Here is a 72,089-nt window from a genome sequence, read left to right on the forward strand (position 1 = left end):
CTGCATCGGCAGGCAGATTCTCAACCACTGCGCCACCAGGGAAGCCCCTATTGAAATTTTTATAGGGATTGCATTGAATCTGTAGACCACTTTGCGTAGTAAGAACATTTTGGCAACATTAATTCTCTCAATCCATAAACACAGTATATCTTTCAATTCATCTGCATCTTCTTCAGTTTCTTTTATCAATGTCTTACAGTTTTTCGTATACAGATGTATCAGCTCCTTGGTTAAATTTGTTTCTAAGTATTTTATTCTTTTTGATGCTTTGTAAATAGGATTGTTTTCTTAATTTCTCTTTCTGATTTTCATTGTTAGCATATATAAATGCAACTAATTTTTGTATATTGATTTTGGATCCTGCAACTTCACTGAATTCTGAATTCATTGATTAGTTCTAATAGTTTTTTGGTGGGGCCCTGAGGGTTTTCTTTATATATAATGCCATATGCAAATAGAAACAGTTTTATTTCTTTCTTTCTGATTTGAATGTCTTTTCTTGCTTTTTCTTGCCTAATTGCTCTGGCTAGGACTTCCAGTACTGAGTTGAATGAAAGTGGTGAGAGTGGCCATCCTTGTCTTGTTATTGAGCTTAAAGGAAAAGCTTTTAGCTTTTCACCATTGAGTATGACGTTAGCTGTGGGCTTGTCATAGGCTTAGCTTTGTCTCTTCTTTTTCTAGTTTCTTGAGATGTAAACTTAGGTTGTTTACTTGTGATCTTTCTTTTTTCTTAATGTAGGCAGTTATCACTATAAACTTGCCTCTTAGAACTGCTTTTGCTGTATCTCATAGATTTTAGTATATTTCCATTTTCATTTGTCTCAAGATTTTTTTAAATTGCTCTTTTGATTTCTTCTTTGATCCATTGATTGTTCAGTAGCATGTGTTTTAATCTCCACATGTTTGTGAATTTTCCAGTTTTCTTCTTGTAATTGAGTTTTAGTTTCATGCCATTGCGGTCAGAAAAAAATGCTGACCACATTTTCAATTTTCTTAAATTTATTCATACTTGTTTTGTGGCATGATCTGTCTTGGAGAATTGGTCCATGTTCATATGAGAAGAATGTGTATTCTGGTGCTGTTGGGTAGAATTTCTATATGTCTGTTAGGTCCATATGGTCTAACATGTAGTTTAAGTCCAGTGCTTCCTTACTGTGGGTAAGTGGGTGGTGTTTATGCCAGGCCAGATGGGTACTCTCAGTAAGCCTCATGGTATCTCTGCTGCTTATTTGCCATGATCTGGAAGTCAGTGATGTGCCAAATGCCTCAATATAGAGCTGCAGACAGGAAGTCCAACAGTATCACCTGGCCTGCCCCTCTCAGACAGGTATGCTGAGAGCACAGAAATTCCTTCCTGAGGTCCCCAAAACATGTATTCATCTTTATAAAATATTTATCAGAATGATCTCTTTAAAAAGGATACCTTTACTAAATTTTGGTTCTGTTTCCAAAGTTTCTTTTATAATACATACAATGATATTCTTAAGGGGACATAAATCTTTGTGTTTCTGTAATTAGAGTTTACAGAGCAGAAAAACACAGAATATTTGGGTTGTCCTATAATTAACTTTTATAACATTCAGTCTCAATAAAACACTGAATTGCATTCTCAGTAGCATTGTTTCGGGTCACTTCATCATCATCACCATCATCATCATCTTCATCATCATAATCACTATTCCCTTAACACTAACTATATGCTAGGTCACCATATGGTGTTCCTGTGGAAATATATTTTTGCACAGTGTTTCTGCCTCTCCTTTTGAGAAGAAAAAAAAAGCATAGTGGACTGTAAATAAATCAAAGTAAAAGTAAAATAAGTATCACCTTCAGTACATCCCAATTTAGATAAAAAGTAAATTGTTCTCAAACTTCAGTACCATACTTCTTACAAGTTACTTGAAACCTAGTGCATCTCGCTGTATTGTAATTACTGTTTACCTATATGTCATTGGCCTCCATAATTCTGCAATGTAAGAACAGGGACAGTGTCTGTCTAATGTACCCATGTAGACTGAACCTTGCACGTAGCAGGGGCTCAGTTCATATTTGTCAAATGAGTTAATAAATAAGTGAATGAATAAATGAGGAAATATAACTCAAAAATGATCACATCATACCAAGACACAATGTCAAGTCATTCTACTAAAAACAGTCCATATTTTGTCTCATTCAATTCTCACTCCTACAAGAAGATATTATTTTACAGATAAGGAAATTGGAGCTCAGAGAGCCTAAGGGACAGACCCAAGATGACATGGTGAGGAAATGGTAGAGTTAGGAATTCAACCTCAACCTATCAGATTCCAGAACTCTGTCTTTCTACCACCCCAGCCTCCTGCTCTGAGCATTACACTGTCTGCCTAAGAGTGAAGAAAAATGTAAGTTTGTGGGAAGATCCTCCCTATATAAACTGGAGATGGTGACCTCAGAGTCACATACCAGAGCAAGGGCACTACCAACCCCGAGCAGAACAGCTGTCTCTCAGCCATCACTAGTCTAATTTTAAGGAAAAAGTTAAAATATGCTCACGTTCACACACATTTTCCATTGTGTGGCTTTGGGCTGTGTTCTTTATTTCATTCTAAACAGATCTTTTTCTCTTTTTAGTCACATTTCTGAAATAAAAGAATCTTGTGTTCTGTATTATATCTCATCACAGATGCACATAAAAAAGTGTACCTCAGAGTTTCTTATTTAAAAAGATATGGAAATATAATATTCCAGTGAGTCTAAATATTTCTTTATCATGTCCTCAGATTGGAAGAAACAACTTATTCATCTCTTTCTTTTCCTAGGGCTGTTAAACATGGTAACTCTGTTAATTCTTACCTTCATGGCTTTTCTGGAGTTTCAAATTGTACATGGAGTCAGCCTCAGGATTGCCAGTTCTTCATAGGATACATACAGTTAGGTTCAATTTGATTCTTTTTCAGGGGCAGAAAAAAAAGTATAGATATTTCCCGTGTACTTAGCAGAAGTGAGCTTTTATTTTCAAGGAGTTTAAAATAAAGGAAAGAAATGATGATAGTTCTTTATTAGTATTTTTAAACCACTTGCTTTTTACTAATTATTAATGTTTCCCAGATATTTTTAACCAAGAAATATTTTTTGGACTATGAAGGCAGATACGGTGTCATAATGATACCCAGAGTTTATCATTCTCATCAACCAGTAAATTAGTTGATATCTACACACACACAAGAAAAACCAAAGAAGTGCCCTGAAGGAAGCAAAAATAATCCTCTATTCAAAGATTAGAAATTAGTTAAAAATCAAATACCCATTTGCTCTCAAGTAAGTGAGTTTCACTAAAATTTTAAATTGGAAAATGTCTATTCATAGATAGAGGTCAATGCCACCAAGATGTTATTTTGTATCAGGTAGAGGTATATTTTCAAAAGTTTATTTACAGTCCAGGTGGAGGTTTGTTCCTGATTGGGGAATGAGGAAACGGTTTCTGTATATAACAAACATAGATACTATTCTTTTTCTAATTCTTTTAATCAAAGAGCTGCATAATGAACTATATATTGACTATCAAATACATTTTTGAGATCAATTCTAAAGCAATTAGACAGTTAAATGATCATACAGAAATACTAGTATGTTACCAAAAATGTTCCCCTCATCTTCTCCTCAACAAACTATCATCACCAACCTGTTAATCAGATTATTTACTCATTATTCAATTTGTACAGTTATCAAAGAACCCCTTTTGTCATTTGTACGCTCTATCATCATTCCTCTTTCTTTTATAATCTTCTTTAAAACTCTAGCCCTCCGTGAAGCATTTTATCAGAGAATATGAAAATCACTGCCCTGCACAAAATAACTATTTTTAATATAGCAAAAAATTAATGATCTTTATTTGCTCTGACAGTTTCTTTAGACTAGTACTATATTTTTGTCTCTGTTTTGCACAGTACTTTGCCAGGCACACAGGGGAGCTGAAGAGATAATAGTTGATGGTAATTATGATGCATCCTGTGCTTGTTCACAAGGGACATTTGCTAAAGATTAAAAATAAATTCACAACTAATTGACTGCCAGCCATAAGCTGTCCTGCTGGGACTTCCAAACTACCAACTGGAAAAAAATGACTGAGCAGATCTTGCCAACGACCAACCCAAAGATTAAAAACAATTTTCCTACTTAACTTGCCTACAACACAACTAATCAGATGAATGGCAACTTCAGTATTTCTGTAATTTTTCAAAGAGCCCAGTTCAAGAAATTAACCTTTAGTTTAAATGTTGTCATTTGCCCCCCTGAGTTGTCCCTTTCAAACCATCGATGAACAAATATTTATTGAGCACTATGTGCCTTGTGTTTGTAGACTGTGGGAATGCAACCATAAATAAGACACCCATAATTCTTTCCTTTGTGGTGTTTACCCCAGCAGGGAAGGAAAATAGTAAGAAACTTTAAATAGTGACAGAGAAAGATGAGGAAGAGAATAATAATTTATTTCAGTGTCAGAGACAGTTCTGTTTCTTATTTTCTATTTGTCACACCTCCCTTAAGTTGAAGGCAAACATCTTTATACTTCTATGCCTTGTGCATGAGAGATAATCCAGGAAACCTTAGTGATTATCTTTCCCAATGAAACATGATCCGTAATGGTATAAGAACAATCAACTTGGGCTTCCCTGGTGGCGCAGTGCTTAAGAATCCACCTGCCAATGCAGGGAACATGGGTTCGAGTCCTGGTCAGGGAAGATCCCACTCAACTAAGCCCGTGAGCCACAACTACTGAGCCCGCACGCCACAACTACTGAAGCCCACGTGCCACAACTACTGAGGCCTGCGCTCCTTAGAGCCCATGCTCCACAACAAAAGAAGCCACCACAATGAGAAGCTCACGCACTGCCGTGAAGAGCCGCCCCCATTGCCGCAACTAGAGAAAGCCCGCGCAACAAAGACCCAATGCAGCCAAAAATAAAAATAAATAAAATAAATTTAAAATGTGCATTAAAAAAAAAAACATTCAACTTGCTAATGAGTCATGTGGATGAGCAATAGAGAGGTATTGAGAAGATAAGCCTTTGGGGTTTTTTGAGGGCTTAAATTCTACTTCAGAACAGGAACTGACCTTGCCAGAATAGCCCTACAGCTGAGATTTTTCTCTCTCTTCTTTACCATCCATCCGTCTTTTTTTTTTTCTGGACATTCTGTTCTCTTTCCTTTGACCTCTTATCTGCCATCTTCTTCCCTTCTTTCACAAAGCCTGAGGTCATAGCATGTGGTTGTATGATGGGAGTTATTAATGTTCACCAATGTCAAATTCTTCTCTATTTTTTGTTAGTCATTTCCATGCCCCCCTGAAGATAAGTGTGGCCGTGTGATAGTTCCGGCCAAAGGAATGCGAATTACACTCTGAATTAGGCTTTGTATGGCTTGTGTTTGACTCACCAGCTCTTTCTCATCTCCTACTGTGGTAACCCCTGAAGCTTGGTGATTAAATGACGGTGTCATAGATGGTAGAGTTTCCTTTAGCTTTAGTCCCTATGTAACATGATAAGCAAAGCTCTCCCTGACACTGTGAATGAGAAATCACTTGAAATTTGAGGGTTGTTATTACAGCATAACTTGGATTATTCTGACAGATATAGATAGAAGAGAAAAACTATTATAACCAGCACACATAGTCATAAGAATGTTGGCAACATAATTAACTCATTTTACGAGTATTTATTGAGTTGCTACTATGTAAGCGCCAGAATCTATGCTGGGAATATAGAGAAAAGAAAAGAAAGTCGCTGCCCTCAAAATGCTTGTTGTCTAATGAAAAAAAAAAAATAGTTGACAGATATCCAATTATGATAGAAGTTGACTGGGAAACCTCTTTTTTTTTTTTTTTTTTTAATCAGTCAAATATGATGAGGAAAAGTTTGGAGAAATCTTTGTCTGAAGAGTATGCAACTGGAAGTTGGGAGTGAAGCCCTCTCGTGTGTTTGTAATTCATTACTGTTATTATTATTATCACCAACCTATTTATTACTATGGAACATGTGGCAAGATACTGTCTTAAAATGGAGAAAAGGTAGTATTCCCTCCTTTTAGATTACTGAAATGTGATTAATACTTAATAGGAGAGAACATCTGTGTACTCTTCTGGCAAGTTCTAAGTTCTTAGGTCAAGAAGAACATCCCAGGCAGAGTACTTAGTGGAAAGGCCTCTGGCTGTGGTTTCAGTAGTTGTGTACAACTGAGCCACTTCCCTTAAGCCTTGGTCTTCTCATGTCAGTCATTCCATGGGTGTCCACTGAGCATTCACTGTGTGCCAGGTATCACACTAGGCCCTAGGGAACCTAGAGCCAGGGAAAAAGGCATGGTCCCTGTCCCCCTCTACAAGCCAGTGGGGCATGAACTTTAAACTTTAAGTATCATGATCATTAATTGCATAATTACAAATGTATTAAGAGCTATAAAAAGGGGATTTTATTGGATCATGTGGTTGAGGGACCTAAGTGGAGAGAGAGTCATCTGGGATAGCTGATAATTACTGAGTTTGAAAGAATCTGTAAAACCAGCATGACAATATTTACCTTGAAGGTGGTCATAAGAATTTTTTAAATGTAAAATTCCTGAAAAATAGTTGGTTCTCAATAGATGCTAGTTATTGGACAGTGTCATAGAAACCAGTGTTTACATGTTCAAAAGCAAGGTACTAACGGAGAATAAAAGGTTGCAGCCTCTACCGCATACTAATACATATTTTATTACTATCATTGTCACTATCAATATTAAAACATTGCACTGAGCTGTTTCATAATCTTATTTTTGTGTTTCCCCTGACATCTTTCAATTCAACCACTGGGGAAGCCCCTGTCTTCCTGTCTGCCTTGTTTTGGTTTTGTTTCATGTACCTTTCCTGGCAACGGGGTCCATTTAGTTGACTGGTTACCATAGGAGCCTGCTTACTCTGAAGGGCAGTAAGTGTTCTAGGGAAATCAGCAAACTACAGGAAAGGAAAGACTGAAAGTCTCTTGCCCGGATTATGAGTCAACAGGTAAATTTGATTCACTTTATTCCAAATTACTTCTAGGTGGGGTCTGGGGTGCAGATGGCAGCTTAAAGGTTTTATTGCTTCAATATAGGTGTTCTATCAAATTACTTTAATCTTTATTTGCATGGCTGTAAACGGTTTAAATAAATGTCTCTTGATTTTACCATTTTATTTTATTTGAAGACTGACATTCTTTTATTGCTTCATAAATGAACTTCTTGAAGTTTTTAGCTTAGTTCCCATTGCATGGGGAGTGAAAAGGAATTTTGAAAGTGTGTTTGATGATGATAATTGTAAATGACATACAGAACAGGACTAAAAACATAGACCTGCTTGATAGTGGGCATGTACAGGGAGAAAGATATTGAACATTTGTATCCATGAGACTTTCATAAATGCACAATCAAGGGCTAAACTTAAGCAAACGTGGATTTCAACTGAAATCCATTGTTTTTCATTTATAGAGATGGGAAACTAATATATACTATGTCAAGCACATATTATTTTATTTAAAACTCTCAATAACCCTTTGAAGTCATATTATTGTCATTTCCATTTTTTGAATGAAGAAATTGTAGATCACAGAGACAGTAACTGCTTATTACAAGAATCCTAGGGCTTCCCTGGTGGCGCAGTGGTTGAGAGTCCGTCTGCCGATGCATGGGACACGGGTTCATGCCCCGGTCTGGGAGGATCCCACATGCCATGGAGCGGTTGAGCCTGTGAGCCATGGCCGCTGAGCCTGCACGTCCGGAGCCTGTGCTCCGCAACGGGAGAGGCCACAACAGTGAGAGGCCCGCATACCGCAAAAAAAAAAAAAAAAAAAAAAAGAATCCTAAATCCCTCAAGAACAGAAAAACAGTAATTTTATTATTTCAGTTGAGTTTATGAAGTAAATTAAAATTTAGATAGTTTTTAGCAAACTAGAAAAAGTGTCACTTTTAAAGACACAAAGAAGAGGACAACAGTTTCATCCATTGTTCCATAAAAGCAAATTACATAGGGACAAGAGTATAAAAAACTGGGGCTTTTTTTCTCTCATTTGTTGCAAAGGAAGCATGGTTACATTGTTAAAAACAGCCCTGCACTTTCATTCAATGGAAAGAAATCAGAAAGTTCTCTGGAACAGGTTTGCGCTTAGTGGAAAATCATGTCCTGGTACAAAAGTAATGGCCATTGTAGATAAATAACCATTTATAGCTTTTTATCTTAGTTAAACTGTTATCTCCCAGTCTGTAAAAGATAATTTGGGTTTGCTGTAGAGCTTTTTTTAAGAAAACACTCTGCCTCTTATGAAATCCATCTCCCCAAGCTTTGCTCGGGAGTTTGCAGGCATTCTGCCAAATTCTTGGGAAGAACATCTCTGAAAAGCAGACTGTTAGCCCTGAGTAACATCTCCCTCTGTTGAATTGTATTTTCCTCGCCTAAACAGCAGGTAGGGTTTGAAAGCAAGAGGATGTCCCTGCAGAGAATTTCTGGGCTTTCCATCACTGAAATCTAAAGATATGCTTTAGGAAAAGGCAGAACTGAGGCATCCAAATCAATTTAACACTTAATGGGAAAATTGCAGAACCACTGTAACAAAACAGCCGATAAAGCACTAGATTGCAAACTTTCTGCACGGTGAAATGGCCTCAGGACGGGTGAGCTGAAAGCCACATATTAAAATCCTTCCCTGAGATTCCTAAAATTAAAGTTTACTCCATTACTATTTTATCCTCAAGGGAAGAGTTTTAAGGGTTTACCAGCTCTTGGGTTTTGCTATTACAAAATTGAAATAAAAAATTAAATATAGTGGAACGGCATATGATAATATTTCTTTTTTATTGTGTTAAAATACACATAACATAAAACTATCAGTCATTTTTAAGTATACAGTTCAGTTGTATTATGTATATTCATATTGTTGTACAACCATTTCTACCATCCATCTCCAGAATACTTTTCATTTAGCAAAACTGAAACTCAGTACCCATTAAACAATAATTCCCTATGACCCCCTCTCCCCAGCCTCTAGCAACCGCCCTTCTACTTTCTTTCTTTCTTTTTTGTTTCTCTTTCCTTTTCCCTCATGTCCCAGCCCTTGGTACCCACAATTCTAGTCTCTGTTACCATGAGTTTGTTTTGTTTTTTTTAACATATACCACATTTAAGTGGGAACATGGAATATTTGTCTTTCTGTGTCTGGTTTATTTCACTTAGCATAATGCCCTCTAGGTTCATTCGTGTTGTCGCATTTGGCAAGATTTCCTTCTTTTTTAAGGTTGAATGACATTCTGTTGTTTAAATACATATATAATTCTACAATACGTATATATACCTAATTATTTTTATCCATTAATCATCAATAATATTTCATACTACAAAATGCTTTTCATTTTTAGAATTTGCATTATGGTATCAGCTATCACTATTCATATTAGCAATGAGTATAAATGACTGCAGATTCCCCTAGCAAAATATTTACCAGCCCTTCTCTATATACAGTAGGATTCCACCCACACTAATAAATGGAGATTTCACAAATCATAAGGTGCACAACCTAGCAGAATATGGCTGGGGAGATCTTAAGATCAAGTACAATTATTAAACAGGCAGAACCGAAAGGCTCCGTGCATATACATACGTGGTAAACAGCCACGATATAAACAGTCGGCCCCAGAATTCTGTTGTTTCCCTGTACCTTGAATACTCTTTGCAGTTTGCTCTGAATCACTGTTTCAAAGAAAAAAAAAACATACCAGTGATTCGTTCTCCTCTAATCTTAGTAGAAAACATTTCCATACCGAAGTGGACTTTATTTTTCCTTCCACTCTCAGGCAGCATGGAGTAAGAGACAAAGTGGGGAGCCTCCTTGCTAATCCCTCCTCTGCCTCAGATTACCTCCAAGACCTTGAGTAAGTCATTTCTCATCTAAGCCTTCCTTCCTTCATCTGTAGAGTGTGGGGGCTGAGCAGGAAGATTTCTAACATCCCTTCGAACTTGAAGATTCTGTGACAATATAGAGCTGTTCCCAGGTGCCTGGCAAAACTCCTAGCGTCTGTCTCTGTTGTTTCCCAATGTACATTTAAATTATGGGTCCCTCAAGTAAATTTCAATAAAAAGACTCCTTAACCAGGGTCAGTTGCAAGTTTTAAAAGGGGGAAGGGGAGAACCCACACAAAGAATTGTTGACAGCCCAGAAACTGCTACCAGGATTAGAATCACCACTTTTGTCTTGCCAAAATTCCTCTTGAAGTCACACAGGCCAATCCTTTTAATAAAAGAGGCAGGTTCAGCTGGAATTGTCATACCCAGACTAATAATCGTGGAAATTTGAAGGCACTGTTAAGTTGCTATCACATGAAATTGAAGTTTTCTATCTTTTATCTAGCATTACCAGCATCTCTTGCTAGGAGGCAAAACCAGAAACATAAACTTTTAAGCAGGAAAAAAAAAGTGTTTATTTAAACCCAAGAAGCATCTATTGCCTACCCTCAATATTCTCCAGGCTCAGGGTCACACTAAGAGATCCATAGGCCCCAAATCCCCTTACTCTGGAAATCATGTCCTACATCATATCAAACACATTACTATGCATTGACATCTCATCCTGAATACATCATCTTTCTTTAACGTGCAAGAGGATGTTTATCGTCTTTTTGAAATTGTCTTATTTTGAGGTTTCTTTCTCTTATTTTGTCACCTATAATTTCTATTTTCAGATCTTAACATTTCACCAGCTTTTTAAATATTTCACACCTCTGGTGTCCAGTGAATTAATATCTCCATGATTCATCCCATGTTCAACATTCTTCTGAAAATACACCAGGTCGTCAGAACTGGGCCACAAAGTAATGGCACAATCGTGATGCCTCCTCCAGATACCTCACAGGCCAGCTACATCTCCTGTACCTGACTTACTCTGGAGTTACCAAAGCCATGAGGCTGGGTTTCAATTTGAGGCCAAGGCCCCTAACCTCCTGGATAATCAAATTCAGGAGAAGAAACAGAAGTAAATGAAAGTTTCCCTTCAGAATATCAGTTTGAGAACCATTCAAATAGGGCCGTAGGACTTTATACCTTCCTAGAAGTTGGTTCTTCCTGTGTCACTATAGTCTGACCTTTGCAATGGAGCTTTGCCCATATGCTGTGGCTGTATTGAAATGGTGTTTGCTTCAGGTTCTAAGGATGGGAGCTTTCAGGGAAAGCAGCTTGGCACCTGGGAAGGTAGGGATTGTAAACCCGAAACTTTGGACCGTGCTTGGCATTGGAAAAAAAATCAATCTGCTAGAACAGAGATCTTCTGTACTCCGACACCTGGTATCTAATCTAGAAAACATTCTAATTGTTCTCATTTTTTTCCATGACAAAATACAAGCTGTTGCCTCAAGAGAGGGAAAAAAATCCCAGATAATCTTGATTACAGGGTAAAGGATTCATTTAGGACAGCAGCTCTTATTCAGTGTTGTTTTAGACATCAAGAATGTATTTCACTAAAGCTCTCCTTGAGCACTTCAAAACAAAATCACCTTGAGCCTTCATGAAATGAAACAAGTCAACAGAGTCCATTGATAACTGAAAAGAAAATCTGTTCAGGAATATGCAGTTTAGAATCACATATATGAGAAATTTCTCCTTAAAGTGTCCTAGACCTCTGATAAATGCTACACTCTTCCCAAATCTTCCCTGGACAAGGCTTGTTAGCACCCAGAGATGCCCTAGGCGCTTAGAGATGTTCCGAGGTAAATGAATCTTTCCCTAACCGACAACCAGAAAGCATGCCTGACAGTGGAATAAAATATGTAAAATCCATACTTTCCCGAAATATCTAAAACATATGATCTCCATCCCAGAGAGGGTGGCTCTAGGAAATGATTTTGAGGGGATAGAGGATAAAATGACCTCCATAGTTATGTTCATTTTCCACTGATAAATCTGCCTTCTTCCTTTATCCAGGATAGAGGGAAATGGCAGAGAAGGGATGAGGGTATTGGGAGGGGACTTTGCCAGCCCGCAAAGCTCTTCTTGTCTTTTAGGAGTACTCACTGCAAAGAAAGGTTATTTGTGAAAGAAACTAAACAAATTTCAGTTATTTCTATTTCTTCTGCCTACTCTTGGATGAAGGTCCTAGTACACATATCCATTTCTATGTTTCAGAAGTGTGCTGCCTGGCCTTTTCCAGAGTTATGTATTAGACCATAGGAGAAACTAATAGAAATTTCTTCTATATTTTTCTTTTACTGTCTTACTGACCTTATTGTCAGTGTGTCAGTATGGTCAGTATGGTCTTGCTGATCTTATTGGACTTGGGGCTTGTCTGACTAATGTGATTCCTGGGTGTCTCCATCCCATGTATCCCTGGTGGGCCAAGGAACAGTATCTGAGATCCTGGGAGATACGGCCTTAGGGAAACTAGCAACTCTGTTCAGGAGAGGAATGCCCAGAGGTGTCCTCCAGAAGTCCCCACCTGTGGCCCAACCTATCCCTGCAGGACCCAGACCCCGGTTACTGACCCAGGGAGCCTGGAGGCCAAAGCAGTATGATAAACACATGCGCAGTTTGCGCCCCCCACCCCAACCCTGCACCTGCACTCAGACATCCAGGAACTCCAGGCCTGTGCGGACCGGTGTCAGCTCAGTGCATCAGGCTATCTTTCTAGGGCCAGTAGTTACCCCCACTGCACTCCTGATGCACAGTGGGGAAGGTCATCTGAGCCAGTCCCTCTTATGGCCCTCTGCCAGGAAGATACACAAGGCCTTTGTGGGAGTCAGGTCTCCCAAGTGTCCCTCATCAGCAGACTTCCTGGCATTGCTAAGAAATTTCTAGAATTTAGAGGTGACTTGTCCAACTTCCCTTTCTCATGGGGGTGGGTTTTTTTTTCTTTTTCACTTTGAAACAAGTATCAGATAAAATAGTACTTCTCATCCCTGATTTAATAGCAAACAGATAGTCTACATATCCAGTGAGTTGTTTTTTAAATCTTTCTAGTTTACAGTCTTGTGTGGGTGTTGCTGATTGTGTGATATATTAACTGTGCCACCTCTTTTCTACTGATTGTAAGTTGAATTGGGCAAAATTCCTGGTAAAAACAAAACGTTGTAGCCCAGGGTATTGCAGTTTTCAAGTGGGATATGACAAAAAAGCAGGTAAGAATATTCTCTAAGGAGAGGCCTCTATTGGAAGAAAATTGAGTTAGTAGGCTTATTAGGATTTTTATTGAATTTTAAGAACTTTCTGATTTGTTTTGCTCTTTGGAAGGGCCCATCCGCTGTCCTTTGAAAGCATATTATAGAGTCTGTAACCATATCCTCCATGATTAACATTTTTGAGAGAGTTTAATTTTCAAATGGACTGGGGAGCTTACCACTGGGCCTCTTTTTTAAAGAGTTAGGTGTTTCATGACCTATTACAAAAATTTTAGCCATTGTTCTGGCTTCTGATTAGAACTGTGTATAGAACCCCCTCATTTTGATAAATATTTTCTCTCATTAAGAAATTGAGGCTCAAAGTTATGAAATGACTAGCTACACTGCTACTTAGCAACAAGAGACAATTTCAAGAGTTCTGTCCATCACATGGTGATATTTAGATATATTTTAGTAATTTGTATGAATTTGATTAGCTCTTTGGAGGAAAGCTAAAGGTCTTTTAGTAAAGCTATTACTTTTATCCTCTAATGAGATATTTGACAACCTTGAAATTAATTGCCCATTTATTCATTCAACTGATGCTATTCCACCAAGAGATTCTAAGTAGCTAAGGAGGAGGGGAGTACAGTACATAAGCTGTGGTCTCACCTTCAAGAAGGTTGTAGTGTGGCAGGGAGATAATATACCTCAGGGCTGACTTACACACTGGACACAGTAGGCTCTGTCTAGAGCCCGTGATAATTTTAGGGGTCATGAAATGTTTTAATTTCAACATGTTTTCAAATCAGAAGGAAAAATGAATACATCCAGTCTGGATTACGTTTGTCTTTATACCACATAGTCATAAAATATCATTTTTATCATTTTTTAATGGAGAAAGAGTCCAGCAAAGACAAAAGTGCCCAACACCCCTGAGAGTCATAGTATGGTTCTGGAAATACTACCCCAAACACAGAAAGCTTAATGCTTCATTTGCCCCAGTTACCACCTCAGAAGCCTTATATATCTACCTTTTGTCTCCATTTCTGTATAGCACTTTAGGGAATTTTGCTTCAGGCTAAAATGCCCTTTGCAGAGATTCAGCCCCAAAGATAGCTCTGGTGATTGACTAGTAGATGGTGTTTTTCTGACCTCTGGAACCAAGTAGGCTTTCTGTACATGTATTCTAGAATTAAAACACCATGACCTTAAATTTATGCCATTTTATGACCTTGACAAAGCCTCTAAAACAGACTAATTTAAGATTTTCCAAACTGTATGATGATCATAGATGTTCCTGGAAAATAAAGGGGTCTTTACCAAATAATTTGGGGGACTGCTATATATAACATACCCTGATCTTGTTGAGCATCAATGAGCATATTAAATGTTACCAGATTCCCAACTGTAAAGGAACCTGGTTAACTTTGTTTAATCCAGCATTTTGCAAATTTATTTGAACACAGAGCCCTTTTTCAAGAATGTTTATTAACATTTCATGGGAAACTAATGTGCCTTGGAACATCATTTGAGAAATACTGGTCTATACCAGTCATTGGCAACCCTTTTATGTAAAGGGCCATATCATAAATATTTTAGGTTTTATGGGCCAGATAGTCACTGTCAAAAGTACTTAACTGTTCAGGAAAGTAGCTATAGACATTACATAAACAAATGGGCGGCTGTGTATTCCAACACAACTTACAAAATAAGCAGAGGAATGGATTTGGCCCAAGGGCCCTAGTTTGCCAACCCGTGGTCTATACCTTCCACTAAAACCTTTCAGAATAGCTATAGCTCCACCTAGAAAGGTTCCAAAGCCATCTCAACACATGCAATAGTCAAAACCAACCAACCCACCCTAAACTTTCATTTAGAAAGTATCTTTTTTGGCCTAAAACTAAAATCAACCTAAATAAATATCTACTCTTTTCATCAAAGGTCTTAAAAGTGTTTGCCAAAAGACATGGAGGATAGTCATTAAAAAATAAACAGTGGATATCACAGGATGCAGGACTACAAAGAATTTTTGTTTTCTTAGTTGTACTTTTCTGTAACATTTTTGTAATCAGAACAAAAACAACAAAAAGATATTTTTAAATAGTTCAATATTTTGCAAAGTCCTTCTTTTGTCTTAACAAACGTGTCACCTCATATTTGATGGCACTTGATGGTTCCCAATGCCTTATAAGGTCTTTATCTCATATCCCCCTCCCAGTTACCCTTTTAACTAAAACAGGACAAATATAGGTTCTGCTGTCAGCTTTCCTCAATCTGTTCTCCATGTTCTCACTCTCTCTTACGATTTAAATTTTCACCTCTTTATGGCTATTTTCTAAATGTATATTCCTATATCTGATCCAGGTCCCCTTATCAGAATCACGTTGGAATTTATTAAGTATGTAGATCTCTAGCTTCACCTGAAACCGGATTAATCAAAATGCTCAAGGATGGAGCCTGAGTGTATTCTGAGAAGTCCACAGGAATTTAGATGGAACTCCTGTTTAAAAGGAAACAAAAAAAACAAAAACAAAAAATGCTTCTTTTGAAAGACTCAGTTGTATGGTATAACATTTTTTTCTTGGCTTGTTTTTTGCGCCAGATTCTTAAAGGCTTATTTAAGAATGTGGCTTATTTATCTTTTCATACTCTTTATAAGTAGTTACCAACTCTAATGCCCATTGACACACAAGATGGATCCCATTTTAATCAGCCAGACAAATAAATATCCAATAAACTTAAAAATGTATTTACATTTGCTCATTCTGTTTTCTTACCTTCCTTATATTTTGCAATCCATTACATTTAGGTTTCTTTCTTCTGCCACACCATTGACGTTTTTTCAAAGGTCATCAACAGCCCTTTGGTTGTTAAATCCAAGAGACGCATAAATACTCATTTTTTGTGTTCTCTCTGTAACTTTTCACATTGATAACCATTTCCTCTTCTTGAAATGCTGCTAATTGCTATCCTCCTAAATACCCACAGATACTGCTTGTTCATACCCCAAACTGAGCCCAACCTCATGGCCACAAATGTATACTTCCTGCTTTGTCCCCTCTCTATCTGAATGATACCACCATCCACCTTGTTCCCAAGTATTTACCTTAATTCACCCTTTTGCTTATTCCATCCACTTTATACAATTAATCACCAATTACCCACATTTCAAAACAAAAGACTCTAAAAACGCAGATTTTTCCATAACTTACTTGGCAGCAAAACCTGCTCTGACTTGATGGAGAGTTATTAACAGTCGTAATTCATCTCATTTATTGTGAATATTTGTATGCTTTACTGTGGAGATATTGATGTCTTGATTAGTGCCCAGACCTCCCTGAGTGTACTATGTAGTATATTTTGTATACATCTTATTACCTTTCAAGAAATACCCAAAAACTTCTTAAATCCAAAAAAAATTTTTGGTCTCAGCAAATCCCGGGGATTATGAACTTGTACTTCCCAAATAATTCTAATCTCCTCTCATTCTCTCCATCTCCATCCCCCTTGGATAAAGCAAGTATCATCTGTAGCTGGATTGCAGTAACAGCTCCCCAACTATTACCCCTGTTCTCATTCTTGCCTCCTCAAATCCATTTTCCACCTGCAGCCAAAATAATCATTATTTTTTTTAAAAAATGCAGATCTTCTCCCTTACTAAAGTCCTTTCATGTCATGTTTTGCTTCTAGCATGAAGTCTAAATTTAGAACATGACCTGGAATTCCCCAGATGATCCGGCCCCTGTCTAAATCCTCAGCCTTATTTCTCATCATCTTCTGCCCCCAACTCAGCCATAACAAAAGCCTTCTAGTTCCTCCATGTCCTGCTGTCTTTCATGTTTAGTCTTGAAGTTGGACTCAGTAAATATTTGTTGACTGAATAAACAAAATCTAACTTACTAACTTTCTGGACTATTAAGAGAGACCTGATAGGTGTCTTCTCTGAGCAGATTCCCGTTATTTCTTATCATTCTCCTTTTGAGAATAATTATGATGGATGGGAGGGAGAGGTAGCAATGACTATAACTAATAGTATTAGTTAATGAAAAAAATGGTATGGACAGGAGCAAACTAAATGTTATGACCAAACACAAATGTTCCACTACCCTAATGACATTTCAAAAATATTTCCTGGCATTTGAGCCATTTTCTATGAGTTGCTTCTTTAGCTAGCATTTAACATTCACAGTAGTTGTACCTCTAGTTAACATCATTAAACATCTGCCATGCACATAACACTTTCTATACACTGTGTAAATTATTTATAATCCTTGAAATAAACATAAGGTGGGTACTGTTATCTCAGTCTTAAAGATGAGGAAACTGAGGCTTATAGAGTTTGATAGATTTTCCCCAAGGTCACAGATTCAACAAGTGGCAGAAATAGGATTTGAACCCAGTCCTCTTCATCTTCAAAACCTTCTTCTTTACTTGGGACTTCCTTGGCAGTCCAGTGGTTAAGACTCTGTACTTCAAATGCAGGGGGCTCAGGTTTGATCTGGTCAAGATCCCACATGCTGTGGGGCGTGGCCAAAAAAAAAAAAAATCTTCTCTGCTACTCCACAGTGTCTTTCAGCTCAGTGAAAACTGGCCATACTGCTGGGCAAGCCTGAAGTGATGAGTCATGGGGAACAGGGAGGGAAACTAGTGAGAGAAACACATGGGAAAGACAGAGTAAACAGGAAAGGAGAAGGAAAAAGCATAGAACTCATAAACTCCTTAATTATAAAGATATCTGCCTACATCGTAAATTCTGTCAAGGAAGGGTCCAGTTATTTTACTTCTTTATCTCTCACACTGTGTAGGACAGGGCAAGGAACGAATGGAAACTTAATGAAGACTTATGAATTGATATGAATTGACTACTTATTAATAAGATGTTGACTAAGTAGCATAACATTAATCACTCCCTACTTTTCCCCACCCTTCAGATAGAGTGTAGTTGAGGTCAGAGGGAAGGTGTGGTAGGTACAGTGAGGCTTATCAGTAGAAGGCATTTTAATGCCTGTAAAGATCTCCTCATTAAACTCTCTGACCTAAGATAATGTTTGAAAAAGTGCTGATTGCCAATAAGCCAAAGTCCTATGTTTGACTTTCAAGGAACAAGTTGGATTTCTCTCAATGAACTGTTTAGATACTGGATCTTATATTCACAAATATTTATTAAGCGCTTACTATAAGCAAGGCAATGAGTAGGCACTATGCATGGAAACATCCAAACATCCAGATGTATACAACTGAAGTGACTAAGCCTTAAAATGTCATTTCGTTTGCCTAAAACTTCCAAAGACCTTCTACGGAGAGAAAAAAAGCCATCTTGGTTACTGCAACTATCATGTCATTCTTGACTAAACACTTCCAAAGAAGCATTGTAAAAAACTCATTTTCCTGCATAGATAATAGTGTGTCTGAATTCTGGTTCTTGGTGGGAAAGCTGCTCTGTACAGTCCATCTCTGGAAGTAAAAGCCTCCTGCTCCTTCAAAAAGTCTCAATGAGGACAAAAAGCTTCTGTCTGGAGTGTATATGTGTGCATTTGTGTGTATTGATTTTTAAATATTGTAGAACAAGATGAGTCCCAGGAAAATTCAAAACTAAAGAAGTCATATGAAAAAAGAAGAAAATTGTGATATTTGGAGAAGTTAGAAGGGAGCCAAGGCTATGTTAATCTGGTGCCTATGATGTGCTTAAACCAGGATTTTTATAGGGCTGTGGAGCCAGAAGGAGCTCGCCATTTTCCTGGTGGTCACTGGAGTACTTTATACCTTAGCCAGGGAACAGAAGCAGGATCCAAAGAGAGGACATTATAAATGCTTAGAGATGGAGGATATGGTATAGGCAACTGGTCCAGTGGTTCCTAAATCCTGTTGCCATCAAAAACACCTGACCGAATGTATAGCACAGGGAATTCTACTCAATGCTCTGTGGTGACCTAAATAGGAATATAATCCAAGGAAGAGGGGATATATGTACATGTATGGCTGATTCATTTTGCTTTACAGCAGAAACTAACACAACATTGTAAAGCAACTATACTCCAATGAAAAAAATATATATATATAAATTATATTAAAAAAACACCTGAAACAATTATTTTGGGGTTTTTTGTTCGTTTGTTTTTAATTTTTTTCTATTCTTTCTCAAATTCTTTTCCCATTTAGGTTATTACAGAATATTGAGCAGATTTCCCTGTGCTATACAGTTGGTCCTTGTTGGTTATCTGTTTTAAATATAGCAGTGTATACATGCGGACTTCAGTAGTTGTGGCACGCGGGCTCTAGAGTGCAGGCTCAGCAGTTGCGGTGCACAGACTTAGTTGCTCTGAGGCATGTGGGATCTTCCTGGACCAGGGCTTGAACCCAAGTCCCCTGCATTGGCAGGTGGATTATTAACCACTGCGCCACCAGGGAAGTCCCTATCTTTTTTTTTTTATATATATTCCACATTATAAGTGATATCATATGATATTTGTCTCTGTCTGCCTGATTTACTTATCATGATAATCCCCAGGCCCATCCATGTTGCTGCAAATGGCATTGTTTCATTCTTTTTTATGGCTGAGTAATATTCCATTGTATATATGGGAAAAGATAAAATAATTATTTGAAAAAAATAAAAAATAAATTCAAACTCATTAAATTCTTGATCATGTTAAAAAAAATAAAATACTTTCTCCTGTGGTAAAAACAAACAAACACAGAAAAACAGCTGAGAAGCTTCCTAAAAATCAAAGACTTGGGTCCCAACCACATGCCTAGATTTTCCAATGGCTAGGAAGGAGCTGGGAGTCTGCTCCATCAAGCCCCCTAGGTGATTATGAAGATAAAAGATGACAAACAATGACAGATGTCAAATTGTGACTATTTATTTTACCATAAAGTAGGGCTTTTCAGAAAGAAAGAACTCCATGACAGGTTGAAGAAGTCAACTCAGAGGAGAAGGGTATAACAGAGATTTTAGCCTCAGAAATATATTCCTATTACAGGGTCAGAGGTAACAATGTGTAGGCCCAAACCACCAGATGAGAAGTCCAGAGACCTGCATTCTTCTCTCTCCTAGGTATATGAACTCAGGGAAGTCACATGGCTACCAGCTAACTCCTTAAATAAACTAAATAGAAACACCATGTCTAAACATAGGCATAACCAACATATTTAAATAAAGTTGTCTGAGTCTTAGTTTTCTCATCTATAAAATGGGAGCACTCATATGAATCCCCTAAAGACTAATTTTCTCATTGCAAAAGTAGAATTGAAAGAAGTTCTTTTTCCTCTTAATTAAAAAGGAAAAAATAAAAACAAGCAACTTTGCCTTGCTCCTGTCTTCCAGAGATGCTATGGGGAAGAAAGTGGAGGCTCTCTACTTAGAGAGTTTGTGTTACATTTTCTCAACATTCTGGGTCAACTCATTTTACATTAAAGTGGGAAAAGAGTGAATGTTATGGGTTGAATTGTGTTCCCCCAAAAGATATGTTGAGGTCCTAACTTCCAGTACCTGTGAATGTGACCTAATTTGAAAATGGGGCATTTGATTTAATCGTTAGGATGAGGTCAGTCACGTGGGCCATAACCCAATATGACTGGTGTCCTTATAAGAAGAGAGAAATTTGGACACAGACATGCACAGAGAGGAGAATGTCCTATCAAGACATCGACATGGAAGGAGAAAACCATGTGATGACAGAATCAGAGATTGGAATGTTGCAGCTGCAAGCCTGGGAGCACCAAGGATTGACAGTCATGACCAGACACTAGGAAGAAGCAAGGACTGAATTCTACCCAGACTCTCAAGAGAGCATGGCCCTGATGACACCTTGATATCAGTCTTTTAGCTGTTTCTGTTGTTTTGAGCCTCCCAGCACTTTGTATTGTCAGCCCTAGGAAACTAATGCAGCGAGTGAATTGCCCTATATCCTCAACACAGCCATGTCTCTTCTCAACCTATCAGAGAAGAAAGAGAACTTCCATCCATCTTGGCAGACACAATAGCAGTGATACAGTTTGGGGGCATGTCCTGATGCTGAGAGAGATACCCATCAACCATCAACCCTTCCCTGAGTATAGTCCCAACATATGGAGTGGCATCACAATGAGGGTAACCAGGCAAGCCAAAGATGGGCTGGCAGTGACAGCATAGCTCTCCAATCTATTAAAAGCAAAACTAATGAAACACAGTGTTAAAACCTGTAGCACCCATTCATTTCAAATTTGGTATTAGTACCTAAAAGGCACTTAGCTTTGTATTTAAGGCCCATAAGCTTCACATACTTTATGGGACAGTTTGGTGACTAAAAGTTCATTACAAAGTAGCATTTGCTTGGGAAAACCAGGGCCTCATGAAGGAATTTGTGCCAGAACACCTTCCTGAAATATTGCCCTGCAGTGTTGTCATGAAGATGAACTATTAAAATAGTGGGTTTGTAAACCAAAATCATTACCTCAACATAGGTATTGCTGATGGTTTCTTATCAACATAGTCTTGCATAATAAAAAGAAGGTTTTTTATTCCCATTAGTTCACTGGTAGAAATTAAATCATAGGGCCAAGAAAAGCAATATATATTGTCACTGTCAGATATGCAAATAGAGCATATGAAGAACTATCTCCATTAACTTGCTGTCTGCCCAGAGAACTAGGCCTTTCGTCTGACATCCATCCCCTACAGGTTAATTGGGGAGGCTGCTTGTTTAAAGAGCCTAGCAATTATTCTGAGGAACTGACTAGCCAAATCTATTCCAGTTGATTATGAGTGAAAATACAGAGCTTAAACTCTTCTCTGAAAACAAAAAAAGCATGTTTTGAAGGTGGGAGGAAGGAAATCTGAATTCTGCCCAACGCTTGATGCTGACATTTAATACTGTCAAGAATATTAAATTGTCTGATTCAAACTGCTTTTTTAAGCCATATATTACAAATAGGTGAGCTAGGCACTCAATACAATGCAGTTTCTGTACTAGCCAGGGAATTCAATGATTCTGAAACATTCTAGGCTTGTGGTCTATTTCACTGTCCCTGTAGAATCTCCTGATTAAGTGAGGAAGCCCAGGAATACAGGCATGAAAAGATACAGGCATTTTTAGTTGTTGCCTTTGGCAAAAGTTCTCTGCCTAGATGGAGGGAATTTATTCTAAAAATTCGGAATTTTCTTTTCTGCCACATAAAGAAATAAAAATAGCAATGGCCTCGTAAATTATCATTCCTCAGTGTCGGGATGTCTAGTTCTGGAGCCGATTGTTAGGTAAGGGCTGTTACAAAGTCACTCTGAAGGCAAGAGTCCCCTGCCTATTTCCTAACACTAAAATGACAACTGGGAACAGATGAAGAGGCCTTTGGGCAAAAACATTTTTCCACGCACAGGTACAAGTTTCAGAGAAGGTCAGAGATGACATAGACTTTCTCATCATTATCATACACCTCCCTTCCACCAGCAAAATTCTCAGTGTCAAGAGCACTCACACGCCTCTTGTACCATTCCTAAAGGATGTCAGACTCTTATGAGCTCCACACGTGTAAATGCTGGGGCCGCTTTCTCCCTACTCCCCGAAGCCACCTTGCTGGTGAGTCTGCTGAAAGAGGCTCAGAATGGGTCAGGATTGGTGATTTGGTGTTGTCACAGCTACCCTATCTCCACATTTTGCTCTAATTGACCTAAATTCAGAGAAATTCAAGAGTTCGACACACTGGATCTTGGCATCCCCACTGTTGCCTTTATTCTGATCTTAATGGTTCCCTTGCATGCTGGGATGAATTCTAATATGGACCCCCAGGATTTCCTTCTCTGTTCCCGAGGACCGTGCATATGATGGGATATCATGTCCATGCTTATGCTGCTTTACATGGAAAAAAAAGGGGGGGGGACTTCACAGTGCAATTTAGTTTAGGGAATTTACCTTGAAATAGGGAGATTGTTCCAATGGTCCTATTCCAATCATGTGGGCCCTTTCAAAGCAGAGAGTTGTATCCAGTTGGTAGCAGAAGAAGCAAGAGAGATTCAAAGGGTGAGAGGGATTTAATATGAGGGAAGTTCTCCATTGCTGAGTGGAGGGGATCCCTGGCCAGGCACCTGTAAAAGACACAGGGATATAGTGGTGAGCCCAACAGGTAAGATCTCACAGTTTATGTACTAGTGTGATCCTTCCTTACATGCTAGAGTCATTCCATAAGATGTGTTGATTTATTGCAGTTTTGAAGTTACCTCAAGACTTTGAGTCATAATAACATTACCCCCAAAATGTATGGAAATGTGATCAACATTATTCTTGCATCAAGGAACAGCAAGCACCGCCTTTTACATCTGATAGCTAAGATTTAATATTTCTTTTGCAAGAGAAAAGAACAAAAGTAGTAACTTTTATGTGGCAATGAAGTGCTTATATTATACCTCAGTGAGTTAATAAAAACAATCACTTCGTTTCAGAGATTTGGGTAATTAATCCACAAAGAGAAAGCAAGGCTGTGGCCGAGGCTGGGAGTACTCTGGAAGTACGTGAACAATTTGCTGTTTAGATCTCAGACTAGCTATGCCTCCTGATTAAACAGGAAAAAAAAAAATCCCTTAACCTTCCATTGGAAGCAAGCCCTGACTCTCCCTGGAGACCATTTTGTAACTCAAATGAACTCATTCAAGAGAACCACTGAATTTACCTCAATGGCAGTTTATCATAGAGGGTGTCAAGGCTGAATAGCATAATTGCATGAAATGCCGTCTGTATTGGACCAATCCAAATCCATGAGTTTTGTAAGGGGGAGCCCTTCACTGAGGCCTTGGCCTGACATCATCAATATCACTGTTTACAGCTTGTGCTGCAAAGAGGTAAATAAAAAGTGAAGCTAAAAAAAAAAAAAAAAAAAAGTGAAGCTAAAAAGAAAACAGAGTCTTCATTGAGTTTCCTCCTATTTACCAGTAATCCCACTGAGTGTTTTTTTGGATTGGCAAAACTGAGCTCTACATATTTATATTGGTAACATTTTCCAGTAGGTTCTACCAAAAGGTATCTGAGCACCTTGTGTTGTGAAATTCAGGGAAATGGAAAACATTAAAACAAATAAGCCTTGTCTCCCAGTACAGCCTCTGGAAAAGAAATTCTACCTTTCCAAGGGCATCAGCCTAAATGAGGCCTCAGTTCTTAAATTCTTTAATCAGTTGCCATAGAAACCAGGAGACTGTGGTAAGTGCCTCCAGTTAGCAAGGTAATACAGTGATAGCTTTAATCACCTGTTACTGTCCAAATACATACTTGAGTGAAGGTGGAATTGGTATTATTCATTGTGACTGATGTCCTGCATTTTCAGATCTTTGGCACTTAAATAAAATAAAAAGCCTTATCTCCTACAAGAGAAGGAAGAAGGAAGGAATGCTGGGTACACTGGGATTAGGAGTTATTGTTTATTAGCCACTGGTGATTTATCTCAGCTGTAAAGCACTCAGAAAAAGTGAAATATAATCCTGTTCAACAAATTATGTATTGAATTCCTACTATGTGCAAGGCATTCGTGAAAACCAGTAACAGATTATATTTACTCTTATTTCTGGAGAGCACCAGGAAGTTTCCAAAATAAAATGATACACACCATGATCTAAATATGAAAATGGTGAGAGAAAAATGTTCTTTCATTCCTTTAATTTTACCAGAGGAAGACAGATATTGAGTGTATAGGTAAACAAAGGAATCATCACATTGTAAAATTAAATCTTTGAGACCTCCAAAACATTTTATCATGCACTCAAAGTTACACATATAACTAAAAGTAAAGGTCATAGTTGTGGGTTCTGAAATCAGTCCCTAATTCCATGTGCAAGGAGATTTCACTCTTAACTAGCATGTCTAAATGAAGGCTCTGTTAGTTTTCAAAATTCTCACCTGTGTGTCCCTCTCTAGACTTATTCCAACCCTATTTGTGCCAAGATAATGATCCACTCTTCTATCAGGGCATTTAATTCTGAGCTATTAGAGTTGTTCACTTGTTGTTTGGGTTTTTTTTTTCCTCTCTCTCTTTTCTCATGTTCTTGCTCAAAGTTGATTCTTTTTATACTATATTGCATCTTTTTTTTCCCCTCTTTCCTCCCCCACTTTCCTTCTCCCTCTCTCCACCTCCCACCTAGATAGCCAGTGTTAAACATCTCCTTTCGCCTTTCTCCATGTTCATATCTTGGACACATACATGGGAGAGGTGAATCACTGTTCGTTTTACCAAAATGGTATTATATTGTATGCAAGAATTACATCTTCCTTTTCTTGCTTAACAGTGCATAATATCCATTTGAATTAGGTGATATAGGTCTACCTTACTCTTATAGTAGATTTATAATACTCTATGTTTTGAATATACCACAGTTTATTTACTCATTCCTCTATTAATAATTATTCACTTTGCTTTTCAGTATTGTGCCTCTCCAAACAGAGCTTCAATAAACATCCTTAGAGACTAGGAATTTTACTTCTATGGCACAGAATCACAGGAATGAAATTGCTGAGTCTAACGGTATGTGTATTTTTTACTTAAAAAGTATTGCCAGAGTGCTTTCCGAAAAGTGCATTCTACCAATCATACATGAGAATATCCTCTTCCCCAGATTCCCACCTATCGTAGGTGTAATCTTCCTTTAAAACTTTTCAAACTGATGTGTAAAATGTTGTTTCTTTTAAGTTTTTACTAGCATTTTCCTGACTGGTAAAAAAAAATTAAATTTTGTTTATTGCCCATCTGGACTTGTTCCTCTATGAACCATCCATTCAAATCCTTTGTCCATTTTCCTTGGGTGTGTTTTGTCTTATGGTTATCAGTGTACAAACTCTTGTTTTATATTTCAGATAATAGCACTTTAACTGTCATCTTTGTTGCAAATATTTTTTCAACTACTGATTTTTACATATCACCACATACATTTTCTTGTTCTATTTTTTACATGTTGTGATTTAATTTATCTAAAATTTATATGATAAAAAATGAGGGTCAAATTTTATTTTCTCTCAGGTGGAGAGTCAGTTTTACCAACACCATTTATGAACTAAACTATTTCTTTTTCCCATTGAATTAAAATACAATGTCTTTTTTTCCTGCCCCGATCAGTTTGTAATTTCTGTGCTAGTAACTGCTCATTTAGATTATGGTAGCTTTATGGAATGCTTTATCATCTCTTATGCTTAATCCCCCCTTACTATTCTTGTTTTCTTAATTTTATTAGCTATTCTAAATACTTATTATTTAATATGAATTTTAAATCATCTTGTCAAATTCTCCCCCAAAAATACCCTTATTGGCTTTGTACTGAACTTACATATTAATTTTGGGAGCATGGGTGTTTTTACCATTTTAACTCTTCTCATCCAAAAATATGGCATATTGATCCATTTGTTCAGAGAATTTTATCCCTTTACATAACAATTTATGGTTTTTTCTACCATATAGGTCCTATATCTTTTTTGATGAATTCATTCCTAAGTATTTCATAGATTGTCACTATAGTAAAGGTAATCTTTTTAAAATTTTCATTGCTAGGTAAGTGAAATTCTGAAACTATTGCTTTTTTCATATCTGTCTTATCTCATCAATTCTGAAACACACATTTTAACATCTCTGAAAATGAGATGTACCCTATAATAATATCTTAATTATAATTGGCAACTTTTTTCCTTCTTGGGAGTATATAAAGTAATGGGATATCTTAAAATCCATGGCATTTTAGATTTTTTGAAATATGATATACCAATTTACCACATTTTCTTCTTCTATTTGATATTACTGGAATTTCTTAAGTTTTCTAAATAGATAATATCTCCAAGAAGATATAATTTTATCTCTTTTTTTACAAATTTATACCAATTATTTCATTTTTTGTTGAGGGTAAATGTTGGTGTGTTGTTTTTATGTTTTGGAGTGGTTAGCATGAACAATTTTACTTTCTTGCTGTTGGCTTTTTAGAGGTTTTAATTACAGGTAAGTAATTTCTTTTCCTATTTCATATAGAGTTTTTATTGGATATGTCTGACAAATATTAACAACTGCCTTCTAATAAAGTTTACCTTTATTAGTAAAAAATCACATGATTTTTCTCCTTCAGCATATAAAATTACACTACTAATTTTCATGATTTTGAACCATTCTTGCATTTTGGGATTAATTCTACTCAGTAATAGTGTATTATCGTTTGTATTTTTTTGTTACAATGCTATGTTCAGTTTGATTATATTTTCACTTGAGTTTTTTTGCTATTGTATTTACAAGATGGTTGGATTGCATTGTTTTATCTGTACTGTCTTTAGCAGGTGTTAAGATTAAGCTGGTTTTGTGAACTGTGGGAAGATTTACATCTTTTCGTATGATGTAGAATAGTTTAAATACTTGGTTGGATGATTTCTAAGGATTTGATTAAAATACTTAACCACAAAGGCATCTAGTCCTATTAACTTCTTTAATGGCTTCTTTTTATTCATCTTTCCAGTATTTTCTAAAGCATTTAGTATACTAAAGTTTGTATACTTTCAGATCAATTTTAGTGATTTATATTTGTTATAACATTTATTTCCTCTGAGTTATCAAATGTGTTACCACACATTTTCTTAGGTCTTTTAGTCTCTTCCACAGCTGTAGTTATGACTCCTTTCTCCTTTCTAATCTTTCATATCTTGCTCCTACTCTGTTTTTCTTTTTTTTTTTTTTTGCGGTACACGGGCCTCTCACTGTTGTGGCCTCTCCCGCTGCGGAGCATAGGCTCCAGACGCGCAGGCTTAGTGGCCATGGCTCACGGGCCCAGCCGCTCTGCGGTATGTGGGATCTTCCCGGACCGGGGCACGAACCCGTGTCCCCTGCATCGGCAGGCGGACTCTCAACCACTGAGCCACCAGGGAAGCCCCTCTATTTTTCTTTAATCAGGCTTACGAGACATTTATCTGTTTTATTAATCTGTTTAAATAGCCACATTCCATGTTTATTTATTTAACCTTTCTAGCTTTTTTGTTTATTTTCTATTTCATAAATTTTAGATTTTATATTTATTAATATATTCTGGTTTATTTTGTGTAAATTTTAATTTCTTAGGATAACTACAAGGTACCTTCATTTTTAATCATCGGTTAATAATGATGCCACTTAAAGCTATAAATTTCATCTGAGTATAGCTGCTTCTATGTTCCATAAATTTTGAGTTCTGTGTCCCACTTTTACTGCCTTGGGGATAGTTTGTAATTTCTGTTCTTATTTTTTTTTGATCCAAGAGTTATTAAGAAATGTTTCTTAATGTCCAAATTTATTGTATAGCTATCAGGGAACATGAATTGTAAAGTCTGCACCTTGGGTTTTTTTTTTTTTTATGTGAAAGTTTTTGTTTTTCTTTTTTTTTTAACATCTTTATTGGGGTATAATTGCTTTACAATGGTGTGTTAGTTTCTGCTTTATAACAAAGTGAATCAGTTATACATATACATATGTTCCCATATCTCTTCCCTCTTGCGTCTCCCTCCCTCCCACCCTCCCTATCCCACCCCTCCAGGCAGTCACAAAGCACCAAGCCAATATCCCTGTGCCTTGCGGCTGCTTCCCACTAGCTATCTACCTTACGTTTGTTGGTGTATATATGTCTATGCCTCTCTCTCCCCCTGTCACAGCTCACCCTTCCCCCTCCCCATATCCTCAAGTCTGTTCTCCCGTAGGTCTGTGTCTTTATTCCTGTCTTACCCCTAGGTTCTTCATGACATTTTTTTTTCTTAAATTCCATATATATGCGTTAGCATACGGTATTTGTCTTTCTCTTTCTGACTTCACTCTGTATGACAGACTCTAGGTCTATCCACCTCATTACAAAGAGTTCAGTTTCGTTTCTTTTTATGGCTGAGTAATATTCCATTGTATATATGTACCACATCTTCTTTATCCATTCATCTGGTGATGGGCACTTAGGTTGTTTCCATCTCCGGGCTATTGTAAATAGAGCTGCAATGAACGTTTTGGTACATGACTCTTTTTGAATTTTGGTTTTCTCAGGGTATATGCCCAGTAGTGGGATTGCTGGGTCATATGGTAGTTCTATTTGTAGTTTTTTAAGGAACCTCCATACTGTTCTCCATAGTGGCTGAACCAATTCACATTCCCACCAGCAGTGCAAGAGTGTTCCCTTGTCTACACACCCTCTCCAGCATTTATTCTTTCTAGATTTTTTCATGATGGCCATTCTGACTGGTGTGAGATGGTATCTCATTGTAGTTTTGATTTGCATTTCTCTAATGATTAATGATGTTGAGCATTCTTTCATGTGTTTGTTGGCAGTCTGTATATCTTCTTTGGAGAAATGTCTATTTAGGTTTTCTGCCCATTTTTGGATTGGGTTGTTTGTTTTTTTGTTATTGAGCTGCATGAGCTGCTTGTAAATTTTGGAAATTAATCCTTTGTCAGTTGCTTCATTTGCAGATATTTTCTCCGATTCTGAGGGTTGTCTTTTGGTCTTGTTTGTGGTTTCCTTTGCTGTGCAAAAGCTTTGACGTTTCATTAGGTCTCATTTGTTTATTTTTGTTTTTATTTCCATTTCGGTAGGAGGTGGGTCAAAAAGGACCTTGCTGTGATTTATGTCATAGAGTATTCTGCCTATGTTTTCCTCTAAGAGTTTGATAGTTTCTGGCCTTATATTTAGGTCTTTACTCCATTTTGAGCTTATTTTTGTGTATGGTGTTAGGGAGTGATCTAATCTCATACTTTTACATGTACCTGTCCAGTTTTCCCAGCACCACTTATTGAAGAGGCTGTCCTTTCTCCACTGTACATTCCTGCCTCCTTTATCAAAGATAAGGTGACCATATGTGCGTGGGTTTATCTCTGGGCTTTCTATCCTGTTCCATTGATCTATCTTTCTGTTTTTGTGCCAGGACCATACTGTCTTGATTACTGTAGCTTTGTAGTATAGTCTGAAGTCAGGGAGCCTGATTCCTCCAGCTCCGTTTTTCATTCTCAAGATTGCTTTGGCTATTCAGGGTCTTTTGTGTTTCCATACAAATTGTGAAATTTTTTGTTCTAGTTCTGTGAAAAATGCCAGTGGTAGTTTGATAGGGATTGCATTGAATCTATAGATTGCTTTGGGTAGTAGAGTCATTTTCACAATGTTGATTCTTCCAATCCAAGAACATGGTATATCTCTCCATCTATTTGTATCCTCTTTAACTTCTTTCATCAGTGTCTTATAATTTTCTGCATACAGGTCTTTTGTCTCCTTAGGTAGGTTTATTCCTAGATATTTTATTCTTTTTGTTGCAATGGTAAATGGGAGTGTTTTCTTGATTTCACTTTCAGATTTTTCATCATTAGTGTATAGGAATGCCAGATGCACCTTGGGTTTTAAGCTTTCTTTTTGGCCAGCCACATGATCAATTTCTGTAAATATTCCAGGGACATTTAAAAAAAATTATACAATATTTAAAGGATGTAAGATTCTGTCTTGGACTATTAATAGATCTTGTTACTTATATTACTCATTTCTTCTACATTATTGCTTTTGTTTACTTGATTTAATTTTGAATATGTATGTTAAAACCTCCCACACTTTTACTTGATAGTTTTTGCTTTATTTAGTAGCTATGCTGTTTGGTGCCTTCAAGTAAAAAAAAACAAAAATGCAACTGAATAAAAATATATTCTCTGGTTTTGGAGATTTCAAAAGAGGTTCTGGTCACTGTTTGACCAATATCCAGGGCTTATATTCACCCACAGAAAATATTCTACTAAGCATTGCAAGCAAGTTCAGCTGTATACTCCCTTCTATCAGAGCAATATAAGAAGTTTGACAAGAATGTCCTTATCTGTCAGATTATTTTACAGTTACCTATGCTCTGGTGAATCAGTGTGTTTAATGGTTAAGACTGTGGGCTCTTAAGTCAGACTGCCTGGTTTCTAAAGTCTGGTCCTGTCACATAAATTACTTAACTTTGTTCAGCTCCATTTTCATGCCTGATAAATGGGAGATAATGCAGTGTACCTCATAGCATTCTTGTAACAATCCAGTGAAGGTATCCACAGGAAACTTGGAGTCAGGCATGTAGTATACACTCAATAAATGTATACACACAATAAAAATTACCTGTTGTATTATACTAAATTCTTAAAGCTCTCCTAAGACCATGTGTGTAAATATTCTTTGAAAAGACCATGAAATTACATACAAACGTAAATCAGCAATGGTATTATTAAAACAAACAAGAGCAATGCAAGTACTTGCAAAATATAATTGTTATGTTAATATAATTATGTTATATATAATTATGGAGAATAAAATTATATGAAATTATATACAATAAAACAATACCAAAAATTAAGTGCAAGTCCTTCGAGGACAGGGCTGTGCTCCATCCCACAGCAATAGATCCATAGTTCAAAGAAAAGAGCTGGGAACACTCTAGAATAAAGCAAAATATTTTTTTTAATTTTCTGTGATTAAGTACCGTTCTCAATGAAGTCTTGCTGAACTAAACAGAATCAAGATTCTAATTTATTATCTCATATCTCTCTCTGCTACAAAAGGATGCCTCTAAAATGTCTTATAAAAACACTTTTAAAAATATCACTGGAGTAGTATAAGTCAAGATTTATCATCCACAAGCTAAAACACACACACACACACACACACACACACACACACACACACACACACAAAACAGTAAATCAAAAACCATGAAACCTGACACACTTTGGAAGACATTTAAAACCCTCTGCCTCCATTTCCTAATATAAAGAAGAGGTTTTTTTTTTTTTTAAATATGAGAATGTCTCCATTTCCTTGGCACTTTGAATCCCTATGAGTCAATAACTTTTGCAGCATTATGCAAATTGGTCTAAAAAGAGAAAAAAGTAGGGGGGGAGTTACATCTCCTGCCTTGTATGAGTTTAAATCCTAGCTTCAGATTCCTGGCACATACTTAAAAACTTTTGTAAACCAACATGTAACGAGTACAATCTAACATAATGCAAATTGAGTACCTGAACACTGAAGGGAAGAAAATTGAAGAAGCTATTAGCATGAGAGAAAATTAGCCACTGATCATCTGAGCTCCCTAACACGAGTAGTTTTAAGACTCTGGAATGCTTACAGATCACCAGCAGAACTTGTTAAAATGAGGATTTCAAGCTCCAGCTCCAGAGATTCTGATTCAATAGGTCTATAAGGGGACCTAAGTATCAGAAGTTTTATTAGACTCATAATCAGAGGAAGGACATAATGTCTCTTTTTTTTTCCTCTGGAAAATGAAACAACATAATGTTTAACATGTAAAGATATGGCATGGTCTTACTTCACCTTGATCTCCTCACCAGACAAATGGGGAGGAGGAGGAGAGATGGTTCCTGAAGACTCTTCTAGCTCTGTGATGCATGTTTGTAAAATTCCAGTCCACATGCATCACACAGACATTTCTTAATTGTACCAAAGATCTGCACTACCTAGATTTTCCACCTAGATTTTTACCATGGATAAGTTCTCATTTTATGGTATGGTAACCCATCATTACTAACACCATTAAAAATTGTGTCATCATCACAAATAGATTAAAAATCTACCAGCCAACCAGGAACTATTTGCAAACAATAAGACATTGAAAGTCAATATAATTAATATAGAGAAATTATTTCGGAAAAGCATTAACACTAATAAAAAAAGAAGGGAAAAGAACTAAGACAATTTTTAGTACAAGAAAAACAACTGGCTCAAAACGCCTATGTAAAAATTCAAATTCTCTAATATTTAAAGAAAAGCAAGTTAAAACAACAAGGATTTCAATTAGCAAATTTTTTTTAATGACAATAACTCTACTTAAGGATATTATGAAAAATGGACACTCTTATATAGTCTTGGTGTTAATTTTTGAATTTTTCTGAAAAGTAGTTTGTAATACATATCTAGAACCTTTAAAAATTTAGACTGTTTTAGTAATTCTTGTCTAGGAGCAAATGCTAAGGAAATAGTAAGCAATTCAAATAAGTATGGCTAAAAAATGCTCGTTGTAGAGTGATTATAAGAACAGTAAGTTAGAAACAATCTACACATAAAAATGAGGTTATTGCATAAATTATGGTTTTCATATTGTTGAAATAGTATATAGCCATTAAATTATGTTTGTTTTTGAAGAATATTAAATAGGAGAAAATGTTCAATATAAAATATTAAGCAGGAAGAGAAGGATTAAAATTACGTATTTGGCAAAAATCCTAAATATTTATTTTTGCATAGTCTGTGTGCAAACACAACTGGAAAAATTGCATCAAAGTCTTGAGTGTTGTTTCTGTATAGTAGGATTATGGATAATTTCAATCTTTCTCCTTATAATTTTCTATACTTTCTGAATATCCTATGATTCATCTGTGTTCCTTTCATATTGAGAACTGAAAAAATTAATACTATAACATATCAGAGGTTCACAGGGCAGAATCTATTCCCCAAATAAACACTTTGATTTCCAGCCAGTTGCAGTTGAAAAGCAATTTTTCACATGTATATATAGCTGGAACAAGGACTAAATCAAGTAAAGTTCCTGTATCATTAGTAGAAATGATGCAGTCAGTGTGAAGACTTCCATGTACTGTCAATACTTACATATTCAGGAAAATCTCAAGCCATAATTCTTTAAAGCTAATTCGTCTGTCTTAAGAACTGAGGAAAAATTGATATATGAAAATGTTGGAGGGCACCCAGAGAGAATGCAATGCCAGCTTGATTCACAAACTTTTCTCCTGTGGCCGAGATTGTCCTGAACAACCCCTAGAAGAGGTCCACCAGGCCTCTCAGCCTCTCTCAGAGGTGAGGAGAATAAACACACCCATGATACTTAAAGCCTAGTTGGAAAATCGAGAATTGAATGAACTTGGAGTCTGCAAGGGGGAAAGACTATACTGGTTCCTAAACCCAACTATACATAGAATGACCTGTGGAACTTGTTAACTCTTGACCCCACCCCCAGAAATTCAGAAATCTGAGGCTACGTTCAGGAATGTGTATTTTGAACATATATCTCAGGTGATTCTAACGAAGTCTAAGTTCCAGGACCAGAACTTGAGAGTCACTGACCTAATACCAATGAGGCAATTTAGGCCCAAAGAGGTAAAGTTCAGTTACTTAACTAGTAACAGAGCATCTGGATGTCTTGCTGTATATGACCTAAGTAATAACAGAAAGGAAGGGTTGCAAACAGGAATGTTCTTTCCTGAACATAAACTGTAATTAATTTGAGAGGATGCAAAGGAGGAGCAAGGGGCTATGGAGGAAGAAAACTTTCTGTTGAGTATGCTCAGTGTGGGCAGGTATCTACCTATAAATTGACCAGGGATTTGTGTGGCTCTTACAAAAATCCTGAATGTCAGAGTGTTTCTTATGATAACTTAGATAACTCAGAACCCAGCTTGGAAACTAAATAGCCATATATGGTGAGACTTTTTGGCAGTTCATATTTTTCCATTATCTTTTTTTTAAAGATCAGCTCACCAAAAATCACTAAAAGTGTATTTGCTGTGTGATGTTACAGCTATTCAAATAAAACAAACACTGACTTTCTACCTAGCTCTTTCATCCTTGGTTGATTTTACTAGTTGACCTTCTAAAATGGGGAGTTATTAAGAGAAGAAATCACACAACAATGTTGTATGAACTTTCATATATCCAGGCAAAGGAATACTTTCTTTTTTATACTAAGCACCTACTATGTGCCAAGCACATTTAGTTCGTTGGAATAAGTCTTGTTAAGTAGTCATTATTATTCCTCATTTTATAGATTAAGAAATAACAAGAATGAAAATAAGATTAAATATTTCATTTAAGGCCACAAAACCAGAAAGTGGCCAAGTGGGAATTTGAATCCAGGACTAACTTGTAAGCTCAGGTTCTTTCTACTTTGCCATAGTGCCTCCTTCATAAAGAAAAATATTTTTGTCAATAGAGAATATTTGAATAAAAAAGCCAAAACACAAATGTTACTCTATATGGTAAGTTTTTATCTGTACCTTATTAACAACTGTAATTCTTTATTCACTATATTCTTGCTCTAGAGGAGTAAAAAATATATTCTGCATCAGATTTTTTAAAATTATTATTATAGAATTTATGGGGGAAAATTACAGATCTAAAATCACCTTCTTGGTATTTTAGTCCTTGAGTGACAATCTAAATTGTGCACTTGTTCTTTGTAAATAGCCACTGATTACAGGATTGAAAAAGCTTGTTATATCAGAGTGGTCTAATTTTTTGATATTTCCCTTTGGGTCACTGTATTCTCACATATGGTAGAACCTTTCTCAGAGGGTTGTGTTGAAATTACAATGGAAGCTGCAACAGGAGTCTGATCGGTTGTCAGTTTCTCTTTGGGTCCAAGAGCTAAGTGGGAAATTTCTCTCTTGAAAATCAATCTGGTTTGGAACAAGAACAGAGGAAAGTCAATGACATAGTGGTTGTAACCAAAAAAGTGTGAAATGAAGACAGTTTAGATACATGTTGTCTTATCACACTATTGCCTCTATCCAATTTAAAGAAGTGGCATGTTCTAATTAAAATTCAGGGGAATAACATGGTAACAATTGCATCTTCAAGGAGATACTTTTTTATTTATTTATTTATTTATTTATTTATTTATTTATTTATTTTTGGCTGTGTTGGGTCTTCATTGCTGCACGTGGGCTTTCTCTAGTTGCAGCAAGCGGGGCCTACTCTTCGTTGCAGTGTGTGAGCTTCCCACTGCGGTGGCTTCTCTTGCTGTGGAGCACAGGCTCTAGGTGTGCAGGCTTCAGTAATTGTGACTTGCGGGCTCTAGAGCGCAGGCTCAGTAGTTGTGGTGCACGGGCTTAGTTGCTCTGCAGCACGTGGGATCTTCCTGCACCAGGGATCGAACCTGTGTTCCCTGAATTGGCAGGCGGATTCTTAACCACTATGCCACCAGGGAAGTCCCAGAGATACATTTTTTTTTAGAACAGACTCTTAAGGAAACTTCTCACTTTATATTCTTTTTCATTTTTTTTTCTTTTTACATCTTTATTGGAGTATAATTACTTTACAATGGTGTGTTAGTTTCTGCTTTATAACAAAGTGAATCAGTTATACATATACGTATGTTCCCATATCCCGGAGATACATTTTTAACACAGAATTATTATTTATAATTATTAGCTTTATTATCATTACCATATTCATAAAACATCTGAGTTCTAGAGAGGTTTTCAAAAGCATATTCCTTTGAAACATTGATTCACGTATTAACACCAGATTCCATAGACTTTGAACTTATCCCCAATAGGCTATTTTTACTGGAACTAAAGACAATAAACTGAGTATACTGTGAAATATCCATAGATATACATCCCCTGGGTGCTCCCGAGTTTTTCTAATCTTTACTAGGTCCCTGTGAAGCAGAAGCAGGGGCACTATCTTCAGTCATCAGATTAAAAAAACAAAAAGCAAAAAACGAAAGTTGGTGAGCATGTGCACTGAAGTCACGTATTAACCCAATATAGAGGGAGCTCAGTTCTTAATATACGACTACAATGGGAATTCATTCCAGATCCAATAGTGTAGAGAACAGAGTATGACGATGACGTGGGAGAAGGAGTAAATACAGATGTCCCCTACCCTTCTCCCCTCTGCCTTCCCTAGTCCATATTCCCCAAAGAAGGAATGAGGGAATTCTAAAGAGCCAAAGCAGAACGAGGGAACTGTGGAGAAGGAGGTTATATTTCCTGGCTTCATGGAGTGTTAAACTAACAAAATAGGCTATATCTTTTGCTAAGTTAGCATATAACCTCCAATGACCATTCAGATGTAATGATATCTCTAAGCAGAACTTAAATGGGAGGTTAATAGGCCTCGGTTTTCCATCTTCAGCTATTTTCTCTATGTATTCCCATTGTTAGGAATGTATCCAATTCTATCCAAAGCTTAAATTCTCATCTTTACCCTAATGAACACAGATTTTATATCTCCAACACTAATTTTTCAGTCAAGCTTTAGTTTCATATTTATTTCCAGGAAATAAAATTCCAACAGGACACTTCTGCCAGAACACTCTGCTTTAACCCCAAGGGTCTAAAAATCAAATTAGGGCACACTCCCACCTGAATAAGCTTTCTTTATGTGCAGCTCCATTCTCCCCCCCACAACACACACACACGTTTTCCCAAAGTACTCAAAAGTTTGAACCTTAGACTCGTCTTCTAATCTTTTCTATACCCCACCCCTAATAGTCAGTTACCAAGTTCTGGCATCTTTTTCTTTTATGGTCTCTAGCGTTTATCCCTACCTTGTCATTTCTTCAAATCTAGGCCTTTATCTTCATACAAAATTGCAGTCTCCAACAAATTTTTAGTAATAAACGTTCTGATATACTAAACCCTACAATAAACTCTCTGATATACCAAAGCTAAGTTAATCTTTATAAAACCTCTAATATCATGCCATTTACTTGCTTAAAAATCTATACTCCGTCATTGTGGCCTTTCTAATCAAGTCGAAACTCCTCAGCCCAGCATTTGAGATTTTCCATTATCTGACCTCACCTTGCCTATCCAACTATATAAAACCCCATTTGAACATGATTCCGGAGTCTATACCTTCTGCTGTGGTCAGAGTTTCCCTTAATGCTTCCTTCTCTCCTCAAAGCGCACCAAGTATGCTCATTCTAAGCTTAGTACTTATCCATGAACTTCTACTTGGAATGCGTGACCTTTCATTACCTAAGTGCTACAACTTTCAAGGCTCAATTCCAATGTCAACTTTTTAGTAAAGCTTTTCCTGATAACTTCTCTACAGAATAGTTCTGGGCTTCTCTAAATGTCTTCAACGTGGACCATGTGAATCTGATTATAGGCCACCATGTGTTGTTTTTTTAGCTGCCTTATTTTATAAACTTGCCGCCTCCTGGATTGCAGGCAGTTGAAGGACCTTGACAAGAAGTGGTTTTGTTTGTTTAGTGGTTTCTCTAGTAAAAGTCAGAGAACGAAACAGTTACAAGACTATACATTAGGTTTGATGTTGTCTTAATTATCATAAGTTAAAATCTCTTTTTTAAATGTTAAGGGTCTTAAGAAGTCTTTAACCTCATTTCTGAGCATGAAATTTCATTGCCCCACATAAGGCTTAAGATCATTTGGTTAGAGAAGCACATGGAGACAGAGTCACAAATTCTCCCTCACATAGGTCAGTTTTGTTCAGTTCTCTGTTTACTTTACCCCTGTTCCTGGCTCAGTATTTAGTTAATGTGTGAGAGGGAATGCTGATGCACATTTGCAGTTTTATCACTGCTTTTCTAAAAACAAAGGAAAACAATGCTAGGTCAGTAGCATTTTTCTCCCATTTGAAAGTGAGTACATAAACTACATGAAGACATTTAGCAGAGAGCCTAGGAAAGATTACTGAAAGAAAAAGTGCTTAATACTCATGATTGACAAAGGAGAAAGATTGGTTTGATGTATCTGATTGTCTTAGGCTGGGTTCTCAACAGCAGTGCCTGAGACAAGGATTTACACACAAATGACATATTAAGGAAGGGCTCCAGCAGAAACTTACAGGGAGTAGAGCAAGCAAGTCCTGGAATGGGTAAATAGGGTGTTATTTTAGGCAAAGTCTCAACCTCAGTCTGATACCAGAAGGAGCTCTGGAGGTAACTTATTCACTCACCAGTCAGTCCTTGGCTACACCCTGATCTAGTGGGTCATCAAATCCCAAGCACTTCCATCCCTGTGTGCCACAAAGCCCCTCCAGTAGCCCAAGGGCAGCCTCCAGCAAACACACAGGGCAAGAGGATGGCCAGAACTGGTAAACAGGCTCCAAAGAGATGTGGGTGGAGCACAGGCAGTATGTTTACTAGGGTGTTCCTAGTTCTGTAACAGAAATAATATAAATGCTTATTTCAAATGCTTGTATGTACATAGGAAAAAAATGTTAACAGATATAAGTCCAGTTATTAACTGTGGGCTGTGAGGTTGAAGAAAGGAAACTTTCACATTTTATTTTCTACACTTCTATATTATTAGAACTTTTACAATAAGCATTACTTCTGTAAGAGAAAAAAAAAAGCTATTAGCAAAACAAGTTTTTTTACCAAAAACTCAATGATGTATTTTGTTTGATTTAATCACGTTACTGTTGTTTTTGTTGCTAGTAACTCTAGCAAAGTAATACCATCTGAATAAAAATTGATTATCTAGACTGTTAAAATGCTTAAGTCCATTCAGTAATTAACAACTTGCATTCTTACCCAGTATAAATGATATCCATGGTATGCCCAGAAAGAAAGAAGCCTTGTTAAGATTTAATACTAGAAGGAGAGTTAACTGGTTTTGCAATCTGTGGGCACTAGGAGTTTGGTTCTAACTGTAAGATATGGTCCACTCATCTATTTATCATCATTTATATCAAAAAAAAGTTGAAGGAAAAATTTTTAAATTGCCTTTAAAAATGTATTTTAAAAGTACTTTGGAATTTTAGCCGAAAGGTAGGATCACATTTGGTTAAAGCCTTGCCTGCTTTGCTATAATTGTGTAATAGCAATTGGTCAGACCTGTGCATTAAGAAGAGTAATCTGGGGAATTCCCTGGTGCTCCAGTGGTTAGAACTCTGCGCTCTTACTGCCAAGGGCCTGGGTTCAGTACCTGGCCAGAGAACTAAGATGCCACAAGCTGTGCAGCAAGGCCAAAAACAAAAACAAAACAAAAAGAAGAAGAGTAATCTGGCAGCTATATATAGTGTAAATTAGAGGAGCAAAAGAATGGTAGCAGGAAGGTCAGTTAAAATTCTACTAGAATAATCCAGGTAATAGACAATGAAGGTGATAAATAGTGGTAAAGGAGCAAGCATTTATCATGTGTGCCCTATATGCACTGGACTACTAGTGACCAAATAGTAAATGAGGACAATGATGATTTTAAAAATTAGAAGACATTGGGCTTCCCTGGTGGCACGGTGGTTGAGAGTCCGCCTGCTGATGCAGGGGACACAGGTTCGTGCCCCGGTCCAGGAGGATCCCACATGCCGCGGAGCGGCTGGGCCCGTGAGCCATGGCCGCCAAGCCTGCGCGTCCGGAGCCTGTGCTCCGCAACGGGAGAGGCCACAACAGTGAGAGACCCGCGAACAACAACAACAACAAAAATTAGAAGACATATATGAATCACTATGGAGATGAAAATTAGTGGAAACTACTTAGATAGAAGGGCTAAAGGAGAGAGTGTGGTCAAAGATGACTGGAAAAGATAGTGACTATTTTAGCGAGACAATGTTGAGTTTGTAAAGAAATGCTGAATTTTAAATACAGATGGATATAGACATAAGGATATTCAACAGGCAGTGGAAATAAGTGCCTGGAATTATGGAGGAGTTGGAAATATAAATTTGAGCCATCGCTAGTGGGGTGATGGTAGAAGCTAAAAGAGGATAAGGAGAGCAAGGGTAACAAACCAGAGAGAAAGAACAGGGAATGGAACCATGGGTAATGACCAGATTTGGAGGGCAGTAGGATCCTAAAAGAGACAGGGAAGAGTGGGAAAGGGAGATTAAGAACATGAAGTATCATGGAAAGCAAGAAAGGAGGCCAATCCTGGGAAGTGTCAGGAATATGAAGGCAGAATATTCAGTTGTTTTTCACTGTTAGGAAACTGAAAGTTATAAAACAACCTTATTTTCATCAATTTTCACAGCTCAATAATCAGAGCCCTAGAAGAAATCAAATTCCATATAACTGAGAATTTAAGTAACTCGAAAAGAAGTATTGCATTTTATCTGGCTAAATTTTCCCCAGAGAATATAATTCTGTCCTTATTCCATATTTATTCAAATTACCCCTTTTATCCTCAATGACAAAATAAAAAATTCTGCAATCTTTGGACCACCCAGGGAAGGAATTAACCTGTCCTCTTGAGTCATCACTAAAGATTTCATGGGCTTAAAGTATAATCCAAAGTAAACCCACCAAATAAAGCAAGCAATCATGATTTGGGTCAGGTAACTAAGCAGACATCGAAAACACAACTGAGGAGAGCATATACAAGAAGTTAGGGGAGGATCCAGGCACTGTGCACCATTTAACAAGCCATGGTTAGGTACAGGACGGAACACAGCCTCGAGAAAGTAGGAAAAGTTTCACAGGTGAGAGCACACATGCTTAGTCTAGCACCTGAATGACCTTCGTGGCCTTGGGACCATGGCACTCTGGTGCTTTCACTTGCTCTACTCCTAGCCCAGGGGCTAACTTACTTCCCCACAGAGTCTTGACCTGGATTGTCCTAAATCTTTAGTAATTACAACTTTCAGGAGTCTTTAAATTTAAGTATTCAATTTATGAATTATCCTCAGACTTCTACTATTTGTTCCTATTTCATGCTTTTTCAGAGCAGCTTATACCCTGACCCAAAATTTATATTTATATTTATACACACCCACATGCACACACATACTCACACTTTAAAGATAGTGCTATAAACTATTTTCAGAAATCGGATTAAACCTTAGACCTTATATTTAAATTTTAATTTTTTTACTGTCACCGTTAAATTGTTCCTTGGTATAAAATGACCCAGATTTTCAACATGAAATATATTTGTTACCCTGGCTATTTGCAGCTGGGAAACCATTTTCACTGCTCAGTGACTTGTATCATATAGGTAGCATTTGTATTATTTTTAGCATCTACACACATTCCTGTTATGATTACAGTGATTAAAATAAATACACTTTCTAAATGTTTGAAGAAACTTAATAACATTGTTCCAGAAACAACTGTCCATGCACTAGACTCTGTGTTTATGCCACATGGAGTGGGCTACACTATACTTGAACGTTGAATCATGCCACCCACTTGGCTGAGTTTTTGGACTCATGGACTGATCATTGCAGATGATCATCTCTTCACTCTGGAGTCAGTACATTTTCCTTGGCATTCAGCATTTTCAAGGAATCAGCACGAATATCTTCACACATGTCTTCCTTTCTTTTAAGAAGAAAGTGGGAAGAAGAGTGGGATTTTCCCCTGGTATTGTCCTAAAATAAATAAAATTAATTCTATGTAAATCTTAGAATATGTAATAGGATAATAATCATAAAATTATTCAAATTATTGACTGCTTTGGTGGAGACCATCTATTAATTTTTATAGGGCATATTGATATATCAGTGACTTATGTGTCAAACCTTTGTAATTTAGAGCCATCAAGAAGGTTCTTTGTGGAAGATAAGGTAAGGAATAGAGTGGAATATATAGTGTAAGAGTCTGCTCTGTAAGTTAAAACTTTAGTTGATCAATTTCCCATAGAAAAGTGATTCAGAGTAAACAGAAAATCTCTGCTAATTTTCTTCCCTTCTTCACTGATAGCCTCACACTCTCATCAGCACATATACCACCTTTGCATGCGTGACACATTCAAGGCAGTTCAGTGGAATGCTGCAAACATGAATTAAGCTCATTGTATCTGTTCATTGTTCTTTGTGCCATGAGAAGGCAGAGACCATTGGTACGACCTCTGCCCTCAAGTAGCTTATAATCTTATAAAAGCAGATGACTAGCCAACTGTAACACCAAGCAGAATAAAATAAATTTTAACACAGATATAGAAACAGTATGCTGCCAAAAAATAGAAATGGAGACTTTAATTCTTAATGTAAGGAATCAAAAAAGGCTGTTTAGGGCTTCCCTGGTGGCGCCGTGATTGGGAGTCCACCTGCCGATGCAGGGGACACGGGTTCGTGCCCCAGTCCGGGAAGATCCCACATGCCACGGAGCGGCTGGGCCCGTGAGCCATGGCGGCTGAGCCTGCGCGTCCGGAGCCTGTGCTCTGCAACGGGAGAGGCCACAGCAGTGAGAGGCCCGCGTACTGCAAAAAAAAAAAAAAAAAAAAAGGCTCTTTAATCTTCGAGGATTACTTGCTTTCCTAATAAGAACCATAAATATTGATTTTTCTGTAAGTCTTTGCAGATGACCAGAACAACTGAGCTAATTTTATGTATTTCATCTGACGTTTCATTAATCTCCATATTCATTCATTTAACAAATAAATACCGAACATCTTTATGTGCCAAGAATGTCGCTGGGAACAACATTGAATGTGAATTAGTCCTGCCCTCAAGGAGATTACACTCTGGTGGACAGAGAAAATACATGAAAAGTAATAAATCTGACAACTATTAGAAGTTTTGGAAGAGAACATACCAAGACAGAAAGGGAACAAAAAAATAATGCAGCCAATTCTTTTTCCTAGGAATTGGAGGATAAATTAGGTCAGAGATGAAAAGCTAATAATGAAGATAATGGAGACTTAGTTTAAGGCTGCCTTCCCTTTGGTCAGCTACCAGAACTTCCAACTAGCAGTGCAATGATATGAACAAAATCAAGGGGACAGACTAGTAGAGGCTGCTTCAAATGCATTGCTTTTTTTTTAAGTTCTAAAGTTCACTGTTCTTGGTAGGAAGAAATTGCAGGGCCAGAGGAGCCAAAACCCCAGGTTCTTAGACTTTTAGGATGCAGAAGGGACTGTATCATCACCCATGAGTCTACCCATTTATCATACAAGAAATTCTTGATGGACCACAATTATGTACATTTTAACTGCATCATCAGGCCTACATCAGATTTGACCATGGCCTACAACAGAAGCCAGTAAACAGTTGATGGAACATTGCAAGTTGAATACATGTACTTATCACCATCACCACCCAAACCCATATAGAATGACAGTAAAGAAATTTTTTTTTAAGTTAAAAACAAAAAAACACAAGGACAAAGAGAAGGAAGTGAAGACAGTAGTTAAGGATTATCAGCAAAATTTTGGAAAATGGAGTGAGAATAGATATGAGTTAGCTGACACTGCAGATCAAAGGAAAGTGTAAGTAGAAGTGCTTTTGCAGGAAAGTAGTAATGAGTAGGTCAAACCCCAGAAAAGCTCAGGAAAGGAGGTATCAATTACCACTCAGGAATCAGTAAGCTGAGAGTGAGGATGACGCATCGTACAGAACCCAAGGGAATCCAGGGAAATTTCATATTAGGAAAGATGAGATTCTCTAACCCCCTTCCTTTTATCACCTACCAGTTTGCTGGCAGCCAGGATTGTACTGCCAGGGTATCATATTTTGTCTCCAGAATATAAGACTGGAGTATTCCTCTCTGCAAAGAGAAAAAAAAAATACCTAAGGACACTGATATTGGACAAGTCCAATCATCCTGCAGCAAAGCTCCCCACTTAACAAACACAACCCTCTCCCAAAACACACACACCAACAAACACATAGTCACAGAGCCTCTAATCAGCTCTTTATACTACTTCACTCTAAGATAGGACTATACATTCAAGGCTCAAAACCTCTAACCTGGAAAACAGAAACCAAAGTAGACAAACAGAAAAAAAAAAAAAAAAAAAGGACCCGGAGGAAACAGAGATAATGCAGTGAACATGAGGAAAAACTAAAATAAATAATAACAAATAAAACTAGTCTTAATATTCTCAGAGAGATATTCCACTCATAAATTGAAAGCAGATGGATTTTTTTAATGAAGCATGAAGAGAATTATAAACCACTCTTGGAAATTAAAAATATAATTTAAAAATATTTTAAAGTCAATAGAGGTTTGGAAGATACTTTGAGGAAATCTAGAAAATAAATACCAACGAGCAGGGAAATAGGAAAATAAGGACATGATTAGGATAGCAATCCAGGGAATCTGACATCCAAAGAGTAGGAGTTCAAGAAAACATGACTGCAGGAAACAGAGGGGGGGGCACAGGGGGGCACCTTCAAGATGGCAGAGGAGTAAGAAGGGGAGATCACCTTCCTCCCCACACATACATCAAAACTACATCTACATGTGGAACAACTCCTACAGAACACCTGCTGAATGCTGGCAGAAGACCTCAGACTTCCCCAAAGATGCCCTCAGGTGACCCACACACAGAGGCAGGGCCAAATCCAAAGCTGAATCCCAGGAGCTATGCAAGCAAAGAAGAGAAAGGGAAATCTCTCCCAGCAGCCTCCGAAACAGTGGATTAAATCTCCAAAATCAACTTGATGTACCATGCATCTGTGGAATACCTGAATAGACAACGAATCATCCCAAAATTGAGGTTTTGGAGTTTGGGAGCAACTGTAGACTGGGGTTTCCTTTCTGCATCTAATTTGTTTCTGGTTTTATGTGTGGCAGACAGGAGTGGCAGAACATATTTAAAGTCATAAAAGGGAAAAACCTACAGCCAAGATTACTCTACCCAGCAAGGATCTCATTCAGATTCAACGGAGATATTAAAAGCTTTATAGACAAGCAAAAGCTAAGAGAATTCAGCACCACCAAACCAGCTCTACAACAAATGCTAAAGGAACTTCTCTAGGCAGGAAACATAAGAGAAGGAACAGATTTACAATAACAAACCAAAAACAATTAAGAAAATGGTAATAAGAACATACTATGGATAACTACCTTAAATATAAATGGATTAAATGCTCCAACCAAAAGACATAGACTAGCTGAATGGATACAAAAACAAGACCCATACATATGCTGTCTACAAGAGACCCACATCAGACCTAGGGACACACACAGACTGAAAGTGAGGGGATGGAAAAAGATATTCCATACAAATAGAAATCAAAAGAAAGCTGGAGTAGCAATTCTCATATCAGACAAAGTAGACTTTAAAATAAACACTATTACAAGAGACAAAGAAGGACACTATGTAATGATCAAGGGATAAATCCAAGAAGATATAACAATTATAAATATTTATGCACCCAACATAGGAGCACCTCAATATGTAAGGCAAATGCTAACAGCCATAAAAGGGGAAATCGACAGTAACACAATCATAGTAGGGGACTTTAACCACCCCACTTTCACCAATGGACATATCATCCAAAATGAAAATAAATAAACAAACATTAGCTTTAAAAAATACATTAAGCAAGATGGACTTAATTGATATTTATAGGACATTCCATCCCAAACAAGCAGGTTACACTTTCTTCTCAAGTGCTCATGGAGCATTCTCCAGGATAGATCATATCTTTAGTCACAATTCAAGCCTTGGTAAATTTAAGAAAATTGAAATCATATCAAGTATCTTTTCTGACCACAACACTATGAGACTAGATATCAGTTACAGGAAAAAATGTGTAAAACATACAAACACATGGAGACTAAACAATACACTACTAAATAACCAAGAGATCACTGAAGAAATCAAAGAGGAAATTAAAAATACCTAGAAACAAATGACAATGAAAACACAATGACCCAAAACCTATGGGATGCAGCAAAAGCAGTTCTAAGCGGGAAGTTTATAGCAATACAATTCTACGTCAAAAAACAAGAAATACCTCAAATAAACAACCTAACCTATACCTAAAGCAATTAGAGAAAGAAGAACAACAACAAAAAAACCCCCCAAAGTTAGCAGAAGGAAAGAAATCATAAAGATCATATCAGAAATAAATGAAAAAGAAATGAAGTAAACAGTAGCAATGATCAATAAAGCTAAAAGCTGGTTCTTTAAGAAGATAAACAAAATTGATAAACCATTATCCTGACTCATCAAGAAAAAAAGGGAGAAGACTCATATCAACAGAATTAGAAATGAAAAAGGAGAAGTAACAACTGACACGGCAGAAATACAAAGGATCATGAGAGATTACTACAAGCAACTATATGCCAATAAAATGGACAACCTGGAAGAAATAGAAAAATTCTTAGAAAAGCACAACCTTCTGAGACTGAACCAGGAGGAAATAGAAAATATAAACAGACCAATCACAAGCACTGAAATTGACACTGTTATTAAAAATCTTCCAACAAACAAAAGCCCAGGACCAGATGGATTCACAGGTGAATTCTTTCAAACATTTAGAGAAGAGCTAACACCTATTCTTCTCAAACTCTTCCAAAATATAGGAGAGGGAGGAACACTGCCAAACTCATTCTACGAGGCCACCATCACCCTGATACCAAAACCAGACAAAGATGCCACACAATAAGAAAACTACAGGCCAATATCACTGATGAACATACATGCAAAAATCCTCAACAAAATACTAGCAAACAGAATCCAGCAGCACGTTGAAAGGATCATACACCGTGATCAAGTGGGGTTTATCCCAGGAATGCAAGCATTCTTCAATATACACAAATCAATCAATGTGATAAACCATATTAACAAATTGAAGGAGAAAAAGCATATGATCGTCTCAGTAGATGCTGAAAAAGCTTTTGACAAAATTCAACACCAATTTATGATAAAAACCCTCCAGAAAGCAGGCATAGAGGTAACTTACCTCAACAATAACGGCCATATATGACAAACCCACAGCCAACATTGTTCTCAATGATGAAAAACTGAAACCATTTCCACTAAGATCAGGAAAAAGACAAGGTTGTCCACTCTCACCACTATTATTCAACATAGTTTTGGAAGTTTTAGCCACAGAAATCAGAGAATAAAAAGAAATAAAAGGAATACAAATTGGAAAAGATGAAGTATAACTGTCACTGTTTGCCAATGACATGATACTATACATAGAGAATCCTAAAGATGCTACCAGAAAACTACTAGAGCTAATCAATGAATTTGGTAAAGTAGTAGGTACAAAATTAGTGCACAGAAATCTCTTGCATTCCTATTCACTAATGATGAAAAATCTGAAAGAGAAAGTAAGGATACACTCCCATTTACCATTTCAACAAAAAGAATAAATACCTAGGAATAAACCTACCTAAGGATACAAAAGACCCATATGCAGAAAACTGAAAGACACTGATGAAAGAAACTAAAGATGATACAAACAGATGGAGAGATATACCATGTTCTTGGATTGGAAGAATCAACATTGTGAAAATGACTTTACTACCCAAAGCAATCTACAGTTTCAATGCAATCCCTATCAAACTACTTATGGCATTTTTCACAGAACTAGAACAAAAAATTTCACGATTTGTATGGAAACACAAAAGACCCCAGATAGCCAAAGCAATCTTGAGAAAGAAAAATGGAGCTGGAGGAATCAGGCTCCCTGACTTCAGACTATACTACAAAGCTACAATAATCGAGGCAGGGTGGTACTGGCACAAAAATAAAAATATAGATAAATGAAACAGGATAGAAAGCCCATTGGTAAACCCACACACATATGGTCACCTTGTCTTTGATAAAAGAGGCAAGAATATACAATGGAGAAAAGACATCGTCTTCAATAAGTGGTGCCGGGAAAACTGGACAGCTACATGTAAAAGAATGAAATTAGAACACTCCCTAACACCATGCACAAAAATAAACTCAAAATTGATTAAAGACCTAAATGTAAGGCCAGACACTATAAAACTCTCAGAGGAAAACATAGGCAGAACACTCTATGACATAAATCACAGCAAGATCCTTTTTGACCCACCTCCTAGAGAAATGGAAATAAAAACAAAAATAAACAAATGAAACCTAATGAAACATAAAAGCTTTTGCACAGCAAAGCAAACCATAAATAAGACGAAAAGACAACCCTCAGAATGGGAGAAAATATTTGCTAACGAAGCAACTGACAAAGGGTTAATCTCCAAAATTTACAAGCAGCTCATGCAGCTCAATATCAAAAAAACAGACAACCCAATCCAAAAATGGGCAGAAGACCTAAATAGACATTTCTCCAAAGAAGATATACAGATGGGCAACAAACACATGAAAGGATGCTCAACATCACCAATCATTAGAGAAATGCAAATCAAAACTACAATGAGGTATCCACTCACACAGGTCAGAATGGTCATCATCAAAAAATCTAGAAACAATAACTGCTGGAGAGGGTGTGGAGAAAAGGGGACCCTCTTGCACTGTTGGTGGGAATGTAAATTGATACAGCCACTATATGCATACTATATGGAGGTTCCTTAAAAAACTAAAAATAGAGCTTCCCTGGTGGCGCAGTGGTTGAGAGTCCTCCTGCCGATGCAGGGGACATGGGTTCATGCCCCGGTCTGGGAGGATCCCACGTGCCACGGAGCGGCTGGGCCCGTGAGCCATGGCTGCTGGGCCTGCGCGTCCGGAGCCTGTGCTCCGCAATGGGAGAGGCCACAACAGTGAGAGACCCGCGTACTGCAAAAAAAAAACAAACTAAAAATAGAACTACCATATGACCCAGCAATCCCACTACTGGGCATATACCCTGAGAAAACCATAATTCAAAAAGAGTCATGTACCACAATGTTCACTGCAGCTCTATTTACAATACCCAGGACATGGAAGCAACCTAAGTGTCCATCGACAAATGAATGGATAAAGAAGCTGTGGCACCTATATACTATGGAATATTACTCAGCCATAAAAAGAAACAAAAATGAGTTATTTGTAGTAAGGTGGATGGACCTAGAGACTGTCATACAGAGTGAAGTAAGTCAGAAAGAGAAAAACAAATACCATATGCTAACATATATATGGAATCTAAAAAAAAAAAAAAAAGGTTCTTCTGTAGAACCTAGGGGCAGGACAGAAGAAAAGACACAAACATAGAGAATGGACTTGAGAACATGGGGAGGCGGAAGGGTAAGCTGGGACTAAGTGAGGCAGTGGCATGGACTTACATATACTACCAAATGTAAAATAGATAGCTAGTGTAAACTGCCCCATAGCACAGGGAGATCAGCTCGGTGCTTTATGTCCACCTAGAGGGGTGGGATAGGGATGGTGGGAGGGAGACGCAAGAGGGAGGAGATATGAGGATGTATGTGTATGTATAGCTGATTCACTTTGTTATACAGCAGATACTAACACACCACTGTAAAGCAATTATATTCCAAAACAGATGTTAAAAAAAAAAAGAAAGAAAGAAAATGGAGGGGAAGAAATTAGCAGAGAAATCATAAAAGAAAATTCCTCATATCTAAAGGAAATGAGTGTCTTGATTGAAAACATCCACCATTTATCTCCAGCAAAATGAATGAAAAAGACCCACACAAGGATGTATCACTGTAACACTTTGGATCACTAGGGATAAAGACCTTAAAAGCTTTCAGAAAGAGAGGAAAGAAAAAAATCAGGTCATATACATAGAATCAGAAATCAAAATGGCATTAGACTTCTCAACTGTATCTCTAAAAGGGAGAAGACTCTGGAGCAGTGCCTTCAAAGTTTTAAGGGGGAAATGTCCAACGTGGAATCCTATAGTCAGACAAACTGTTGATCAAGAGAGAGTGGTGAATGAAGCCGTGGAAAGGATGGGGACTACATTCTAGTCAGAGGGAGTGGTGACGCATGACTCATCATCATGGCTTATTATAGATTTAATAACTGGAGGGGGAAGAAAGAGGCATACCAGGTGAGGCCTTTAGCTGAAGAGTTGTTCCTACTAGCCCAGGGAGTCACTAAGGACCTCAAGAAAGTGACATAATCCAATTTCTATTTGGAAAGTCTCAGCTGCCAACATTTGGGAGACTGGGTAAGAGTTGAGGAGTGTTAGTGGCAGAGAAAAAAAATATATGTAGACAAGAGTTGATGTGGGCCTGACCTAGGTCAATAGCTGTGAGCAAAGAGACAAAAGGACTGACTTCCAGGCAGTTTCAGAGTAGAATCATCGTTAGGTGTCTGATTGGATGCAGATATTCAATGAAAGTGTCTAGGATAATTCCCAGGTTTGCACCTTAGGTGAGTAGATGAATGATGATGTCTTTCCCTAGCAAGAAGGAAGGATTTAGGAAAAAGTAGAGTTCAGTTTGTAACATGCTAAGTTTACATTACCCTACACTCCACTTATACTTTCATTCTTATGCTCCTACCTTGTTCTACATTCTACTTGGAATTCTACCTAATCCCTCCCTGTTTTACACAGGCATACCTCAGAGATATTGCAGGTTCAGTTCCAGACCATTGCAATAAAGTAAACATCACAGTAAAGCAAGTTACATGAATTTTTTGGTTTCCCAGTACGTATAAAAGTTACTTTTAAACTATACTATAATCTCTTAAGTGTGCAATAGCATTATGTCTAAAAAACAATGTACATACTTTAATTTAAAAATACTTTAGTGCTGAAAAATGCTAACAATCACCTGAGCCTTCAGTGAGTCATAATCTTTTTGCTGGTGGAGGGTCTTGCCTCAGTGTTGATGGCTGCTGATCATCAGGGTGGAGGTTGTTGAAGGTTAGGGTAGCTGTGACAACGTCTTAAAATACGATAACAAATGATGTTTGCAGAATTGAATGAGACTTCCTTACATGCACAATTTCTCTATAGTATGCAATGCTGTTTGATAACATTTTACCCACAGTAGGTCATCTTTCAAAATTGGAATCTATCCTCTCAAACGCTGCTGCTGCTTTATCAACTAAGTTTAAACAATATTCTTAATTCTGTGTTGTCATTTCAACAATCTTCACACACATTCACCAGGAGCAGATTCCATCTCAAGAAACCATTTTCTTTGCTCATTCATAAGAAACAACTCCTCATCTGTTAAAGTTTTATCATGAGGTTGCAGCAAATCAGTCACATCTTCAGGCTTCACTTCTAATTCTAATTCTCTTGCTATGTCCACATCTGCAGTTCCTTCCTCCACTGAAGTCTTGAATCCCTCAAAGTCACCCATGAGGATTGGAATCAGCTTCTTCCAAACTCCTGTTAATGTTGATATTTGGCCTTTCCTGTGAATCACAAATGTTCTTAATGGCATCTATAATAGGTTGGTAATAGGTGAACAGAATAGGATAGGTGAAAAGATAGTGAATCCTTTTAAGAAGGTTTCCAACTTACTTTGCCCAGATCCATTGGAGGAATCACTATCTATGGAAGCCACAGCCTTATGAAATGTATTTCTTAAATAATAAGACTTGAAAGTCGAAATTACTGCTTGATCTATGAGTTGTGTTAGCAGCCATGAAAACAATGTTAATCCCATTATGCATCTCCATGAGAGCTCTTGGGTGATGAACTGCATGGTCAATGAGCAGTAATATTTTGAAAGGAATCTTTATTTTCTGAGTACTAGGTCTCAACAGTGAGCTTAAAATATTCAGTCAACCATGTTGTAAACAGCTATGCTATCATCCAAGCTTTGTTGTTCCATTTATAGAATACAGGTAAAGTAGATTTAGCATAATTCTTAAGGACCTTAGGATTTTTGGAATGGTAAATGAGCATTGGCTTCAACTTAAAGTCACCAGCTATATTAGCCCCTAACAAGAGAGTCAGTCTGTACTTTAAAGCTTTGAAGCCAGTCATTGACTTCTCCTCTCTAGCTGTGAAAGTCCTAGATGGTAGCTTCTATCAATAGAATGTTATTTTGTCTACATTGAAAATCTGCTGTCTAGTGAAGCCACCTTCATTAATGATCTTAGCTAGATTTTCTGGATAACTTGCTGCAGCTTCTACATCAGCACTTGCTGCTTCACCTTGCATTTTGATGCTATGGAGTTGGCTTCTTTCCTTAAACCTCGTGAAGCAACCTCTGCTAGCTTCAAACTTTTCCTCTTCAGCTTGTTACCTCTCTCAGCCTCCACAGAACTGAAGAGAGTTAGGGTGTTGCTCTGGATTAGGCTTTGGCTTAAGGGAATATTGTGGCTGGTTCGCTCTTCTATCCAGACGACTAAAACTTTCTCCATATCAGCAATAAGCCTGTTTTGCTTTTTTATCATTCATGTGTTCACTGGAGTAGCACTTTTAATTTCCTTCAAGAACTTTTTCTTTGCATTCACAACTTGGCTAACTCTTTGGTACGAGAGGCCTAGCTTTCAGCCTGTCTGAGCTTGCTTTTGACATACCATCCTCACTAAGCTTAATCATTTCTAACTTTTGATTTAAAGTGAGAGATGTGCGACTCTTCTTTTCACTTGAACCCTTCAAAGACATTGTAGGGTTATTAATTGGCCTAATTTCACTATTGTTGTGTCTCAGGGGTTAGGAAGGCCTGAAGAGAGGGAGAGAGATGAGAAATGGCCTGGTTGGTGGAGCACTTGAAACACACATTTATTGATTAAGTTTGCCGTTGTATATGGGCGCAGTTCGTGATGCCCCAAAACAACTACAATAATAACATCAAAGATCACTGATCACAGATTATCATAACAAATATCATAATAATGAAAAAGTTTGAAATATTGCAAGAATAACCAAAATGCGATACAGAGACACGAAGTGGGCAAATGCTGTTGGAAAAATGGCACTGATAGACTTGCTCAAGGCAGGTTGCCACAAACCAATTTGTAAAAAACGCAATATCTGCAAAGTGCAATAAAGCGGAGTGCAATAGAACGAGGTATGCATGTACTAACAAAAGCTGATCAGCATAAGAAAAAATCATTCATAAAACCCAATTTAGTTCACATTTTGCAGGACTTCCCTGGTGGCACAGTGATTAAGAATCCACCTGCCAGTACAGGGGACATGGGTTCGAGCCCTGGCCCAGGAAGATCCCACATGCCATGGAGCAACTAAGCCCATGCGCCACAACTACTGAGCCTACGTGCCACAACTACTAAAGCCCGCGCGCCTTGAGCCCGTGCTCAAGATCTGCCTGAGGTCTTACACTGAGGTGAAGATACAGGAATTCAAATTTATCAATACAGTTCCAAGGATGCACTCCTAACTGCTAGACATATGGCCTTTATGAATAAAGCAGCAGAAATGTAGTGGTTCATGAAGAAGGAGAGAGTGGCTAACAAATTACCTAATTTTTAGCAATGTGATTGCTCTGTTGCTGCTCCAAGGGAAAAAGTTGAGTTCCAGGGCACTAAAAGCTATTTACAGCCTTTACCGCCCACTTTACTTGGTGCTTTGAACCTCGTCCAAATTGAATTCAACACTTACGGTTTTCTAATGCCATTGTGAGTTAATGGTTCTTTTAATCTACATCTTATCTCCCAGCTGTAGTCTTTGTGGCTGTTCCTAACTCTTAAAGTGTCAGATCAAGGGATATGAGACTTCAGTAAATCCTTCAGAGTTTAAGATTAATGAGAAGAGAAAAATGTCTGATGTCAGTTAAATGATAATGTTCTGTAGTTCCGTTTCAAATTTTGGGATGCAGAAATTTGTTTCTAAAGAAAGAAAAAAAAATGCTATGTCCTGTGCTCATTGTGCAGATCAGAAACAGTAAGGAAACATCTGTATAGTTAGAAGATGAGTGCCCAGGGAGGACCTCTTTGAATGAGGGAATTGATAATAATATTCTCTCTACTGTGAGTGTATTGCTGCTAGATCACCACTGGCAAGGACTATGTTGTGTTTGATTTTTCATACTGATAATGTGAAAAAGGAGGAAATGCTGTTGTAGGTAGAGACAAAACAATGGAGACAAGTTTTGGAGGCCATGGCTGCCTTTGAAGAGAGCACCTCAAAAGTTCAAGAATACATGTTAAATGGGGAAGGAAAGAAGAGAGAGCATGAAGCTGGAAAGGTGAGGAGAGGCCAGCTTACAAGAGGTTCATAGAGTAATCCAATGTGCTAAAGAATGTGAATATTTTCCTCTAGAGAATGGGAAGCCACTAAGTGATTTTATGCTGGAGTAACCAGCATAACATCAAATTAGATTTCTGGTTTGAAATGATCTTTCTGGGACTTCCCTGGTGGCGCGGTAGTTAAGAATCTGCCTGCCAATGCAGGGGATGTGGGTTCGAGCCCTGGTCAGGGAAGATCCCATATGCTGCGGAGCAACTAAGCCCGTGCACCACAACTACTGAGCCTGCACTCTAGAGCCCATGAGCAACAGCTACCAAAGCCCGCGTGCCTAGAGCCCGTGCTCCGCAACAAGAGAAGCTCCTGCTCGCCTCAACTAGAGAAAGCCCAGGCGCAACAACGAAGACCCAACACAGCCAAAAATAAATAAATAATTAATTGAATTTAAAAAATGATCTTTCTGAATTCCTGTGTAGCATGGAGAGAGGGGAAGGAAAAGAGTGAGATTGGATGCCAGAAAAAGGGTAGAGTGCTATTTGCAAATAGCACAGCAGACCAGGGAAATAATGCTGCAGAGGGACCCAGGACTCAAGCAGCAGCAATGAACAAGAAAGATCTGGAATGTAGGAAGGGCAAGTTTTAGATTACACGTGAGCTTTAAGGGGTAGAGGGATATTTTAAGGGAGCATTTCTCCATTTTTAATCCATGATCCCTTTTTAATAAATAGAAAAACTTCACATTGTCTCCCCTGCAACAAAATTCTTATGTACCCTCTAGTGGAATACGCACCCCACAGCACTTAAAAATCACTTCTTTTTGGTTTATTCCTACTGACCAGGAAATATTTTGTCAAACATTATTTATATGGTTTGTATTACAAAACAATAGGATTGTTTCAGATATAAATTTACATTTTATTGTAAAATAGAAATATTCAATCTACAGAATAACCTAGAGAGACTAATCTCCCACTGTCGCCACTAGAATCAGTGTGCTTAAGTGTCACCTGGGTTTCCAGATTTGAGCAGAAAGGTCAATTGTGGTCCTTAATACAGAGAATACAAGAAAAGAGGTTTAAGGAAGTGAATATTGAGTTTAAAGTGAATCAATATGATTTGCTAAACTAAAAACCACTGGACAGCAGGGACCATTTCTTAGCCCTGAATAATCTAAAATAGTAAGTGACTGTCCCATACCTTTAAAACATTTTTTAATAAAAAATGTGTGTTGATGTGAACTAAGATGCCTGCTGGACATCGGGAAGGAGATACAGAGTAGGAAAGGTAGAGTTAGAGCTGTGGAGAGAGGTCTGAACTGAGACAGTACTTTAGGGTGATAATGGCAAAAGTAAAAGTGGTTTTTAAACTTCTGCTCATGAACCATTTTTGAAAAACTAATGAAAGCTATCAGTTTTTCCCAGTATATATGCATACACAATATGTGCATACAATTAACCTCCTAAAGTCTTACTTGAATCCTTTAAGAGTTTCCAGAACCCAGATCAAGAATCTCCATACCAGTCATGTTTGAGTCTTGGGTCAGGTCTCCCCACTCAGGGAGAGGGTAGGATAGCAAGGCTAAGAAAAGAGCCTAGGGGAATATCAATATTTAAGAGGCAAACAGAAGATAATCTTCTAAAGAATGAGCACAACAGTCATAGAGGTAGCAAGGAATGGGCATGACGGGTGTGATTAAATCAAGGAAAGAGATTCTTTCAAAGAAGAGGAGACGGGCTCACATACTGTAGAGAGACAAAGTAAGATGGTGATAAAAAGGCATCATTTGGATTAGTGGACACTTGCTGTTTGTTGCCCGGTTTTTATTCTTCTACCTTCTGGGAAGAGAATTCCAAATTTCCTCTGAGAAATCAATCCCTTGTTTCACCCATTCTCAGCCATATGAATCGTGTGGGGTTGACCTCAGATCTAATTCCAGAGGACTGCATCTTCCTGCTAACATGATAGGTTCAGAGATGGGCACATAAAGAAGGTTCATTGAACTTTTAGGATTTTATTAGAAATTCTGGGACATGGAGGCTCCAGATGTGAACAAGAAAGCAAATGGCCTTGGGAGCTGCTGGTGGTCATCTCAAGACAGAAAGCCGAAAAGAAGCTGGGTCATTGGTCACCTTGATAGTCCACTAGATCAAGCCTTTCCTAAAGCTGATCTACCTCTGAACATTTCAATTTCATGAGCCTATTTAAATCGGACCTGCTGAAACATTCAATAAGAAGCATCCAAACTGTTACACCTCTTTGCAGAAACTCAGTGCAATGACAGCGACAAAAATAAGACTGCTGTAGGCTAACAAATGACTGGGAGATATAATGCTTCAGTAACCCAAACTACATACTTTATTTCTGCAGCAGATTTATTGTGGCCATTTAAAATACAATCCAAGTGGGCTTCCCTGGTGGCGCAGTGGTTGGGAGTCTGCCTGCCAAGGCAGGGGACACGGGTTCAAACCCTGGTCTGGGAAGATCCCATGTGCCACGGAGCAGCTGGGCCCGTGAGCTACAAATACTGAGCTCTGCGCGTCTGGAGCCTGTGCTCCGCAGCAAGAGAGGCCGCGACAGTGAGAGGCCCGCGCACCGCGATGAAGAGTGGCCCCCGCTTGCCACAACTAGAAGCCCTCACACAGAAACGAAGACCCAACACAGCCAAAAATAAATAAATGAATAAATAAATTAAAAAAAAAAAAATACAATCCAAGTGTTTTTGGTTTATTTAGTGTGTGCTTTTTTGTGGTTTCTTTCTTTTTTTAATTTATATTTTATATTGGAGTATTGTTGATTTACAATATTGTGTTAGTTTCAGGTGTACAGCAAAGTGATTCAGTTATACGTATACACATATCTGTTCTTTTTCAAATTCCTTTCCCATTTAGGTAATTACAGAATATTGAATAGAGTTCCCTGTGCTGTACAGTAGGTCCTTGTGTGTATATGTTTTGGTTTTTCTTTTTAATTCTTTTCCTCATATGAGCTTTAGGGAACATCAAAGAACAGTGTATTCTCTTTTGACTCCTTTTCTAGGACACAGGTGATAGCTCAAAATCTTAGAAGAATTTACGTGATTCTTCCCCTAATTTATTAAAGTACCTTGGTCAGCCAATATTGAAATTTACCCACCACTTTTCCTTTCCCTTACATTAAGCTATGCAGTGTAGCTCTGTTGACTTCAGATTTTCCTGCTCAAAAAAGCAAATCTAGACATTCTTCTGGAAACTTCTTATCCAAAACTCATCATCTCTTGCCTTGACCATTGAAACTCACACTAACGTGCCTCCTTGTTTTCATTCTTGCCCACTTTCAGTCTAGTCCCTACACAGAAACCAGACCGATTTTTTTTTTTTTTTTTGTAAAGGAGATCATACTGAGAATTGCCCAGTTGTTTCCTACTGCACCTAGAATTAAATGTTTTATAGGACGGCTTTGAGAATAAAATTAGATTATATTTGTAAAGAGCTTAGAACAATGCCTGGAACACATAAGCACTGAATAAGTGTTAGCTTCATTATTACTAGCTGTTCCCTCTGCCTGAAAAAACCTTCTCCCCCCCATGTTTACTTAGTAACTCAATTCAAATACCTACTCCTTTTTTCTAAGCAAAGGACTTTCTCCTCTGTGCTTCCATGGAATCTAGTTCATACCTGTGTGATGAAATGTACTGAGTTTATGTACAACTATTTATTTACTGATCAGCATCAGTAAGCTCTGGATAATTTGTGTATCCAACACAATATCTGTCATTTTGTGGCTGACATGGTCTACAAATAAGTGAAATTATGTTCATTTCAGTTTCTTTCTCCACAGGCTTATATATCCCAAACACTGGCAGATTATTCCTTCCTCTTACAGAACCCACATTCCACTTTTTCTAACTGGGACTGTTTGTTATCATGGACTACTGACAATTAATACCTACCCTTTGTTACAGTTTCCAACAACTGACAGATGTAATGGTGGTCTTTACCTGTCAGTAATATCAGTGTCACTTATTCTCTAGAGCCCCTATCGTGCCAAAGAGGCCCTAAGGCGATGTGTCAGTTCTCTTGGACATGGGTAACTAGAAGGCAGTATGACTGAAGAAAAAGTCCCCACCAGGATTTGGGGAAATTCACTTACTGTCTCTAAACTTGGTTTCTTCACTTATAAAACCATTCTCAGAGTTGCTGTGCAATTCAAGTGGAATAAAAGAGATCATAACTCCGTACTGATGTCAAAGAACTATATATTTTACATCAGCCATACTGAGCCTTGACTATCTAGCCCTGCACTGTCCAATATGGTAGCCATGGACCACAAGTGCTATTGAGCACTTGAAATGTGGCTGGTCCAAAATGAGATGTTGCTGTATGCGTAAGATGCACACCAGATCTCTAAGACTTAGTATGGGGCTTCCCTGGTGGCGCAGTGGTTGAGAGTCTGCCTGCCAATGCAGGGGACACGGGTTCGTGTCCCGGTCCGGGAGGATCCCACATGCCGCGGAGCGGCTAGGCCTGTGAGCCATGGCCACTGAGCCTGCGCGTTCGGAGCCTGTGCTCCGCAGCGGGAGAGGCCACAAGAGGCTCACGTAATGCAAAAAACCCCCCAAAAAACAAAAAAAAAAAAAAAAAAAAAAAGACTTAGTATGAAAAAAGGAATGCAAAATATCTGATTAATAATTTTTATGATGAGAATATATTGAGAATATTTTGGATATCATAGATTAAATAAAATATATTATTAAAAGAATTTCCTGTGTTTCTTTTTACTTTTTTATGTGGCTATTAGAAAATTTTAAATTATATATTGGGCTCACATTATATTTCTATTTCTACTGATCTAGAAAAGGACTCCCAACTTCTCATGCATCTAAAAACATGTTTCCATGCGCCTTGGTGCCAGGAACACTCTGCAAAAGGGCACTTCAGATGGCTTTTCTGACTCTCCTACAAAAGAGAGTGGAGGATTTATGCTGTAACATACTTGTGGGTACCAATGCTACATTTTCAAGAAGGCTGGTAAAGAGGCAGAGGTGCCACTGTGAAAGTCAACTAAGCTTGCCAGCTCACCCCAGGACTACACCCCATCGCTGAGCTCATTTGCTCACTAATCAGAAGTGTTTATACCCTTTCTTAGCTTCTGGCAATTCCTATAATGTCTATGTCCTTGTAGGTTTAAAGTTATTTCTAATTCACAGTAGAAAAGTACCTTTGTGTTGCTCTATATATGGACAATTAATAACCCAAATGCTGATGTGGTAGTAATGAAAGTAAAGTTTCTTTCTTATTTTACTAGAACTTTGTTAAATGTCAGCTGAAGCAAACATGTTTTCTGGTGGCTACTTTCAAAATTGCTCCAGGAGCTATCTGCACTTCATACTCGCATCATACGTCCCCAGAACATTAACTCATTTCTTAATCAAAACTAAAATGGAAAGCCAATCACTTCTCCATTTTTCTCTTGGACATAGAAGTGAAAATAAGCTTCCTAGGAAAACCATGGAACAGTGATCCACAGGAAAGAACATCAGTGGAGGATCGAATGTAAGACCTTATGGATGAAAGGCAGGGCTTCATTCGGTGTCACTGCAATTCCACTGTAGAGGAATTATAATTTTTTTTAATTAAAATGTAAGCAGAGAAGCATGACTGCAGAAGAACTGAAGGCATCTCAGTGACCAAAGAATGCATGCTCTTAATCATCGCTGTCATCGTATTATTGCCTGAGTAGTTGAGGGAAAGAGGAAAATGAGTGCAGTGGGGGAGAAGTGCATGTTCTGGATGTGTTTGGGGTTTGTTTAGGGATGTATATATGAGGATCCTTACCCCTAGGCCATTTCTTTAATTCATTCACTCAACAAATATTTATTAACTGTGTACCTGGGGCTTATTCTAAGCCCAGGGGATATAGCGGCAAACAAAGCCCCTATTCCCAAGGACCTTACATTCTAGCAGAAATTCCCTGGAGAGAGCTGTGTACCCTATGTGTGTGATCTAAATTTCTCTTAGTACCTTTGCTTCAGTGGCCTGAAATTCCCACCTTTATATCAACTCCACAGCCATATTGGAGCCATGTGAATTAACATATCATACACATAGAACCCAGTTTTAGAATTCAGGGGAGGGGGAAGGAGACTCAATTCTGAAATCCCCTTCTAACTGGCAAAGCCTTCCGAGTGCCATAAATAACTTCCACTGAAAGAAACCTTTGTTCTTTCTTTAAGGCTGATAAGAAAAGGTAGCCCTTGTTACCGCTGGGTAAACAGCAATCGCCTTGTTCCTCATCTTCCTCCCTCCTTTCACGTTTGCTCCGTGTGCTCTTCCTGGTGTCTGCCTCCCTGGCAGCAGGGCATGAGTGAGCACAGAGCTGGAGGATGCAGAGCTGGACTGTGGCAGCGTCTCAGTGTGCGGAGGGCTTTTCTATACGAGCCAAAGGTCCATTTCAGGACCTTCCTGCTCCTTCCACAAACTAACTCTGTGACATTGGGCAAGTCACTGAACATTCTTAGTTAGCCCTGGTTTTCTCTTCTGTTAAAGTACAAGTATTAGAGATTCTCTAAGCCTCCTCTCAGTCTTAAGGATTTATGTCTTTAAATAATTGATGTAACACAAATAAGTAAAGACAGAGAAATTAGAAAGGGGCGTAAAAGGTCAAGAAGGAATTTATGGACCTTAATTGATATTTATCAATAGCAATGGAAGATCAGTAACCAGAGAGAAAACCACTGCGTCCTCTAAAAAGTGACTTGAACAAGGTCATCCAGTGAACAGAGAATGTTTCCTGCAGTGTCTTGTTGCCTTATTTTTCAACAAACCTCAATCTATTACCTTTGGCAGTTTCTCAGCTGGACCTGTCATATCTATATAAATTAGTCTACAGCTGTAGCCAGCTGTTTTGTCAGAAGTAACAGAATCTCCAAGCATATTTCCTATCAACCAATATAAAGGCTGAATCTGGTATTTTCTAAAAAGAGCTTTTGCCCTGAACTGCATACCTAAGCTAACATTGCCATCCTTAAACAAAAAAAGCAAACACACTGAGGACATTTACCCTGGAAATTTTGGGGGGTGTTACTGCCACATGATCCACATTACGATTAGTGTCCCAAAGACTGGGTAAAAATATGGCAGGAAAATTTCTTTCTACATTTTTCCTTTTCCTCCACCCCCAAATTGGAAAATATTCACATGGGGAATCCTTAGAAATGAAAAAACAGTTTTAAAAAATAGCCTAATTTTTCCAGTCCTTCACATTTCTAATAATGGTGGGCCGGGCAGGTTCCACTAATGTTTTCCAAACACTACACAGACCACATAACTGATATAAATAGAACTAGGTCTAAACAACTTATGAAAATAGCACTCAGGGCTCCTGCAGAGGCCATCTGTGAGATGATCCTTTCCTAATGAGCCTGTGACTTCAGGGAATCACAGATTCACCCATTTTGATCCAAACCCTTTTGGAGGGATTGGATAACACACTTTTTTGGGGGAGGAGGGGCAGCAGAGTTAGAAGCGGGGAAGGGATGAAGACTAGAGAATGCCCAAGAGGAAGCCTCTGTCTGAGTTCCAAAGACTAAATCATGGTCAGGAACAAGACAGTTTTTGTAGGTGAATCCTTCTACCACTGAAAACACTCAATTCAATGGTCCCTTCTCCCTGGATCCTCCGTAAATACTTGACATTAAACACATAGCATTTATTAAAACATCCAGTATTTACTTAGCTGTCAGCTCTGTTTATTAGGCACATCTCCTGATGGAATTGGCACAGCATTTTCTTGCCAACACTGTTTATCATTTCTAGCCACTCACTGATCAGAGAATAAACCTAGGCGCCAAAGGAAGGTGAGGGAAAAGGGAGGAGATGTTGGCAGTCTGGGGGTGAAGAGTAAGGGGAAGGAGAAGCCAGGGAAGGGCTGCTTAAACTGGAGGTACTCTCCTACAGTAGATTTAAATGGCTAGATCAATGGAGTCATTCAAAGCTAAAAGTGAAAATTTGAAACATCTTCACAACTGAATCACTGATTTAACCATTTGATATTTTCTCACCCATTTTGTTACTCTGCAAACTCTGAAAATTCATTATAAACCATCCCATATCAAGTAAATGTAACTATTAATTCCTCTGAGAATGCTGAGTACTTAAAATATCCTTAAACAAATGTGTTTAGTTTCAATCTTGTTAAATGTTTCTGAAAATTAGATATTTGATTCTAAATATACCAAGATGGAAACTGTCTGTGGGCATTTCCATAAGGTTTTGGAACTATACACACTCAGAGGCACACGGCACTCTGATTATTGGACCTAATTTATAGTAACATATGTTTAAAAACCTAAAAAGTTTTAAACTATAATAAAACCTGGAAAGTGGATAAAGAATCAATGTGATGTGCACATACACAGAAATAAGTTTTAATTCTCACTACCTTGAAAGGGAGTAAAGAGAGCCACAGAGTTCTATCTTAAACCCACATCCATAAATGTTAACCATTTAAAACCTGAAAAAAAAATAAGGATTCTCAGGAAAAAGGCACTACACAGAACACCTCAGCATTTTAAACTGTTTTATTTTAAATTTTTTTCAAAATTTAAAAATCATATATACTTTTAAAAACTGTTTGATTATGTTGTAGATTCAACATTATTCAAAACTCTTCCCATTAGGACCCAGGCTGTGCAAAAATATCAGAATAGAAAAATCTGTGTAGGACTTTCTCTTAATTCTTGTTTTGTCTTCCCTTTGTGGCTCTTAATACCTTCCAACCACTGAAACATTTTCCCCATCCAAGGCTTGCAAGCTTGCCTTCCCTGTCAATGCTCTAGTCTTCCTTTCTTTCTTATCAAATCTTCCGTAACCCAGGTCTTAGCACCCCAGGAACCTCTGTTCCACTTTATACTGTGATAGAAAATCATCTGGTAAAATTAGCCATGATATCTAATAACTTTTATCCAAAATGTGCCTAATGATGAGAATCAGCTCACTGGCTAATTGAAAACATGAATTCTTGGACCTAACCTTGACCTTCTAAATCAGACTCTCTAGGAGCCAGCCCTACCAGTCTGTAATTTAGTCAAGCCTGCCCAGGTGAACCTTATATCATCCTGTCAGTTTGAGCACCCCTGGATTGTGATTCTCAGCCTGACTAAATAGTCCATTCACCTGGTGATACTCAGGCATTACACTGGACCAATCACATCAGAATCTGTGTGGATGATGCTGGAGTATCAGTAGATTGTCCAAGCTCCCTGGATGAATCTATTGGGCAACCAGGGATGAGAACTACAGATTCATGTTTCTCAGTATTTGGTCCAAAAACTTCTGCATCAGAATCATCTGGAGTGCCCTGTAAAAATGCAGATTCCTGGACCCCTACCTCAGATCTATTTAATCAGAATCTTTGAGGCTGGAATCTAGGCATCTGAGTATTTAACAAGCTCCCAGGTAATACTTTCTTACCCAAAGTTCTGAAAAACAAGCCTCTGCTTGCAGCAGATGTTTATAATTAAGGCACATACCAGAAACAAAGAGAAGAGGCTTGCCTGCTCTAACCTCTGCACTAGCCATATTGCCTTAATTGATGTGAAAAGGGTCCAGACAAGCCCTGCCATGCCCTTTCAGGTGATCTTGTTATGTGGTCTCATTGAACACAATTATACTGAATTTTTTATTTGATTTTATTTATTTTTAGCTGCGTTGGGTCTTCATTGCTGCACAGGGTTTCTCTAGTTGCAGCAAGCAGGGGCTACTCTTTGTTGTGGTTTGCGGGCTTCTCATCGCAGTGGCTTCTCTTGTTGTGGAGCATAGGCTCCAGGTGCGGGCTTCAGTAGTTGCAGCACACGGGCTCTAGGCCGTGCGGGCTTCAGTAGTTGTGGCACGTGGGCACAGTAGTTGTGGCTTGCGGGCTCTAGAGCACAGGCTTAGTAGTTGTGGTGCACAGGCTTGGTTGCTCTGCGGCATGTGGGATGTTCCCAGACCAGGGATCAAACCCGTGTCCCCTGCATTGGCAGGTGGTATCTTAACCACTGTGCCACCAGGGAAGTCCCATGAACACAATTACACTGAATTTTAATAGATGAAAAAGTTCCCTAGAAAAATAAGTTTGAGAAATGCTCAATCCTATTTCTCTTTGATTTTCATAATACACATTACCAGCATAGGACACATTCTAGGGAATCCTGCTTCAATAAAATTCTTTAACTTTGATGGTTTTGTACATTGCTTTATAAAATTTATATACATTTTCTCAGTGAACCTTTGAAGCACAGTTAAGAACACTGAGATATAGAGAAATTAGGTGATTACCTAAGATCTCCAGTAGTAAATGGCAGAGTGACCCAGACACAATTCTTTTGACTCCCCCCTTGTCAGACGATCCCCTTGGTCTCATTGCCCCACAGCTGTGATTCAGCTAGTACAAGAAGAACTGCATAACAATGCAATGGTGAGTTCCATTGTTTCTGAATTTCTTTTGTAGTTGTTGTTTGTTATTTTTTTCTTTTGAAGTATTTCCTTTGAACTGATTTCTCTACTACTATGAAGAGGAGGGGGAGGATAACACCCTAGAACAGGTGTTTGTCATAATGGCAGCCTCCTACCACCAGATGACCCATATTATCTCCCATCTGTCACAGACTTCATTCATAGAGAAGGAGAAATAACACATTTTAGAAAAAAAAAAATCCTTATACGTGATATTATGTTCTGTTGCATTATTTCACAGATACTTTAATCTGTATGTTTAATATCTTCATAATCAGTTAATGTCATACAATAATATTAACTCCAAAACAATTTTAATGGTTGCCAAATAGACAAGGACACAACTGTACATGCCATACTCCAACTAAATGCTAAAGCCCAATGAAATGGGCACCATAATGCCCTTCACCTTCTGGCCACCTCTGTGACAGTCATGCAGGCTGGGTATAATTTCTAAATCCATTTGAAGGTGGTAGGAGAGTAATTTAAATAGTTAGTTTTAAAGGAACCAGTTAGTAGCAGGTCTGGTTACCAGCTAGCTAATCAAATGACTTTAACCAATTATTTTCAAAACATTTATAATAAATATAGTCTTTTCCAATAAGAGTAAACCTTCCACGTATGAATTATCTCACAACAGCCCTGTGAAAATTAAAGGGACTCAGGGAAACTCAGTGTCTAGAAATAAGTGGTAAAGCAATATTTAATCCAAGTTCACTGAACTTCTGTCTCTACATTCTTTTATCTCTAGACACAAGATACCTGATTATTTCAATGCAGATTATTTTAGCAATTTAGTGGAGAAGAAAACATTTTTCATTTAAAAACATTTTTTATTATGTCTATCCTAATATTTTGTTTCCTGGTAAAATATTTTTGATATGTGTCTCACTGTTAATACATTTAAAAGACAGTAAGCCTATTTTATCTCTTACTTTGGGGTTTCAGTGACTTAGTGTCAAAGAAATCTCCTGTGTTACTACATTTTGTTTTCATAAACTGTAATGTTCTAAGTACGTTAATGCAAAGGTATGCTCTTGAAAGTTTCCATTTTGGGTATGAAAAGGAGACTGATGATCACTCATTTTATAAAGCAATGTGTCCCTTTTCTGTGAGGGGGTCTGCGAGACTGACAGATAAAGACTGACAGCAGTGTGGGGATTACCAAGGGTACAGTCAGAAACATAAAATACAGGGCACAGCATTAAGTTAGCAGGAAGAGAAAGTCAGATAAGCCAATGCTTATTCCTTGTAAAGCCCAGAGAATGGAACTCATACAGGAGCACAGATGAGGAAAAGAAAGAATCCATCAATAAGATGAAATATCTAGCATCCTGTTTATTCACCAAGTATTTATTAAGAACATACTATGTTTTTAGCAGTGGGCAGACTCTAGATGGAGAAATAAAGCTGTGCACAAGAGAAACACACATCCTGACTTCATGGAAATTACTGTCTCATCCAGTGTTTCTCAGACTTGGTAAACATAAAGGTCTCCTTTTTATGGGCAAAAACAAATCCTCCCAGACACCTAGTGTTGATTTAAATTAATTATATTACAATGTTACATAAAAATATATATAAATATAAAACTAAATATGAATACATTATGCATTTAGGTCATGCATTTACAAAAATATAGCAAAATCACAACATAGTTGCAAGCAGAACTTCAACACCAGTAAAATTCAAATTAGCATCATCGAGTATCCTAAATCTTGTTTTTTTGAAACCAGTAGTGACTCAAGTGTGTTCCAGTACCATAAAAAGTGTACTATTTCCTACATATGTTCTCTATATGAACACCTATAAGTCTTTGTTTAGGTGGCATACCTGAAACTATTTGATCATTACTTGGCACAAATATTGGAATTTGCAAGTTGGGATCACTTCTGTTCTACTATCATTAACCCATGACAATTCAATAGCCACTATTTGGTGCCAACATAATTGAAAAAAATATATATATATATATATGTATGTGTGTATGTATGGTTATAATCATAACAAAAATACAAAATTTAATCTCGATGATAACTGAGAGACCCCTTCCCCCAAGAATACATCTGTTTATCTCTTTTACAAGGAGAGATAGGATGAGAAATGTGATTAGAAGAACATTGCTCTGGTGATGATGAGAGACTCTAAGCTATTAGGGATATGATGGGCTTCACTCATGGGGACAGTGTTATGAGGACCTAGCAGAGAGAACACTAGCCAGGCCCTTAGTGGGCAGGCACCTTTTGAAGAAGTAATACTTAAACTGAGACTCAAAGAAAGAATTTTTATCTTAACCAGGAAGAGAGTAGCAGGGAAGATGAGGGCTAATTTTCAACCTGTTAACACTAGGATATCTGTGCACCACTTCAGATCTGTCACTTACCTGGTGGGACTGGTTGTTAAATATTTTGCATTTTCCTGTCCGCTGAAAGAATCCTCATATATGGAAATAGGGACTGTAACACCAACTGCATCGCATTCTTGGGCGTATTCATTGAGTTACACTAGCTGGTACTTGGTACAGTGCCTGGTATGGAGTAAGCACCTTTAATGGGAATTGCAACCATGGTGGTGATGCTTAGGATGATCCTTAGTGATTTAGTTAGAAGTATAATATTGATAAAACTGACGGTATAGTTGTTAACTATAAAAGCAAAGTTTAGTCTGTGTCCAGGGCCTATTTTTCCATCCTCTCCATAAATGATAAGAGGATACTGGGGGGCTTCCCTCGTGGCGCAGTGGTTAAGAATCCATCTGCCAACGCAGGGGACACGGGTTCTATCCCTGGGCGGGGAAGATCCCACATGCCATGGAGCAGCTAAGCCCGAGCGCCACAACTACTGAGCCTGCGCTCTAGAGCCCACAAGCCACAGCTACTGAAGCCTGCATGCCTAGAGCCCATGCTCCACAACAAGAGAAGCCAACACAGTGAGAAGCCCACGCACCTCAACGAAGAGTAGCCCCCGCTCGCCACAACTAGAGAAAGCCCACGCGCAGCAGCGAAGCCCCAATGCAGCCAAAACTAAATTAATTAATTAAATAAATTTTTTTTAATTAAAAGAAAAAAAGAAGAAGAAACTGGGACTCCACTATTTCATTATGATACACATTCCAGAACACCCTCAAGCAGAATTAGGGAGAGAAAAGTAGAGTACTTTTTGCCTCTCAGAAGACAAATGATGGCCAACACATAGACAATATATTTCTTAGTCTATATAAAACAGTTGCCCCCTGTGTTACCTGTCTGTCTCAGGGAACTACTAAAGAACTCTGAGTATCAGGGCCTCTGTCCTACAGATGTTTTTGCCTTTTAGCAAAAGATCCACAATCCTTCACTCTCAAGCAAGTCCCTTCACTGAGTGTCAAGAGACAGAGTTGAGGTACACTCTGATCCCCCGGTCTCAGTAGACCCCACACCTCTGGCCCACACTCATGGCAGCCCTCCCTCATTTTGGTTCTTAAAGGATGGTTCACGGACTCTATGCCCAGGTTCTTCCCCAGACTTAAGAATCTTAGTCCAGAGGGAGAACAAGAATTGTTCCCACATTTCTAATGTCGGTAACCACAGATTGCTGGTTTCCTAACAGTTTCCTATAGACTGAAGGTTGACAGCCAATTCAACCATGAAAATAAACGCAGACTTCTAAGTTCAAGACTAGAAATAATAAGCGTACAGTGTCACAGCTAAATGGGATTTTAGATATAGGAAAATTCCAATGACAACAAAGATGGGACTCTTTAGAATTTTAATACATAATCTATAGCCTGCTCATGTCAGAAGCTCGTCCCTGTGGAGCACAGCACGAATTCTAGTAGTAAGTGGATAATCAAAGTCAGTTGTTTTACAACTACTTGATGGTACCAGTCCTCTCATTTTGCCATAGATTTCTTGGTACAAAATGACTTACTAAAGGTCACTCAGCTAGTTAGCTTCTAAACTAGGTTTACATTACAGGGCTTTTGATTCTTAATGCAGTGATCTTTCTGATGCTTATTGTTGTTCCCTGCATTCCCACATGGTTTGACTACAGATAACATTTTAAAATCTCCCACCATTTGTATCAGTTTGCATCCAGGAATCTTTCTAAGCTCTGCTTCCCAAACCTGAACTCTCTGTCTCTCTATTGATATCCCTTCATGACTGGTTGCATTCTTGCTCTCTACCTGCTTTCTGTGGCCTGACACCTCACACCTCCCTTTATTACCTTTTTTATTCACCTAGTACTTTAGCATCAGTACTCTTGGCTCAATGCCCTGCACCAAAGGCCAGCACCCTTAATAGAGATCCGGCCTTTTACTCTAACTTCTAAGTAGGCACAAAAATAGCCTCATAAAATGTCTAGCCTGTTTCTTCCCCCAAAATTTAACTGCTTCATCATAAGGAAAATAGAAAACTCAGGGCCCTAAAATTCAATACCAGACTGAATGGTTCTGGTCAAATTCTTGGCCCTGTTCCTAATGCCTACATCCCATGGTGAACTCTGCTCATTTCCACTAGGGCTGATGCCATGTCTGTTGTCTCCTGACCTTGACTCAATTCTGACTCCTGCTACTTCCTTGGCAACCTGTTCTCTCCAGAAGGGACATGGCAATCAAAGGAGCCCAAAAGCAGCTGGCACCTAACCCAGGCTCTTGGCAACTGCATTTTCTACTGGCCCATCAAACTGGTAAGCAACAGAATCATCTCAGGAGGAGAGTGAGGTGGCATTCACAAATGTGAATGTGAGTAATGTGAGTTTGTCAGGCCTTATGCTTCTAAAACACAGATTTCTGTGATAGAATTAGATAAAGTTTTATTTCAAACTTGCATAACTCAGCATTATGCCATGCAAATCTTCATGCTTTTAATTTCCTGCTAAATTTTATGGTCCAAAAAAATCAGCAGATGCTGAAGAAAATTATATTTATGTAACAGAGCTTCTAATTCAATATGAAAATAATAAAACAATGAAGACAACTCAAAAACTCTGGGCAGAATTTTGAAGTCCAAGAACATCGCCTAGGGTGTACCATCCATTACAGTGACCAGATGTTACTGGTGCAGCTCTCCCCCACACAGACACCTCTCCCCCAGCACCACTCATTGTCTTCGTAACATTTGGCTTCACCCCTTTTCCAGTGACTTAAGTATGCATGGAGCTTTTTCCACCATGGGCCCAACTTTGATTTTTATCCACTCTAAACAATTGCATTTAAGAAAAAATTATTTTAAAAATATAGATATCCCCCAACTAGCCATCTTACAAATAAGTGCCATTGGACTCAGAGCAAACTTGGAGAGAGTATTCGTGTCTGTATGGATTTCGATACATAACAAAGCACTCCAAAATTTAGTATTTAGAATAACCGCAATCATCATTTTATCCCTAAAGACACTGTGAGTTAACTGGCTCAGCTAGGCAGTTCCTCTGCTCACATGCTGTCAGCTGGGGCTGCACTCCTCTAGAGGCCAGACTGGGCTAGAATCCAAGGTGGCTCACTCACATGCTTCTGGAAGCTCAGCTGGGGGCTGTTGACTGAGCACCTGGGTTCTCCTCCACATGGTCTCTCTCCATGTTGCTTGGGCTTCTTACAGGGTTCCAAGAGGTATCATTACACAACATCACTTCTACCACATTCTAATACCAAAATATATCAGGACCAACTCAATTCAAGGAGAAGGGAAAAAGACTGTCTCCTTATGACCCATCACAGTATCCAAATTCACCATATCCATGGAGCAAAAACAAACCAAAGTTTTATTGTTGGAGCTCTAATTGTTGTTTAGAAAGCACCTTTCCTCAGTAGACTCAATCCCAACAGAGACCAGAGGAACTGACTTGCTGCTTTTGGATCTTCTTCAAGGCAGGAACAGAGTGAGAACTTCTCAGATTACTCAGGTTGGATTCTGACTTCAAGGGGGCCTAAGGCCCCTTGGGGCTATTTAAAGGATTAGGGGGCTATGTAGGTTTGAAAATCCCTGTGGTTTATAACCCTGTTTGGGATTTACCTTGAACTGTATAAATGTCAAAACAACCCAAATAATTTTCCAACACATTCTGCCAAATGAAAGAATAGTGGGCCACTTAGGTATAATTGTTGAGGGGGAGAGGACTATACTAATTTCTCTATCAAAGGTTTAAATTTGAATATGATTTCTAAAACCACCACTCATTTGTATTGTACTTATATTCTAGTAGAATATAAGACTAGAGAGAACAAGATTGTGGATTCAGTTCCCATGAAAAAGGTCAAGCTTTGCTTTCACTATACCTCTAAACCAAACTGGCTGTGTTATAAACTTGTACCTTGATTCACCAATGGATCTGAAAGAGAGGGTGCAGATCAATGTTACCCCTTTCTTTACCCTGAGAACACCTCAAACCACAGGGCCTTCTCTTGAATGTCACTTAACTTCTTCCTACTTCTTTTTACCCAAAACTCCTTCCCCATTAAAAATCAGGAAAAATGTTAATCATTATTGAGCTCTTATTATTTGTCACCACTGTACTAGGATTGTTTTCTTTTTCGTTAAGCCAATATTGTGTCATTCAATCATTATCATACAGGGTTTTGCACACTACTGTCATTTAATAAATAGTTCTCATTTGACTTGCTGAGATAAGTTATGAGGCTGGTGACCAACCATGGCATTAGCAGTGTTTCACCGGGTGAAAAATCTCACACATTTTTAAGGACAGCCTCCCTTGGTTCTTAAGTACAGAAGCTGGATATCCTTGCCAGGCCTAGAAATATATTATTTTCAGCTTATATCAGCTCAGTATATGATATTAAATTTGCAAAACATGGTAATAAAACCCTGAAGAAATAGAAGACATTTTCATAATTGTACTTTAACCTATGTAAGATATTTTATCATGAAATATCTGTACAAAATGCCATTTGACCATGATTTGGAGATGTTGCTTATTGCAAGCATTTTACAAGCTAATTTTGGATGAATCTACTACTTTAGCAAATTTGCAGTTCTCAAAAATAGGAATTCCATCCAGAATGGAATGGCAATTTTCCCTCAGGGCGTGAATGATCATTCTCATTTTGTTGAAATGTTTCAATACGCTAAATTTAATCAGAGTGGTTTGAATTATCCCCTTCCTCTGCCCCATTTCCAGTTCTGCCTTCACCCCTAACTCCCAGGTTTTCTTTAGCAGAGTTTAATA

General features: G+C 38.0%; 1 pseudogene; it reads right to left on the bottom strand.

Annotated features, from left to right (window-relative positions):
• Positions 1–23,872: 23,872 nt before the first annotated feature.
• On the bottom strand, positions 23,873–52,915 carry LOC136131342 (tigger transposable element-derived protein 1-like; annotated as a pseudogene).
• Between the last annotated feature and the right edge of the window lie 19,174 nt (positions 52,916–72,089).

This window comes from Phocoena phocoena, chromosome 11, assembly GCF_963924675.1.
Source record: "Phocoena phocoena chromosome 11, mPhoPho1.1, whole genome shotgun sequence".
Lineage (NCBI taxonomy): Eukaryota > Metazoa > Chordata > Mammalia > Artiodactyla > Phocoenidae > Phocoena > Phocoena phocoena.